This window comes from Vicia villosa, linkage group LG1 (genome assembly GCF_029867415.1).
Source record: "Vicia villosa cultivar HV-30 ecotype Madison, WI linkage group LG1, Vvil1.0, whole genome shotgun sequence".
Lineage (NCBI taxonomy): Eukaryota > Viridiplantae > Streptophyta > Magnoliopsida > Fabales > Fabaceae > Vicia > Vicia villosa.
Window position 1 is genome coordinate 132,806,986 of NC_081180.1, and position 72,089 is coordinate 132,879,074.

At 34.0% G+C, this 72,089-nt stretch overlaps 1 protein-coding gene and 1 long non-coding RNA gene across 4 annotated transcripts; one reads left to right on the forward strand and one right to left on the reverse strand.

The window, feature by feature from the left end:
- Positions 1–27,859: 27,859 nt before the first annotated feature.
- LOC131617127 (uncharacterized) lies at positions 27,860–30,498 on the reverse strand. Of its 3 annotated transcripts, none has more exons than XR_009288446.1 (6): positions 30,124–30,496; positions 29,083–29,182; positions 28,749–28,842; positions 28,524–28,619; positions 28,365–28,406; positions 27,860–28,290 (listed from the first exon to the last, which is right to left on the reverse strand). It is a non-coding gene; the product is annotated as an uncharacterized LOC131617127 (long non-coding RNA). The 3 variants fall into 3 exon arrangements; XR_009288441.1 differs by having other exon boundaries at positions 28,377–28,406; positions 30,124–30,495; XR_009288445.1 differs by having other exon boundaries at positions 28,365–28,619; positions 30,124–30,498.
- Positions 30,499–31,045: 547 nt separating this feature from the next.
- Positions 31,046–33,239, forward strand: LOC131617142 (replication protein A 70 kDa DNA-binding subunit E-like). The gene is made up of 3 exons (XM_058888504.1): positions 31,046–31,262; positions 31,797–32,628; positions 32,751–33,239. The coding sequence occupies exons 1-3, from the start codon at positions 31,051–31,053 to the stop codon at positions 32,976–32,978; spliced, it is 1,272 nt and encodes a 423-aa protein (XP_058744487.1). The 5' UTR covers positions 31,046–31,050; the 3' UTR covers positions 32,979–33,239.
- Positions 33,240–72,089: the final 38,850 nt, after the last annotated feature.

Genomic DNA, 72,089 nt, shown 5'->3' on the forward strand with positions numbered 1-72,089 from the left:
GCATTTGCTAATGGCACCTCTATAATCGAGGAACACGGCCATTTTAATTCATAAGCCAACCGAGAGGGGCGTACCCTAGGGGTGATTGTATGAGAAGTGTGTTAATTTAGTTATTTATCTTAAGTTTGTGAGCTAACGTTCAGTTGTTATCTTTCCATACAATCCTAATTACTAACAATTATATATGTACAGAGAATAAAATGCGGAATGTAAACCTACGCTATTACATGGCTTTGGGGGAGATACATAATAGAAGTGCGAAAAATAAAGTCCTAGTTAACTATTACAAACCCAAAATGAAATTTAAAGCATAAATGATATATAAAATTTAAAGAAACGACTTGTAAATGTTCATGCAATAACCCAATACCTCAGAGTATAGTACCTCACAAAAAAACAAAAAAAGAGTTAGCAAGAAATATATGTATAATAATGCATGGCAAAAAAATATTAACAAACATTAATCTAGAAACAAGCGTATTAAAGTTTGAAAGGAAATTAAAATCAAAATAAAACTATTTTGTTTTAGTATTTTTAATATATATAAAAAAATTAACTAATACATTTTTAGTTAGAATTTACACTAGATCTAAAAAAACATCACTACTAATTTAATTTAATTTACAAATAATGTTTTAATTAAGTTATTAAAAAAAGAGGATGATGTGTCACGTAGAGTTTCAAACCCTATCCACTTTATTTACTATTAAAAAAATATAATTTAAAACAATTAAATAAATAATAATAATAACATTAAGAAGAAAGAAAAAAAAAGTTGCTGATGGTAATGCAATTGAAACAAATGAGTCTAGAACAAGTAAGCCTAAATATTTATTTAATTAGAATCTAATTAATATCTAAATAAGAAAGAAAATTAAAATTAAAAAATTATATATATTTAAACAAAAGTTGGAGAGAAAATGGGGATAACCGTACCACCACCTCATTAATAGCTTTTTATATATTTTAAAAAAAAACAATTAATAAAAATTAATATTAGATAAATAAAATAGGAAGTAACCGTTCCCTTCCTAAAAAAAAACTTCAAAGTTGTTTTTTATTTATTTATTATAATAACTTTGATTTAATGAATGACCCAACAAATTAATTGATAAGAAAAATCTTCCTACTATAGACTTGAAAATGGTCTAGAGAGAGGTTCTCCGCCTTCTCTCTAGGTTTCTTAAACTTTCTCCTTCCTCTCAGCCATCTTTCTCCTTCCTTTTCGTCATGAGTTTCCTTGACCTCTTTCCTGAAGCAGTTTCAGCAGCTGTGGTTCGGCCTTTCCATGCCGCAGTTCCCGATGCAACCTTATGTTCTGATCCAGATCCAAACAAATCTAAGCCAAAAAAATCCTTCGTGGAAGCCATTTCCAATGTCTGTGTTATTCCTACAAGCCAGCTGCCAGTTCCATGTGTCAAAGGAGATAGTCTATCGATTATGATACCTGAAGATGAATACCTGTTGGGTCTGGAATCATGTAAGCATAACTTACATGGAAGAATTCTTTGGCCGAAAGGCTCCACCCCCATTACAGTTCAACAGCTCAAAGCCAAACTACTCTTGTTGTGGAGCTCCATTCAGAAATGGGGTGTCACTTCTCTTGGAAAGGGCTTTTTCGAGTTCTCATTTTCCAGTCTCGAAGATGTTTGCCGTGTCAGATCCTCACCTGCTTGGAATCTTAATCCGGGTATTCTCAAACTTTTCCCATGGTCAAAAGATTTTGTGCCATCCAACATGAACCAGAGTTCTGCCCAAGTTTGGGTCCGCATTCATGGCCTTGCCCAGGAATACTGGCGACCTAAAATTCTGTTTACCATTGCTAGTAGCATAGGTACACCCATTTTCATTGATTCATCTTCCAACAAACCGCTTCTTGAACATCTTTTCGGACATTTTGTGCGCGTGTTGGTGGACATCGATCTCATGAAGGAACTAAGGGACAAAGTCCTTATTGAGAGAACAAGATTTGTCTTCTTTGTGGATTTAGAGTATGAGAGGATTCTGGACTTCTGCAACCATTGCAAATTTCTGGGACACACTATACATACCTGCCGAAAAAAGAAAGCAGTTGAGCAGCAACCCAAATCCAAATATCTGGATCAGCAAACCACAACCAATATTCCTGAACTTAACAAAACCTTCGTGGTTAATAAGGGCAAGGAGACATTGATTGATAAGACGCCTCCATTTGGGGGTGAGACAAGTGGAGTTCTAAAGGAGCATATTGTTAGCAGTCATGCCAACAGAGATGTTGTCCCCACAACTAATCTGGTAATGAATAACAATGTCATTCTAATTCCTTCTACAGAGGTGGTTGACACAGCTTTGGTAGAAAAAAGTGCGCAGGAAAAGATTCTTAAGGTTGCTGCAGCGATCAATCATCTGGAGCTTTCAAGTTCAGATTCTGAATGTGTTGAGGAAACTCAATTGATCGCTACTAATAATCCCGAACATGATAATCACAATATGACAAACAATTTTCTCAATGAATCTTGGGACAATCTGGCCTCTAAGTCCCAAAAAGAAGCTTCTTCGAAAGATGAGGAAGGGCAATTCATAGCAGTGGTCCCTAAATCCCTGAAGAAGAAGAAGAAGAGTAGAAAGAAAATTAAATTGAATGAGATTTCGAATACCAGTACAAAAGCTGGTTCTAGAAAGCCCTCCCAATGAAGTGCCTTTACTGGAACATAAGGGGAATTGCTAACTCCCCCTCTAAGTTAGCTCTGAAGGATCTAATCAAAACTCACAATCCGGATTTCTGTCTTATTGCCAAACCTTGGATGAATCATGGTCAGTTCCCTCCAACTTTCTGGAATCGGCTAAAAATGAAGTTATTTGCTGTCAACAGTAGAGATTCTCTCCTTCCAAACCTTTGGTGCATCTGCAAAAACCACCTTGACCCCCAAATTCACCATATTTCTGATCAGTTCATCTCTTTTACTTGCAAAACCGATAACAAGCTCTTTGGAATTACTGCTATTTATGCCTCTACTTGTCATATTAAAAGAAGGGCTCTTTGGGAGGATTTATCTAAAGTCATGTCTGTCGCTTTCCCTTGGATTCTGGTTGGCGATTTCAATGCCATTCTCGGGGCTCATGAACACAGAGGCTCTTGCCCCCCCCCCCACAATCGCATTCCTATGAAGGATTTCAAGGCCTGGATTGATAACCATAATCTTTTGGAGCTTCCTTCTAAAGGAAACTTCTTTACTTGGTACAATGGGCGTACCGGCAGAAACTCTATAGAAAGGAAATTAGATCGCGCTCTTTGCAATCAGGATTGGCACAAGGATTGTTTTACTTCTTCCTCCACTATTCTCCCTAGATATCGCTCTGATCACCATCCCCTTCTTGTGGACTTCTCTTTCACACAAATTAAACTTTCAACCCAATTCAAATTCTTAGGTATGTGGACTCTCCATCATTCTTGCAGAGAGCTGGTAGCAGACTCCTGGGCCCAACCTTGCGTGGGATGTCTATGGTGTCGTTTTCTTTTACCTCCCCGTTTCACTTGGGAGGACGGCACGCTAAACCCTTCACGCGAAATTTGGAAGGAGAATGCGCCCGTGGTGGGATGAATTTTATTTCAGTTCTTCCTACGATATCACACGAACTTTCTTATTGGTCCTACGAATAGGAAAGGGAAAAAAAGATCTCAACTAAACCCTAGGAGTTTGCTAAGTGTGGGGATTTCACCTAGACTAGAAATTCTGGAGTCCGGGAGGTCGGTTATACATAGGGAAGTGTTTAAACACCCTACATATCTGTAGTACTCTACAGGAACCTTCTCTGTGTCATTTGTGTTTGTGTTTATTGCTAATGATTGGGAAAGTTTCTCCTTTGTATTAGGAGAAGGAATTGAATTGATTTTAAAAGACAGACAGACAGACAAACTGACTATTTTTGGTATTTTATTAGCTCGCTGAGATTCCTTGTGAACCTCATGCCTACATATCCCTAGTGGAAGTCAGAGCTTAATGTAGTTCGGGGAACTAACTAGGGAAATTAATTATTTTTGGTGCCTTGCTTGAAGCTCAAGGTTGAAGCTTGGAATTAAATCTCTGTTTACCGTAAAGAGACATGAAATTATCTCTACAGAGAGGTATTTGTACTATTCTACCACAAACATTTAAAGGAGTGACAGAATAACTGAATTCATTTCATTCAAGAGGGGGACCTTACTTGTGTATGTGCAAGTATACCAGTCAAATGCCTCTTAAATGAAAGAAAGATGCTCATCCAAATTAGGGAAAGTTACCACATGTCTGGGTTTTACTGCCAGCTCATGCCTTTCAAAATCCTAAATGGGAGACTTGATTAAAATTGAAATGAAATGTTTGTTTGTTTGAATGTGGTAGAGTAGTAAAAATATTTCTCTATGGAGATAAGCTATGTCTATCTACTGTATAAAAGATTTGACTTTTAGCTGGCTTGTATGAGGCCCAAGCTTGAGGCTTTTTGATTGATTAATTAACATTATTGACTCTGGGAGATGACTCCACTGGGAATTAATTACAGGGTATTTTTGTGTTCTGTACAAAGCCCAGAATTGAGGCTGACTCTACTCAGGGAGACTCTATTTGTGTGCCTTGTACAAAGCCCAAGGTTGTGGCTAACTGTTGAGGATAATTGAATGACTCTATTTTATGTGCCTTGTACAAAGCCCAAGGTTGTGGCTAACTCTAGCTAGGGGAAAACATTATTTTCTGCCTTGTACAAAGCCCAAGGTTGTGGCGGACTCTTAAATGAATTAAGTATGGATGACTATATGGGGAAAGATCCTAAGTGTTAGGAATCTTTGACACATGAAAGATATGGTTTATCTGCCTTGTACAAAGCCCAAGGTTGTGGCTACTGAGTGATGAAGGACTCACTGGGGAGACTCTATTATCTGCCTCGTACAATGCCCAAGGTTGAGGCTGACTCTTGACAGGGGAGTTTTATTGTTTGGGTGCCTTGTATGAAGCCCAAGGTTGAGGCTAACTGTTTTTGTTGGTTTTGACTCTACTGAGGAGGTTTTATTTATTAAAAGACTGTTTTTCTTTGGAAGCTAACCCTTTCCAGGGATTTTGACTCAGCTGGTGAATTTGTCTGTTAAAAGACTGACTTTATCATGTTTTTTGGAGGCTGACCCTTTCCAGGGATTCTGACTCTTTTGGGGAAATTATCTCCTAAGAGAATGAAATTATTTATTAGTTAATTTTGGAGGCTAACCCTTTCCAGGGGTTTTTATTGAAATGAAGGAATGTGTGGAAGCTAACCCTTTCCAGGGATTTTGACATTTTAGACAGATGTTGGAGGCTAACCCTTTCCAGGGGTTTTTTTATAGAAGTTGATTTTAATTGACTTTGGAGGCTAACCCTTTCCAGGGGTTTTTATTAATGGAGGAAGGTGTGGAAGCTAACCCTTTCCAGGGATTTTGACATTTTAGACAGATGTTGGAGGCTAACCCTTTCCAAGGGGTTTTTTATAGAAGTTGATTTTAATTGACTTTGGAGGCTAACCCTTTCCAGGGGTTTTTTATAGAAGTTGATTTTAATTGACTTTGGAGGCTAACCCTTTCCAGGGGTTTTTTATAGAAGTGAATGGCAGAAAGATTATCTAATGGAGACTTCTTGTTTAAAGCCCAAGATGAAGGCTGACTCAATGCTGAGGATGACCAAACATGGATCCTAGACTCTGCTAAGGAAGATTGATGAAGATGAGGGTGACAGAGACTGTCCATGTCTCTCATTCCAAAAATGTACTCAATGTGAAATTGAGACAAACTTAGCTTGTTTAAAGTCTGGTTTTAAATTGGAAGAAACTCACCAGGGTAGGCTAAAAGGTGACTAAAGACCTGTTCCTATGTTTATAAGAAACCTGATGGGTCCTTGTATACAAGCTCAAGAGGAAGCTGGAAATGCTTTTAAGAAGCCTGTGGGTCCTTGTACAAAGCCCAAGAGGAGGCTAATCGAGGGTCCTTGTTATAGCACAAGAGAAAGCTATGTAGTTTTGAACTTATTTTGGCTCTAAGCAAATGGGTAAGAGGTTTCACCGGGAATAATTCCTCTTTGGGTGGATGTGTCCTATTTATTTGGATTCTAAGGTTTTTGCCAAGATGTTTCACCGGGAATAATTCATCTTGGGGGTTTGAACTACAGATCTCTAATTAGGAAAGAGCCTTCACCGGGAAGACATTCTCAATCCTAGGTCATATTCCTATAATATATATATAGTTTAACTGTCCTAAGGTTTATACTCAAACGTAGTTCTAAACTAATATATGCACAGTTTATATTTGACAGTAATTTAAACAAAGACTGTAAATTGAAAGCTTGTAAAGCCTAACCTGGATGGAGTGGAGGCCATTGAAGAAGTATGTACAGAGCCTCAACAGTATTTTTGTTGTTTTGTTGATAACAGTTGAATATATATATGATAAATAGTTAATGGTTTTTTTAAAACAGAAGAAGTGAAGATGGACAAAGGTCACATAGGTATCTGAAGAGTTTCACCGGGAATAATGCCCTTCAAATACCAGAGGAATGTTTTGAAAACAGAAAGAAGATTTTGAAAATACAGTTTTTAAAAACAAGCTAAGAAGAGAAGGTTTTTTGGGACTTACACTCTATTAGAGGCCCAGTACTTTGCAGTACTGGTGATAAAAGCAGTTGAAAATGATTTGAAATGATATAAGGTTTTGTTGTTTGAAAACCTTAATCATCCGTTTAATCGGAGATTGATAACAGCTTTGAAAATTGACAAAAGTCAACTTAATTAAAGTAAAAATAAAGATTTTTACTTAATTAAGACCTAAATAATTAGGGTTTTATCATAAACTTATTTACAAAGTGATTAGGTTAAAATAAAGTGATAATATATATTTAAAGTATTTAAGAAAACACTTAAAACATACTATTTTAAACCTAATTAAAAACTCAAGAAATAAATAATATTTTTATGATTTTTTGGACTATTCACAAAATAGATATATTAAATAATAGGTGTATGAAAAATGAAGTGAAAATGATTTATTTTGATAGGTTAAATAAATATGTGAAGTTGTGAAGAGAAATGAAAGAAATTAGTGTTAAAAAAAATAAGTTTTGGCCCTTGGAGGGTTTGAACCCACGCCCTTGAGGTTACCAGCCCAAAACAACACCACTGAGCCAACGCGCGCTCAGTGTTAGTGACTTGCCTTCATTTGGTTATGTTTCAAAACAAGTTGTAAATCTTTGAAAAATAAAAGAACCAAAAAGTCTGGGGCGAGGGGGATTCGAACCCCAGACCTTTGGCATGAGGAGACTAAGAGCGCATGTGTGGCCACTAGGGCAAGTTATTCAGTCGTTAATAAAACGCACACCATTCAAAATAAAATAAACTCTCCCCTGAGAATTCAAATTTGCGCGCCACCACCATCTTCATCTTCAACCTCAAGCTCTCCATTTTTGAAATTCTGAACTTACTCGTTTCTCAACCATTTGCAACGATGTAAACATGAAACTTGCTCTAAATTCACTCACGATTCTAAATATGTAACTAACATGAACTATCATTAACTACATCTAATTAATTTACCAGAAATCGTGAAGAACCCTAAAATTTCAAAATTAAATTAAATGACTATACTGAAAGATAAATGGATGATGATAGAGGGTTTTCAATCCTCTGATGATGCTGAACAAGATAGAATCGAGCTATTTCACAAAGAGTACTTAAATTAAAGAGAGAGAGTTCAGAAACTTACCTCTGAAAATGGAGATCGTGAGGATGATAGAGAGCAACTGGGCTTGTATGAACGATCCCAAAAGCTTCCTTGTGGCTCAGTGATGCTAACTTGTGGTGGTCGTTTTCTTTACCTCCCCGTTTCACTTGGGAGGACGGCACGCTAAACCCTTCACGCGAAATTTGGAAGGAGAATGCGCCCGTGGTGGGATGAATTTTATTTCAGTTCTTCCTACGATATCACACGAACTTTCTTATTTGTCCTACGAGTAGGAAAGGGGAAAAAAGATCTCAACTAAACCCTAGGAGTTTGCTAAGTGTGGGGATTTCACCTAGACTAGAAATTCTGGAGTCCGGGAGGTCGGTTATACATAGGGAAGTGTTTAAACACCCTACATATCTGTAGTACTCTACAGGAACCTTCTCTGTGTCATTGTGTTTGTGTTTATTGCTAATGATTGGGAAAGTTTCTCCTTTGTATTAGGAGAAGGAATTGAATTATTTTAAAAGACAGACAGACAGACAAACTGACTATTTTTGGTAGTTTATTAGCTCGCTGAGATTCCTTGTGAACCTCATGCCTACATATCCCTAGTGGAAGTCAGAGCTTAATGTAGTTCGGGGAACTAACTAGGGAAATTAATTATTTTTGGTGCCTTGCTTGAAGCTCAAGGTTGAAGCTTGGAATTAAATCTCTGTTTACAGTAAAGAGACATGAAATTATCTCTACAGAGAGGTATTTGTACTATTCTACCACAAACATTTAAAGGAGTGACAGAATAACTGAATTCATTTCATTCAAGAGGGGGACCTTACTTGTGTATGTGCAAGTATACCAGTCAAATGCCTCTTAAATGAAAGAAAGATGCTCATCCAAATTAGGGAAAGTTACCACATGTCTGGGTTTTACTGCCAGCTCATGCCTTTCAAAATCCTAAATGGGAGACTTGATTAAAATTGAAATGAAATGTTTGTTTGTTTGAATGTGGTAGAGTAGTAAAAATATCTCTCTATGGAGATAAGCTATGTCTATCTACTGTATAAAAGATTTGACTTTTAGCTGGCTTGTATGAGGCCCAAGCTTGAGGCTTTTTGATTGATTAATTAATATTATTGACTCTGGGAGATGACTCCACTGGGAATTAATTACAGGGTATTTTTGTGTTCTGTACAAAGCCCAGAATTGAGGCTGACTCTACTTAGGGAGACTCTATTTGTGTGCCTTGTACAAAGCCCAAGGTTGTGGCTAACTGTTGAGGATAATTGAATGACTCTATTTTATGTGCCTTGTATAAAGCCCAAGGTTGTGGCTAACTCTAGCTAGGGGAAAACATTATTTTCTGCCTTGTACAAAGCCCAAGGTTGTGGCGGACTCTTAAATGAATTAAGTATGGATGACTATATGGGGAAAGATCCTAAGTGTTAGGAATCTTTGACACATGAAAGATATGGTTTATCTGCCTTGTACAAAGCCCAAGGTTGTGGCTACTGAGTGATGAAGGACTCACTGGGGAGACTCTATTATCTGCCTTGTACAATGCCCAAGGTTGAGGCTGACTCTTGACAGGGGAGTTTTATTGTTTGGGTGCCTTGTATGAAGCCCAAGGTTGAGGCTAACTGTTTTTGTTGGTTTTGACTCTACTGAGGAGGTTTTATTTATTAAAAGACTGTTTTTCTTTGGAAGCTAACCCTTTCCAGGGATTTGACTCAGCTGGTGAATTTGTCTGTTAAAAGACTGACTTTATCATGTTTTTTTTTTTTGGAGGCTGACCCTTTCCAGGGGTTTGGACTCTTTTGGGGAAATTATCTCCTAAGAGAATGAAATTATTTATTAATTAATTTTGGAGGCTAACCCTTTCCAGGGGTTTTGAAAGAATAAATTTGGGTAGCACTCCATTAATTATTAAAGGATAAAAAGATTGGCAGAAAGATTATCTAGTGGAGACTTCTTGTTTAAAGCCCAAGATGAAGGCTGACTCAATGCTGAGGACGACCAAACATGGATCCTAGACTCTGCTAAGGAAGATTGATAAAGATGAGGGTGACAGAGACTGTCCATGTCTCTCATTCCAAAAATGTACTCAATGTAAAATTGAGATAAACTTAGCTTGTTTAAAGTCTGGTTTTAAATTGGAAGAAACTCACCAGGGTGGGCTAAAAGGTGACTAAAGACCTGTTCCTATGTTTATAAGAAACCTGATGGGTCCTTGTATACAAGCTCAAGAGGAAGCTGGAAATGCTTTTAAGAAGCCTGTGGGTCCTTGTACAAAGCCCAAGAGGAGGCTAATCGAGGGTCCTTGTTATAGCACAAGAGAAAGCTATGTAATTTTTGAACTTATTTTGGCTCTAAGCAAATGGGTAAGAGGTTTCACCGGGAATAATTCCTCTTTGGGTGGATGTGTCCTATTATTTGGATTCTAAGGTTTTTGCCAAGATGTTTCACCGGGAATAATTCATCTTGGGGGTTTGAACTACAGATCTCTAATTAGGAAAGAGCCTTCACCGGGAAGACATTCTCAATCCTAGGTCATATTCCTATAATATATATATAGTTTAACTGTCCTAGGGTTTACACTCAAACGTAGTTCTAAACAAATATATGTACAGTTTATATTTGACAGTAATTTAAATAAAGACTGTAAATTGAAAGCTTGTAAAGCCTAACCTGGATGGAGTGGAGGCCATTGAAGAAGTATGTACAGAGCCTCAACAGTATTTTTATTGTTTTTGTTGATAACAGTTGAATGGATATGATAAACAGTTAATGGTTTTTGAAAACAGAAGAAGTGAAGATGGACAAAGGTCACATAGGTATCTGAAGAGTTTCACCGGGAATAATGCCCTTCAAATACCAGAAGAATGTTTTGAAAACAGAAAGAAGATTTTGAAAATACAGTTTTGAAAACAAGCTAAGAAGAGAAGGTTTTTGGGACTTACACTCTATTAGAGGCCCAGTACTTTACAGTACTGGTGTAAAAGCAATTTGAAAAATGATTTGGAATGATGCAAGGTTTTGTTGTTTGAAAACCTTAATCATCCGTTTAATCAGAGATTGAAAACAGTTTTGAATATTGACAAAAAGTCAACTTAATTAAGATAAAAATAAAGATTTTTACTTAATTAAGACCTAAACAATTAGGGTTTTATCATAAAATTATTCACAAAGTAATTAGGTTAAAACAAAAATGAAAATATATATTTTAAAGTACTTAAGAAAACTTTTAAAACATACTATTTTAAACCTAATTAAAATACATGAAATAAATAATATTTTTATGATTTTTTTGATTATTCACAAAGTAAGTATATTAAATAGCAAGTGTGTAAAAAATGAAGTAAAAATGATTTGATTTGATAAGTTTATTAATTGTGTGAAGTTTGTAAAAAAAAAGAAATGAAAATGGGTGCTAAAAAAATGGTTTGGCCCTAGAGAGGTTCGAACCCACGCCCTTCATGATCACATTTCAAAACTTAACCAACTGAGCTGCGCGCGCAGCTTGTTAACTATATACACTCAATATATTATATTTTCAGATAAGCCAGGAAATTCAAATTTTACGCGCGCCATGTTCATCTTCTTCCTCGAGCTTCAGATTTTCAAATTCCTAACTCTCTGGTTTCTCAACTAAATGGCGTGATGTAAACATCAATCTCACTCGTTTTTGGACAAGGAACATGATTATGGGCTCAGAATTCATTTATTCTAAGTGTAACTAACGAATTTCATTATGAACACGAAGAACACATAAACCCTAATTTTAAAATTAAATGATGCACAAGATGAATAAATGAATGATGATAGAGGGTTTTCAATCCTCTGATGATGCTGAACAAGATAGAATCGAGCTTTAACACAAAGAGTACTTAAATTAAAGAGGTGGAGTTCAGAAACTTACCTCTGAAAATGGAGGTCGTGAGGATGATTGAGAGCACCTGGGCTTGAATGAATGATCTCAATAGCTTCCCTGAGACTCAACGATGCTAACTGGATATTTATTATAGCCTGAATCCTTCTGAATTGTTCTATGGACCTCCCTCGATTTCAGCTTCAAGTGAACATGGAGGGTGTTGATTCTCGAGTTACAGATGAGCTGCAGCCATCTGGTTAGCTTCACTATGACCTGAGGAGTGTGCCTGGATGATTGGCTTGCCTTGAAACCTTCTGAATCACTCCATGGACCTCCAACTGCAAATGCTCCAAAGTGAGAGCAACAATGGTGTTCCTCCACCTACAGAAGTGATCCAGGTGCTTGGATCACCTCAAATGACCTCCCTTGAGATGTTAGAATGCTCACTTCCCAAAGATAAGCTCTGGTTTGAAGAAATCGATTCTTCTTGCCAAAGAACTTTGAAAAACAATGAACAAGAGAAGAGAAAGAGAAAGCAAGTAATATGGTTGCTTTGGTGTGTTTTTGAATGAGGAATGCATCTGTATTTATAGGCAAATGGATCAGTATAGCTGCAGAGGAGTGAGCTTCCTTAGTGAAGTTGATTTGCTTTCTTAGCCATGAAGGAAATTTGCAAATATCTCTTATGCAATGATGAGAATTTTGATTCCATTTGATCAATCCCCTAGCCCTCGATTTTGCTTGATCTTAGGGGACAATTCTGAGCCAGAAATGAGCTCTAATTGGTTGGTGAGAAGATTCCTTGGGTGATTCATCAATTTGCCATAAATTCACAAATGTAATCATTACATAATCACATGTTCTTGTTTTTAGAATCTTCTTCAATTCTTATGGCATGGTGAAAATGAATGCATGGCATGTTTGCAGATGTATTATGGGTCATGTAGCATCTGCATTTGAGGTCATGTGCACAAAATTTCAAAGTTCCAAAATGATGCATGACCTATAATTTCACTTCATGAGGCCAACTTTGAACAAGCATAACTCTTAGCTCAAATTGAATTTTGAGAAGGTTGAACACAATTTGGAAAGCCCTAAACATCTACTTTAAATCATTAGTTTATGTCTTCTTCAGAATCCTTTGGGAAATTTGTGAAAAATGAGGCCAAAGTTGGAAGAAAACTAGGTTAAAACACTTAGAAAAATTTCTAAGTGTTTATGACCTAAACTTCAAAATCTCCAAAACTTCATAAATGGTTGATCTTTTGAAAAAAGTTCCCTTGTAAGATGTTGTTTTATTTGGCAAGATCTACAACTTTCATGTTGGAAGTTTTTTGAGTTGTGTAGGTGAAATTTTGAGATCTCACCATGCCTTCAAAAACCCTAATTCCCGACTTTTCGCTCCTTGATGAATTTCTTTGAATTTCTTTGGCCAAATGACTTTGACATCCATATATTGATGATATTGATCTTTGAAAGTCATTTTTTGACCAAAAACCTTAAAAGTCAATGATGATCCTTCACAGTTGACTTTTTCCTGACAAAGTGAATTTTTGGGCTTTTGTGTAGAAATAAGATCTTCTCCCCAAATGGATGATATAAATGGATTATATGGAGGTAGTAGAGATCCTTGAATCATGTCTTGAGTTTTGGATTCATGCCCTGATCAGAAGTCAACTATCTTGGTGAATTAGGTCAAAACCCTAATTTGTCGACCATGTGAAAGTAATGACTGTAGACTTTGAATTGAAGTGTGATGTCCAGTAGACCTTGTAATATGAGTTATTTGAAGATGATTGATGTCTTTGAATGACCCTCTGAGGTTTTTTAGGGTTTCCCAAATGTGATCCCTGATTTTAGTCCTTGATAGGCTCAAAACCCTAGTCTGGTGACCTGAGTAAACCTGTACTCATATGACTGGATGTCTAATCAATCATAGATGAGAAAAGTGAAGTTTTTGAGCCCCATGATTGTATTAGAGACTAGTCTTTGTATTGATTGATCCTTTGCCTGAGCTTTCTTGTCTTTGAGCATCCTCGATTAGGTACCAGATGGAGAAATGACTGCTCTGGGTACTTGTCTTGACCTGATGAAAAATTCTGAAGATATGCCATCTCAGGGGGGTCAAAAATTAGGGTATGACATAACTGAATGCTTGTAATGACCTCAAACCTCCTGAATTGTTCTATGGACCTCCCTCGATTTCAGCTTCAAGTGAACATGGAGGGTGTTGATTCTCGAGTTACAGATGAGCTGCAGCCATCTGGTTAGCTTCACTATGACCTGAGGAGTGTGTCTGGATGATTGGCTTGCCTTGAAACCTTCTGAATCACTCCATGGACCTCCAACTGCAGATGCTCCAAAGTGAGAGCAACAATGGTTTTCCTCCACCTACAGAAGTGATCCAGGTGCTTGGATCACCTCAAATGACCTCCCTTGAGATGTTAGAATGCTCACTTCCCAAAGATAAGCTCTGGTTTGAAGAAATCGATTCTTCTTGCCAAAGAACTTTGAAAAACAATGAACAAGAGAAGAGAAAGAGAAAGCAAGTAATATGGTTGCTTTGGTGTGTTTTTCTACTGAATTGTGCTCTCCTATTTATAGGCAAATGTCTCAGTACTCAGTGAGAGAGTGAGCTTGCTTAGTGAAGCAAGTTTGGTTTCTTAGCCATGAAGAAATTTCAAAGAATATCCAAGTGTGATCATTGCATTTTCGAGCCACCTCCCCTATCCATTGATTCTATCTGATCTTAGGGGACAATTCAGATGCAAAGTGAGCTCTAATTGGTTGATGAGAAGATTCCTTGGGTGATTCATCAATTTGCCATAAATTCTCAAATGTAATCATTACATAATCACATGTTCTTGTTTTAGGAATCTTCTTCAATTATCATGGCATGGTGAAAATGAATGCATGGCATGTTTGCAGATGTATTATGGGTCATGTAGCATCTGTATTTGAGGTCATGTGCACAAAACTTCAAAGTTCCAAAATGATGCATGACCTATAATTTCACTTCATGAGGCCAACTTTGAACAAGCATAACTCTTAGCTCAAATTGAATTTTGAGAAGGTTGAACACAATTTGGAAAGCCCTAAACATCTACTTTAAATCATTAGTTTATGTCTTCTTCAGAATCCTTTGGGAAATTTGTGAAAAATGAGGCCAAAGTTGGAAGAAAACTAGGTTAAAACACTTAGAAAAATTTCTAAGTGTTTATGACCTAAACTTCAAAATTTCCAAAACTTCATAAATGGTTGATCTTTTGAAAAAAGTTCCCTTGTAAGATGTTGTTTTATTTGGCAAGATCTACAACTTTCATGTTGGAAGTTTTTTGAGTTGTGTAGGTGAAATTTTGAGATCTCACCATGCCCTCAAAAACCCTAATTCCCGACTTTTCGCTCCTTGATGAATTTCTTTGAATTTCTTTGGCCAAATGACTTTGACATCCATATATTGATGATATTGATCTTTGAAAGTCATTTTTTGACCAAAAACCTTAAAAGTCAATGATGATCCTTCACAGTTGACTTTTTCCTGACAAAGTGAATTTTTGGGCTTTTGTGTAGAAATAAGATCTTCTCCCCAAATGGATGATATAAATGGATTATATGGAGGTAGTAGAGATCCTTGAATCATGTTTTGAGTTTTGGATTCATGCCCTGATCAGAAGTCAACTATCTTGGTGAATTAGGTCAAAACCCTAATTTGTCGACCATGTGAAAATAATGACTGTAGACTTTGAATTGAAGTGTGATGTCCAGTAGATCTTGTAAGATGAGTTATTTGAAGATGATTGATGTCTTTGAATGATCCTCTGAGGTTTTTTAGGGTTTCCCAAATGTGATCCCTGATTTCAGTCCTTGATAGGCTCAAAACCCTAGTCTGGTGACCTGAGTAAACCTGTACTCATATGACTAGATGTCTAATCAATCATAGATGAGAAAAGTGAAGTTTTTGAGCCCCATGATTGTATTAGAGACTAGTCTTTGTATTGATTGATCCTTTGCCTGAGCTTTCTTGTCTTTGAGCATCCTCGATTAGGTACCAGATGGAGAAATGACTGCTCTGGGTACTTGTCTTGACCTGATGAAAAATCCTGAAGATATGTCATCTCAGGGGGGTCAAAAATTAGGGTATGACAATGTCCAATGTGGATCCTCTCCAAAAAACTCCAGCAACTCAAATACAAGCTTAAGCATTGGAACTGGAATACCTTTGGTAACATTCACCAAAGAATTCAAGACCAAAAATATGTTCTGGTTGGTATTCAGGAGAATATTAGCAACCTTGGTGATTCTTCCTCACTCCGTGAGCAGGAAAAAGAAGCTCAGCTGGTGTTGGAAACTTACCTTAAGCAGGAAGAGATTTTCTGGGCGGAAAAGGCGAATTTGGAATGGCATTGCGATGGGGATCGTAACACAGCTTATTTCCACAGAATTGCCAAAATAAAAAGATCTAATAATGCTATTTATTTGCTTATGGATGGTAACAATGCAGTAACGGACAAAAAGGATATGGCTAATCTGGCTGTGTCTTACTTTTCTAATCTTTTTGGTTTTGCATGTATTTCTTCTGCTACTGATATCATTGAGGACGTCATTCCGAATCTGGTTAATGATGAGATGAATGCACTCCTTACCATTCTGCCTTCAGAAGAAGAGATCCAGCATGTTGTTTTCAGCCTTAACAAACATAGTGCACCAGGGCCCGATGGTTTTGGTGGTTTCTTCTACCATACTTACTGGAGCATCATCAAAGACGGCGTTTGTGCGGCGGTTACTCAATTTTTCCAATCCGGCAGCGTTATTCCCAACTACAATGTGAGTAAAATCATCCTCATTCCGAAATCACCGGACGCCCAGGCTCTTAGAGATTTTCGGCCTATTGCTCTATCTAATTTCAAATTTAAGATAATCTCCAAGATCATAGCAGTCAGGCTGTCTTCCTTTTTGTCGTCCCTCATTTCTAAGGAGCAGCGTGGATTCATCCCGGGCCGGAATATTAAAGATTTCATTTGCTTAGCCTCGGAAGCCATAAATGTTTTAGATAACAAGAGCATCTATGGTAACATTGCCATGAAAGTTGACATCTCTAAGGCTTTCGATACTATCAGCTGGGACTTCATTTTGCAGGTTCTTCGTGGATATGGTTTCGGAGATATCTTCTGTAATTGGATCTTGGCCATTTTTTCTTCTGCTCGCATGTCTATCTGTTTGAATGGGGAATTACACGGTTTTTTCAGTTGCAAAAGAGGGGTTCGCCAAGGAGATCCTCTTTCTCCTCTTCTTTTCGACTTGGCCCAAGACGTTTTGAGCAGACTCATTTGCAAGGCGGTGTCTAATGGCCGTCTTTCTCTTATCAAGGCTTCCAAGCACAATTTGGTGCCCTCTCACATTATGTTTGCGGACGATATTTTGTTATTTTGTTCCGGCAAACGCTCCAACCTTATCCTGTTACAGAACATCTTCGGTAGATATACTCAAGCATCGGGCCAGCATATCAATCTTGACAAATCTTTTGTTTATTTGGGGAAGATGTCGTTACGATTGAAATCTCGTATTCTGGCGTTTACAGGGTTCAATCTTGGTGAATTTCCCTTCTATTACCTTGGTGCACCCATCTTTAAGGGTAGAGCAAAGTGCTGCTACTTCAATCCAATCATGGACAAAATTTCCGCGAAGCTGGCAGGTTGGAAATGTTCTTGTTTGTCCATGGCCGGTAGACTTATCCTCATTAAATCCGTCGTTTATAGTATGACTATGTATAGCATCAATATCTATAACTGGCCGACTGCGTGTATTAGAGAGCTGGAGAAAGCTTGCAGGAATTTCCTCTGGTCTGGAAGCACTGATGTTAGGAAAGGCTGCGTTGTTTCCTGGAAAAAAGTCTGTCAACCATTCTCGAAGGGGGGTTTGGGCATTAGATCGATTCTTTGGTTGAATGAAGCAGCAAAGTTGAAGCTGTTTTTTGAGATGCGCAGCAGCAAGGAGGACTGGGCTATTCTGTTGCGTAATAGGGTGGTCAAATCCTACGGCTTTATTCGGTACCATATCTTCTCCTCCATCTGGACCGGAATCAAGGCTAACAGTAACACGATTGCTAACAATTCTTGTTGGAATTTGGGCTCTGGTTCTATGATTCGTTTCTGGACCGACGCTTGGAATGGTGAACCGTTTATTGACAGCACTTCTATGGAAGAGTTAACGCTCAAAGGTATCAATCCTCACGCCTTCATTTCTAATCTCGCTTCGCAAGGCCTTTGGAACATCCCCCCGGATTGGTTTGTTTGGTTTCCGTTTCTGTCTTCCCGTTTGGATAATGTTTTGGCTCCTTCTTCGGATCTGGAAGACGAGATGGGTTGGAAACATTCGGTCTCGGGCCATCTTGCGCTAAAGGATGCATACCTTTTTGTCGCAAAACCCAACCTGGACTGCCCTTGAAGTAAAGTGATCTGGCACTCGAATATCCCGCCTAGTCGGTCTATCACGGTTTGGCGTATGTTTCATCACAAGCTTCCCACGGATGACTTCATCATGAAGAAGGGAATTCCGTTGGCTTCCCGTTGTCCGATCTGTCTTGCTGATTCCGATTCTTTCCAGCACCTGCTATTTGATTGCAATTTCACCAAAAGTCTTTGGTCTTGGCTTAGGATGAAGTTACATTCTAACTATTTTCCTTCCACTGTCCCAGATTGGTTGGACAGCAACCTTTGTCTTAATACCCCGCAGGTAGCGTTGATTCATGGTGCTGCTGTTGTTAATTCCTTGTTCTCTCTTTGGCAAATCCGGAATTCTGCTAAGCACGATAACCGCAAACCGTCTCTCAAATCTGCTACTGATTGGATCTTGCAGCAAGTCCAAAAATCCGGTAACTCGTCCAGCAAAGGATCTTTTATTAGCATGCATGATTTCTCCTTCATAAAAGATTTCAGAGTCAACATTATTCCTCCTAAGTCTCCCACTATTAAAGAGGTTCTTTGGACTCCTCCGTCTTTGGGTTGGCTCAAATGCAACTGCGACGGTTCCTTTATTCCCGACATTTCCAAGGCGGGTTGTGGAGGTATTTTTCGTAATCACAACGGAGATTTCACCCTTGCTTTTGCTGAGCCTATTCGTTTCACCTCTTCTCTGCACGCTGAATTCGGCGCGGTCATAGAGCCATGGAGATTGCCATTCTTAACGATTGGAATAAGCTTTGGGTTGAAACCGATTCTAGCTTGGTGGTCAAAGCTTTCTCCAACCATAATCTTGTTCCCTTTGTTTATAGGTTTCGTTGGCGCTATTGCGTTCTTCACACTAATTTCTCTCATCTAACTTTCACTCACATCTATAGAGAAGGTAATTCTTGTGCCGATTTTTTGGCGAATTTCGCGCTCGGCATCGGTTCTACCGTTACTTTTGATTCCATCCCGTTGGGGATTAGGAATGATTTTGTAAAGAATAGGTTAGGCATACCTTTCTTTAGGTTCTCGTAATCTTGGGGCTAACTTGTTCCCCCTTTTGTATTTTTTCTTTTGATATATATATATATATATATATATATATATATATATATATATATATATATATATATATATATATATATATATATATATATATATATATATATATATGCCTTATTAAAAAAAACAAATTAATTGCTATACATAAATAAAAAAAGAAAAGAAAAAGGAATAGAACAAAAAGCCATAACCACGCAACAACCAACATACCCAAATTATCCTCTCTCTCACTGTGTTTCCATCTCACTCACTGTGCAAACAACAACTCTTCTCTCTGGGATATTTATCCTACTTCTCCTTGCAATTCAATTTCAAATAATTCTCACAGACAAGGTCAAGCATAATGTAACAATAATATTCAAGAATCGTTCATCAAACAACAACGAAAATTGCAAGAACGGGAACAATGAAGACGAGTGGAAGTGAATCGAGTTACCTGCGTTTGAAGTTCGGTTGTAGGGAGGCTGGATCTTCGCGGTAGTGGTTCGCCGGAGCTTGCTGCAGCGAGTTCGTCGGTGGTGAGTAGCGATTGGAGTGGCTGGTTCGGATCGGAAGCGACTGAAGCATTTTCACGTCGCCGTCGTGGTTGGTGGAAGCACGGTTGGGGCTTGCTTGTGAAATTGAAGGTTGATGTTGGAGATCGGAGGGTGGTGTCGATGTCGTGCTGAATCTGAGAGGGCGTCGGTGACTGTGATGGTGATATCGCTGATGGGTTCAGAGTTGTTCTTGCTACTTCTCTATTTTTCTACAAAAAGAACTTGAATGTGCATTTTCCTGCAGGTTAAGAGTTAAGCATAATGTTGTAACATTAAAACATGATGGCTGTTTGTTTATATGAAATCGATGGAGATTTGTTTGTACAAGTTTGATATGGCTTTCATGAACTGCTATGTGGTTAATGGTTTAGAAACAAGAACAAAACAAAAAAAAGTTAATTCTCAAAACTTGTTCATGAAAAAGACGGTTATTGTTGTTGTTATGAAGCAAGATGAGTTTAAAACAAATTGCCCTTCTTTGTTTCTTTCTTGTAGTAAAGTGGTTTGGGTTGAAACACAGAGGTTTTTTCTAAAAGATGAACATATGTGTGGGGATTATTTACAAAATTTGAGAAATTGTTGAGGGAAGAAGACACCATCATACATATCATCATATGGTAAAAGCAAGTTTGAAATTAAAACCGGAAAAGATTAACATTTTGAAAATAAAATTGGGGCCTCATATGTTAATCATCGGACAGTGTGAAAATTATTTTGAAAAAAAAGAGGCCTCAGGTATTATCATTGGCCAAAACAAGGTTAAAAAGTGTTTGTGTAAAAAACTTAAAAAAGTGAATGAAATTTGAAAAAACTATTAGAAAATTGTTGAAGGAGGAAAGTTTCAGGAAATTGTTGATGAAAAAAGAGAGTGTAGAGATGACCTTTTATAGACTGGAAATTAGGTCAAAACAATCCTAAAAAGGAAAAGATCCTAGATTAAGAATTTGGACGTACTTGTGTCCAGATACGTCTAGGTGCAAAAAAACGGGAATTGAACTCGTGACCTTTTGTTTGCAAACCTTACTTCCTAACCAATTGTGCTATGTTATTTTTTAGAAATAAAAAGCCAATTGAAAGTGTATGAAGCATCGGCCAACATTTTCTATTTATTAAAATATAAGCAATTTAAGAGTAAACTACTATATTTTAAAATAGACTTTAAATTGAATATTTATAAAATTCATGATGTCAATGTAAATGAATCCAAGATTTTTATATAACTCAATTTTTAAAATAGTTTTGAATTTTTGAAAAGTGCGGGCAAATTTTGGGTTACAACACCTTCAAATTAGGATTTTGGATTTCCTAAGGAAGATGAGTGAATCAAGGTCTCAAGTAGGATTCATATGACCTCTTATGATTCAAATTAACCCCATGACAAGTTTCAAGCCTCAGTTCCCAAGATTACTCAATCAAAAGCTCCGAAAGTCAACTGTGGTCAAAATACAGTCAAAATTCTTGATTTTTTGTCAACATACTTATTTTGAAGTAACATCCATCATTTGATAAAGGGTTGATCACGATTCATCGGGGAAAGTTCAGAAATCAACAAAACTCAGTTTCTAAATTAGGGTTTTTGATCTAAAAGTCAACTAAACTTTGACCAGCCATAACTTTCACATGGAACATTAGAAATTTCACAACCAAAACCTATTTTGAAGGAAATTGAATTCTATACAACTTTGTATCTCTAATTCCAAGGCCAAAAATGCTTCATTTGGGAGATATAAGCCAAAACATTACAGGTCCTTTTTGAAAGTAAACCAAAAGCAGTTTTTTGTCAAACCCCATATCATCAAGATAAAATCTCCAAATGGAAAAAAGGTTCCAAAGTGGATTATAGAGGACATCTTGGGATTTCCAAAAAGTCCCAGAACTCTCCCATATCTTAAAAAATTTGGTAGATATGTCTTATCAAAGTTGGACAAATTTGGGTGAAAAATGTGAAACAAATATGATTCAAAATGAGTTTTCTTGCAAAGAGATCCAACTTTTTATGGCCCAATCTTGTTCCCCAAGTCATCAAAGATATCATATCTCAAGGCCATGATTTTTTAATGATTACTTGATATTTATATTTAATTTTATTCATTTAAATATGATATAAATTAAATAATTATGAAAAAATCAAAGATTTGATTTGGCAAGGAATTCTAATCAGATTCAATCACCATTTAAGTCACATGATTGATTTAAATTTTTTGGATATTGAGATTGGTAAAGAAAATATGCAAATTGGCCAATATTGGAAAGATTGAAAGTCAAGTTCCAATCACACATGAATATTTCCAATTAGCAAGATTTGGATCAACTTTGCTAACCTATTTCAATACCTATAAGTGCTAAAACCTGGTACGAAGGGAGGGGACGAATTCATAAGGTTTTTTTGCACCCAGAAGAACCCCAATTGAGCTCTTGAAATTTCAAGAAAACCACCAACTCAAATTTTGATTTGTAGCCCCATTCAAGAAGATTTGAAGATCAATTCACGTTCCTGGATCACTCCTGAAGCGATACCAATCATTGCCAACGATCAAAGCATTTGGAATCACCACTTATATCCTACAGTTTTTCCTATTCTTTTTTACTTCGATTACGCCTTTGTATACATCATGAATGAATTTTGATCATGTATTTGTGTTTATCATATTGTTATGAACGTTTCTGGATGTTTAATTGTTGTTATTCACACGGATGGGGGATTTGCCATGATTAGGGTTTGAGAGCTTGAATGAGGGATTTCTATTGTAGGGAGAATCACATGAAATTGCAGGTACCTTTGAGTTCGTGAGGATGAGACGAACTCATCCGTGGCCTCACATTTAATTTATTTTGTGCATAGCTGATTTTTGAAGTTGCAAGACCTATGGCCACAAACGTTTTCCGTAGGTATAGCCCTATATGTCTAACACAACGGTTCAGGGAAGAAGATGGAGACGTGTCCCTGCGTTGTTGGCTGATTCAAAAATTCGCGCGCGTTTCATTTATAATTGTGGTTTCTATATATCATACATTGAATGCGTTTGCTTAACAATTTGAACGTTTGGCTGGGTTGGTGAAGAGCTTAGGGTAAGTCAGGGGACGTGGATTCGATCCTTCGCTCCCACTTATTCTTTTATGAAATACTCGTCCTTTTGATCTAGTATGCAATATCCCCGGAGCTTCATGGTATGACCTCATGTATCAGCCATCAGATCTTTCCCATTACAAATCCAATGCTCCAGATGACGCTCTCCCACTATGATCCCTCAGAGGACAACCACGCCGGATCTCACACGATGGAAGTTCTTGTGCTAATGGGCTGGACTCCTCTTGAGTTTAATCCACACCCCTCTTGCCAAACTACACACCAGGCTTGTCTAAACTATTTTTTTAATTATTTTTTCTCTCCTTTTATTAACTTGTTTAATTTTAATTTTTATTAAAATCAGCCATTGAAAAACAAAAAAAAAAATAGTTTTTAGTTTAGTTAAATTACTTTTTATTATTTAATTAAATTAGTATAATTAAATTTATTAGTTTTTTAGTTAATAGGATAATTTTAATTAGGGTTATTTAGTTAATAATTTTAATTAGATTTTAATTATTAGAATAATTAGATAATTTAATTAATTAGGATAATTAAACTAATTAGGTGAATTAAGGCTAACTTTTAATTTAATCAGAATTAGAGTTTTCTAATTAATTAGGTTCCCAACCAATAATTAATTAAGGGCTTTGATCAAAATAAATTTTTACACTAACCCTAGTCTAGGTTTTTTTTTCACACCTGATTTTCTTTTAACTATGGTTAACTTTTTCCCGCTCGGGGTTTGCCTTTGCTTTGTTGATTTCCTATCGTCTGCCTAAATTATTAATATGCTGCAAGGTTTACAATTTTAATTTTTGATCTATTTTATTGTAACTATCCCAAAGCCATGTAATAGTTTAGGGTTTTATTTTCTTTCCTTTAATTTTCTGCCTTTCTTTCCGGGTTTTTGGCTATGTAATCCCCACCCGAAGCCTTGTAATAGTTTAGGATTTACTTTTCCGCATTTTAACTTGTGTACAATATAACTGTGTGGTTAGTAACCCTAGAGAGCGATAAACTATGAATTGAACTTAGAATCACTAATTTTACAAGATAAAATATCTGAACTGAATCACTTGATTGTGGCACACACACCTTTAATGGTAACTCTTCTCATGCTGCCTGTTGCCTGTTGCCTTTCGATTTAAAAAATAGTCAAGTCCCTTGAATACGAGGATACCTTAGCAATGCTTTCATCAGTTCATTAACAAGATCTGAAGCAATCGACTTTAATGCTCTGATAAGCTAAGTGTTCTAGAAAAAAATTCAAAGCTTTGAAGTTGTCCAATGGAAGCTCTTAAAGGAAGCTCTGAATCATCTGAAGATAAATTTCAACGTGAAAGTCTCTTCTAAAATGGAAAATACTCAGGGAAGTCTTTTATTTATAAATTCTTCTAGTATTAATTTCAGGGGGAGATTGTTAATCTCAGGGGAGACATATTCACACACTTTGATTAATATGCTTTTATGTTATTGTCTTTTTCATCTGTTATTCTGGATACAAATTCATATCAATTATGTATGTTTTTGTCATCATCAAAAAGGGGGAGATTGTTAGAACATGAAATGTTATGATCAATATTTCTAGTTACGATGATAACATTATATATGAATTTTGTATAAGACAATATGATACTCTAATTATTCACGTTTTCCATTTCAGGAAAAGTCTAAAAGAGTATGCACTAAATCATCATTCAGAAGCTTTGGTCCAGGAGATCTGGATAGCTTCATCAGAACATGGTTTGAAAGACATAAGAAGATGGTCTTGAGAAAATCAGAACATGATCTTGAAAGCATCAGAAGATGGAAATCAGAAGCAAGGCTCAGAAGATCTAATGGTATCTCGCTACAAAGAACTTCCAAAGTCTGATGACTGAAGTTACATCTGCACCAACGCTGAAGACTCTGATATTCAAACGTCATTATAATAGTCTAAGTCCAGAAGCAAGTACAAGTTGAAAAAGGTACAACGTCAAATCTGTCTAACTGACAAAAGGAACGTTAGAAGCTACAAAAGGCAAAGTCAGCAAGAGCAGTTGAAACAAGGCTCGAGGTAGTTGACAAAAGAGTGAAACATTAAATGCAGCAGTGTACTATTCACGTAAAGCATTTAATGCTATTCAACAGTCACATTTCTCGCTGCCATATAAAAGAGAAGCTCTGGTAGTTGGAAACGCAACAAAAACACACATACGCTGAAAGAGAACTTACGCTGTCAAATTGGTTCTAAACGTTATCACACAAACAGCAAAGAAACTTCATCTTCAACCTCACAACTCTTGTAATATCTTAGTGAGTGTTAGAACTTAATCTTGAGAGAAAAATCACTTGGTGATTATAGCACATTAAACTCTTGTTTATCAATTTTGTAAAAGGAATTCCTAGAGTGATCAAGTTGTGATCTGTATACTCTAGAAGACTTAGAAGTTGTCTAAGTGGAACACCATTGTAATCAAGGTTGATTAGTGAATTAAATCCTCATTTGAGGTAAATCATTCTGTAAGGGGTGGACTGGAGGTAGTTTGATTAACAACGACCAGAATAAAAATAACTGTGTGATTATTTTTTATCTGCCATTTTTAGAAGAAAAAAAACCCTTATTCAATCCCCTTTTCTAATTGTTTTTCACTCCTTCAACTGAAAGAACAGAAACTCAAATACAAACGAAGAATTCTTACACTGAAGAAAATTATTTTCTGAGTTCATATTTCTTGTACTGAACACTTAGTGAAATATTATAGTTGTGATTAAAGATTTTTAGAAGCAATCTGAAACACTATTGTTAACTTGTAATTGTTCCTTGAGAGACCAGTTGGGTCAGAATTCTCGAGAGGGCTAGGAGTAGTTTAGTCTTAGAGGTTTCTAGATAAATAAACGTTATATCTCTAGGAGATCCCTAAACGGTTTATCATCTAGTGTTAGTCACTCGCAGTTGGCTTATGCATTGTATTGTTAGTCACGACATTTGGTTGTGCATTTGTAATCAAAATAAAGTCCTCGATTGAGAGAGGCGAAATCACCTTGGCGGATGGACTGGAGTAGTTTGAGTTGCAAACGAACCAGGATAAAAATATATGTGTTTTGCGTGTCTCTTTATATTGCAAAAAGAAACCACTTATTCAAACCCCAAATTCTAAGTATTTTCATATCGTTCAGCAAAAGGCTCCCCGCATAAAATTGTGAAGCTCAACTCAAGAAATTCACGAATCTCCTCGGCATGTTCATGGTCTAATCGGTATATGCACGAATGTTCATGGATCACATCGGGAAACTCATAATTCTGCAACGAATTTCACCCTAAAATCCTAAGTGTATCAAAATTCATAACAATCTCTAGCCAGATTCCTAACAATCTCCAGAAATTCTTACAAGAACATACAAAGGTGAAGAGTAGATTTACTTACTTGATAACACATAAGTTGTGGCAGAAGAAGATTGTAAATCAGTAGGAAGGACTTCAGAGCGTAAGGATAAATGAAGCAGAGCTGAAGGAAAAAAAACTTAGGAAAATATTCCAAATGATCCTCTGCACCCCCTTTTATAGCCAAAAACCATATGGGAAAATGGAAATGAAGGTCATCATTGCCAAGACTTCCTATCTTCCCTAGGCAATGATGACACCTTATTAGCCGCCACGCGTGACACACAAATCTATACCATGTTATAATGACACTTTATCAGTATTCACGTGTGACGTTCCTGACACATTGCACCTTCCCAAGGCAACGTTCCCCATTCTTGGACACATTTCACCTTTCGAGATTCAAACTAGCAACTCACTATATCCTTGACGACAAAAGTATTCAAGGCTCTCTGCGAGCACAATCACGAAACCGGAGGTTCACCTACTTGACATGAACCATTATCGCCAAGTAGAGTCAGGTCAGTCGAGGACATCTCCTCGACATAACACTCCTGATAAGCCATACGCACGCAAGCCATAAGTCTCCTCGGACTAGGCATGTAACTAAAATACGGCGTCACGGCGCAACCACAAAACCTCCTCGGTCGCGACGAAATAACTGACTCAAAGTCATTACTCCTTCGAGCAGAAGCAACGACTTAGGGGACTCCTGTTCTAGACTGGGCCCGAGCATACCCATAGTCGAACAGGGTCCAGTATGACGTCAAGGCCCACGATCACTGCTCCCCCTATGACCATTGGATAACTGAAAACCCACGTACCACGTAGAGCATGTGGTCAACTGCCTAGTGGGAGATTCGGTTTTCTGCTCCCGAACCCTACAGGCAGTCCAACCATGATGAGGATCACTTGCTAACTCTTCCCTACCACGTAGGATCCTGACAGTTTTCTACTTCTGGGCCTCCAATAATCCAGCCCAAAATATGGAATTTCGGCCCAGCATTGGGGGCTATAAATACCCTCTTTCACTAGTGTTCAGGTATTCATTCATTCTAACTCTTACTCAGTACTTGCACTCTGTTTTGCTCTCTCTCTCTCTATCTCTCTCTCTCTCACACACACACACACACTTTGGCATCGAAGTATGTTGCAGGTGTTATATCCCAAAGTTTGCCCATCCAATTTTAACCTGAAAGAGGTTTGATATCACATCCATCTGCATATCTCATTTAGGTCGGGATGCAATACGTGCATTCATAGCATCGTTACTTCTCCTAAGTTGACAAGAAAGGAGTTTTCTCTTGAAAAGGATTTCTGATTAAAAGGAGAGAAACTAAGGTTTCATTGGGTTATAATGTCTTCACCAAGCTCCACTGGAATAGGGTTTCTTTACTACAAGGGCTTGTTTTCAACATATGTTCTTATTGATCATGGATTAGGGTTCATTTAGTTGTGCTTGTGTCAACAAGTTGATTTTCAGGGTCGGGCTATAATTATCATGTGAATCATCTCAATATCAAGGTTTCATCTGGTTTATTCGTCGATTCAAGGTTTAGGTCATGGTACTCGAAATACAAGCTATTCATTTAAGGCTTCATTAAAAGAGTGGATTCGTTCATTTGGAATTTATATTGGGCCTTTTTCAAGTTTCAAAGCCAATGACTAAGACTTTGACTTTTGGACAAAGTCAACAATAGAAGGTTGACTTTTTTACCATAGCCCATATTTTACTACCTTGAACTTTCATCTGATTGATGTTGTATGGTTCAGCATTGCAAAATTGGAAAAGAATTGCAAAGAATACAAAGAAAGGTAAACATTCATAGGGAAAGTGTTCTACTTCATTACTTGAATTACAAGTCCCATACAAGGTCAAAATCCATCATAAAGTTACAAGATACATTACAAAGAAAAAAGTCAGAATTGGAAATATATAAAGAAATAAAACCAAGCTGTTCCAGAATTCCTTCATACATCATTGACCATTTGCTTTATGTTTTCTTCACGGCCAAGTTATCTTCCATAGCACCAACCTTTCAAGTAGACACATTCAAAATCAATACAACACAAGCACTCGAACACTTGTTCCTAAAGCTACACCAACTCCAAACAGTCCATTCAAAACCAAGTCCAACTCTTCATGAAAATTCCAACAGCTTCTTAACTGTCAGCAAAACCGTGACGTTTAAATACTTCACACCATGCCTGCTAACCAGTCCACAAGATCCCAGCATCTCTCATTGACGAGCATTGCCTGCAATATACATCATACTAGATCAGCTTGCAAAAATCCAATTCAAACATGAACTCCTAGCACTTCTTTCATACCAAAGGCTTTACCTCCTTCCCAATCCAAACCTATAAGCCAACCTGCATAATTATATCATTATCACAAGCACTATCAAAGCAAGAACTGTCACACTACACATTAAAACCATATCAATCTGACAGTTCCATAACCAATTCACATTAACAGACCCTCATTACCTCTGAACCTGCACATATCATCAAAAACACATGTTCATATTTTAGAACCAGACATTACACACACTTCATCAAGCCTCCTATTTCATTCAATACGACCTGCATAATCATATATAAGATAACCGGTTCAGCGTCATCAAATGTCCAAGCCGAAACCATACATCCCATCTAACAATTGCATGACAAAGAATAACTAAAGACCTATCACAAGACAGTTTCAATTCAGACCTTCATATCCACTTCTCGCCGTGTCGAAACCTTCATCTACCTCCATATGACCATGTCTATATCCGTGCCAATAGCCGATCAACCTCGCATATGCCTGCATCATACAGGATCTACATCTAAGCATTCGTTCAAAAATCAGGTTACAAGTTCAAGCCACAGGTTTCAAATTGGCAATAGAAAAAACAATCAAGGCCTAACATTCACTAACAGATCCTACTGTTACTAACAGTCCAAACAAACTACAACTAATTGTCTTACATTTTACAATCAACATACCAAATAGCAGCTTAAATCATACCCAGCATTCAATTCAAAGACTAAAGCAAACCATAACCTGCACACGCACTGCCTTGTAGCAGTCAAATCCTTGCATCACGCCATTCCTATGCCAACCAAACATCAAACTCTTGCACATTATAAAACCAAAGTCAGACCTGCACAGTAAGGAGCATACCAGTTCAGAATTCAACAAAACTAACGGTCATATTTCGATTAACGTTTTACGAACTGAACCCAAACCCAAATTTCCAAGTTAATCCTACTAACTGTTAGTAAATTACCCATTTGGCAGAAACCATACTCACATATTCGCCCAGCCATCCCCCATCACATGACGGCTTATTTCAAACACATCGGTTAAGCAATACACAAAAAATTCATGTCGCTAAAGCAAGTTCATGACAAATTATGCATACATATTGGATTCAATGCTAAAGAGTGAGGACCTGAGTGTGCTTCCCTGCATACAATTAGTTTGTTAATTCACCTAACTAATTACTAACCGTAACAAACTAGAATGACAGTTTTTACATTAACACTTCACTTACTGACTATACGAACTCAATTTAACTAACGACAGCTCATCAATAACAGAAAAATGTATTTGTAACTAACTGCCTCTAATTAACTTAACAGAATTTTCTCCCTTTAACTTCTCAATAACAGAATTGAACAGGTCACTATAAGGAGGTTCTACATCATCACCTCCATCCTCTCTCTCAATTCAATTCTCCTCTCCCATGTCTCAACTCATCATTCTCCTTCTCCAATTATCCTCACCATCACCACACGCTCACGACCAAGGCTTCATTGAAGCTTCTCGCTGAACTTCAATGGAGCAGAGCTAAACTCCATCATTGAGATCCTACCTTCACTTCAACTCCATCCTCGCTTCGTACTCAACCTTCTACAACCTTCAAGTTGAGTTTATTTCTTAGTCTCTCTTTCTCTCTCTACATAATCAACGGCAATAACGATCTCACGCCGATCTCTCAACCTCTATATCTCACTAAACAACACAACTCAAAAAGAAAAAGCGAAGAAGAAGAAGAAGTGCAAGAGGTGTATACGAGGAGAAGAAGAACAACAACGATACCTGAGGTTGAAGTCTTCTCTTTCTTCCTGCGTTTAGTTCGCGTATAGTCTTCGGTAGATTATTACCTCACCTCTGGACTTGTTCAACTATCGGTCTCACGTGCCAATCCAGGTAAGTCCAATTGCTTCCTTCTCCAATTTCTGCTTAACCTAGTTGTTTGTTAAAATTATGAACTGAGAGATGAGAAGTTTAATTGGAGAGATGAACGAAGAGGGAAGACGAAGGTCGTCGGGATGGAATTTGTCACGGCGGCGATGTGAGTCTCGCGTCGGAGAAGCGGTTGAGCGCCGTCGCATATGTGATTGGAAGGAGGGAGAAGACTCTTTGATCTGAGTTCAATAGACACAGTCTCACTCCTAACTCCTCTTTCTATTTCCTTTTTTTCCTTTTTTTAATTAAATTAATTAAATCGGTTAATTGAAAAATTTGAAATAAAAATGCTAAAAATCTGAATATATATGGATTATTAAGCAATATATATTTTTATATATAAAAACCAACATATCAATTCACATGTAATAATATTTTACATTTTATCGTAAAAATTTATATTATGTAAATTTATATTAAAAATAAATAAAATGAAAAATTTTACTAGGACAGATAGAATTAGAATTTTTAATTTTTTGGTAGTTAATTTCAAATTTTCATTATAAAAAACAAGCACAAAAAAAGTATTTGGTTTAGACACAAAAAAAGTATTTGGTTTATATAAAATTATGCAAAATACCGTTGATTTATAATTTGAAAAAGCCGTTATTTTGGACTCCAAAATCACCCTATAAAGAGCGGCTTGATTTAGCAATCACTCATATAAAGAACCACTTTTTTTAGCATTACATTTTCATTTCACCTTCGCTCTCCAAAAAAACAGATAGAATCATGGATGTTGATTATTTTGTACCTACAGTGAACAGTATTCTGAGAATGTTTTACAACGATGAAGACAAGGGCAAGCCGATGGTTCAACTGACAATGATTAACAGGAATGAACTCCCCATTACATGCACTTTGTCAGATGGATTTCATTCATGTTATGGCATTATTGCACCGAGCGTTGATGAGTCACTAATTAGTCAGCTGAAAAGTGGGGCCATGATTCATTTGACCTCTTTCTTAATTGTCAACTACTTGAAGAGGTACTGTATTATTTTAAAATCATATAAGATACTTCGTTTGTTCTTCATGCCTTCTTGAATCTTGAATGTTTTAATATAATCAGAATATGGAATTATATGTATTGTACTCTTTAGATTTCTTGAATCAGAATCTTGAATCGGATTCTTGAATGTTTAATTATCATAATCAATCTTGAGTGTTTTAATTATCAGAATCGTAGTCCTTTATATTTCTGGTAAAATTATATGTATTGGGTTGGTTGGTTTGATGAAATCATCCTAATATAATCATAATCTAGAATTATATGTATTGTACTCTTTAGATTTCTTGAATCAGAATCTTGAATCAAATTCTTGAATGTTTAATTATCAGAATCAATCTTGAGTGTTTTAATAATCAAATCATAGTCCTTTATATTTCTGGTAAAATTATATGTATTGGGTTGTTTGGTTTGATGAAATAATCCTAATATTGTAATTGTTATAATATCTTTGATTATCAAAAAATATATATATAATTTTTCTTTTGTTGCATGTTCTTATTGCTTGTTTCAGGATTATTTCCATTGAACGGTTTGTGGTTGTGTATGCTGACAATGCAATTGTTGGTAATCCAAAGCTATTGCCCTGGTATATTGCAGTTAGGGAAATTAAACCAGCTCTTCCACAACCTATAGCAATCATTGGGAGGGTTATAGCTAAGTCTGAAATGTATAGCCAAATGAATGAAGAAGGAATCAATGCACCATATTCATTCTATTTCGATGTTATTGATCAACATTATGACAGGGTTCGAGTTACATGTTTTGGGCGGGACAATGTTGAAAAGTTTTATCCCAAAATTATCGAAGACGAGATTTACTCAATTGTAGCAGTGGACCTGAAAGTAGCCAACAAAAGGTACAACCTTCTACATCCCTATGAACTAATAATTACTTCTGCAACTTCAATTGAGAAGTTTGATGATGGCAATATGAATATACCAACACACTTACACAACTACATAACTGTGAGGGGCTTGAGTGGATTGGAAGTTAAGACCGTGTTAGATTTCATTGCCATAGTTGTCCGGGTAGGTCCTATACAGACAAAGGAGAAAGATCGGAGAGTACTGTTGCTTCAGGATCCTACTGGTCAAGTTAATATCACATTATGGGGGCATCATTGTGAAAAGACGCCTCCAGAATTATCTGTGGTTGCATTCCAAAGTGTGAGCCTAGAAGAGTATAAGGGAATTCGAAAATTGAGTACAACCGGTATCTCACGACTATGGGTTGAGCCTCCGTTTGCAGAAGCTACCCGTATAAGAAACTGGTACACCCGTAGAAATCAAGCTCAGTCTCTTGGCGAAGAACCAGAGGAAGAGGAAGGACCTAATGCTACAAAGGTAGGGTTCTCATTTATTTGCCAAGATTTACCTTTTAGTTTTATAGTTTCTCTTTTTTTTAGTTTATGTTCATTAATGTTTTAACTTGGAAAACTTTTATTTTTTCTTTCAATCAAATATAGGTTTTGGTACGGTTTCCAAATGGCGAACGCAAGGAAAGGAGGTTCAACAGCACAGTGACAGTTCAATCATTGTATGACTATGTCGATTCCTTGGGCTGTTTAGAAGAGAATTACACCCTAGTCTCTAATTTTCCTAGGGTTGTTTATGGAGAAGAAAAGTTGAGACTGTCATTAATCGAAGCAGGATTGCATCCTCAGGCCACCCTATTTGTGGAGCTTGCCAGATAATTTCACTTGTTTACAATTAGGAATCTATGGCATAATTTCAGAACATGTTTTGACTATTGGGGACTATGTAGTGCATGAAATCACAAGACTTCTTCCTAACAATAAAAACTGTCTGTGTGTGTTAATTTGTTTGCATGGGGTATGTCACTGCCTGGTTTATTAATGTGTCTGTTATGTGTGGGTGGGTGGGTGTATTTTTCTGGTTAATGATGTAAGAGTTAACAATGGGTGGGAATTGTTTTAGCTTGTGTAGAGATGGATTTGTGGTGTACAATGCAAGCATGACTTGTGCCTATATTCTGTGTTAATGGAATTTACTTTTGGCTTTTCAAAAACAAACAAAAAACTGTGTGCTTAAAATTCGTGAAACTGCCACGAATGACATGGCATCCAATTTAAAAAGTTTCATTTCTCAGTTTATATTGAAAAGAGCGATTTCTTCACAAACATCACGAAAAAGTTTTAATATATTTACCTCATATAGTTGCACGCTAACCGGTTCAATTTATTAAGGTTATTTCTTTAAGTTTATTTCTTTCATGCCCAACCAATTTCCCAAACATCTCTACTCAGATACCCTAAAAGAACAAAAGACTTTCTAAAACAATATTGCTTATCAAAATTTTCTTTTCTTAAAACTCTATTTCAAAAATTCATCTTGTTCATAGTAGATTGGTGAGAAAAACCGAAAAAATTGAACCAAACTAAATTATAATAAAAATTTATTTGAACTGAATTGTATCAACCCGTTTTAATTTATTAAATACTGAATTGAACCAAAATTATTGATTTGGTATGCTGTTTTAAAATTCTGAATTGTACCAAACCATTAAAAGACCTTTTTTTTTTCCAAATCAAATCATTAGAAGACAATTTTTTCAAACCTAATCGTTTATCACTAAACCATTAATCTATTTTTTTTAATTTGTTTTAAGTAGTTTTATTTTCAGTTTTGGTTCGGTTTAGGTTCAGATTCAATTCGGTTCGATTTCAATTATGATTCGATTCTAGAACGGTTTATATATAATAGTTTGATTCACTATCCAAACATAATGATTTAGTTATTTTAATTTCAATTCAGTTCGACAATTGGGTTCCGTTATTATCATACAACTTACAATTCTTTTAAACAAGTGAAAATAAAATAGAATTAAAATGATAGACCTTAAAAAAAATAGTAGGAAGAGACTTCAAATAGGTAAATAAAGAGCAATTTTTGCATGGACACGACCCTAAATCCACATTCTTAGGCACAGCCAATAAGAAAGAGTCTTTTTTAAATTTATTTTAATTTTAATTTTGGTTTTAATTGGATTCATGGGGTGGTTGAGATTATGAAGGAGAGAGAAAAATCAGTATTTATTTTTTAATTAATTAAAATTTTGTGATTGGTTGTGTGTAAAATAATTTCTTAGGTATGTGTCCACCTAAGAATTTTCCGGTAAATAAATTTTAGAGAAAAATAATGGAAGATAGAGAGACAGGATTATCAAGAATTTGAGAAAAAAAATTGAAAAAATAAAAGAAAAAGAAGCAGAGAAAATTGAGAGAGAAGAAAAGAATATTGTTGTTGTTGGAGTCAACGAAACAATGAGAGAGGAGATAATCTGAATTAATTAAGTTAAATAAAATAATGCCTATGTGTGCCAGTTCATTCGCAATATTTTCGCGAGGTTTATTTTCGTTATAATTAGCATTTCTGTATTGAAAATCCTCTTCTTTTATATTTTCATTTTAAATTTTCATAATTAATTTCTAATAAATTGTAATAACTTCCAATTTTTCAATTATTCATTAAAATGATGTAATTATGTAACCTTACTTACCACTTTCTTTTATTTAATTTTTTAATTAATAATAATTACCCATCCAAGTTTTCAAAAATCAATTTTCGAATTAATTTATAAAAAATAATACCATTTTCTAATTTAATTATAAAAATAATATAATAATAATAGTTAGTTTCCAATTGTTTTTAATAACTTTCCATTACCAAAAAAACTCCATTTAACCCACCATCTACCTTCCCCAAAATCAATTTTCTAATTAATTTATACAAAAATAATACAATTTTCTAATTAATTGATAAAAGATATAATAATAATTATTATTATAATTATAGTTATAATTAGTTTCCAATTAATTTTAATAACTTCCCATTATAAAAAAAAATTCACTAATTTTTAATTATGTTATTTAATTATTTTATAATTACTTTTCAATTATTTATTAAAAGTATGTAATAATGTAATCTCTCTATCCACTTTGTTAAAGAAGTTAAAATATATGTTCTTATTTCATTTTAACTTGCTTCTTATGTTTATTTCTTTGTTGCCTTAATTTTTCCTATTTTATTTTTAATATTTATTGTTATAAATAGTGTCAGTCTCAATAGTATTAATTTGATTTATCGTTCTTTATTTTTCTTTATTTATGCTAATCTTTTTGTTATATCTAATAATTTAATTTCCAAATTTTCACCCCACTTGATTTTTCATAACCCAATCACATCTTCAATTAATTAAATTAAAATAATTAAATAATAATAATAACTCTTTCATTATTAGTAATCTATTAAAATAATTAAATAATAATAATAATTCCTTCTTAATATATTTTTTTTCACTCTATCATTAACTCTCCAACTTTTTTTTTTACAAAGAAGGACAAAGCCCCAAAAATAAAAACTAAGATAAGCCCTCCGAGGAGGTTACAAAATCAGAAGTAGCTTGCTTCATAATATTCTCCAAAAAGTCAGAAATTGCATGAAACACTCGAGTATAATTCTTGTTACACGCTCCCTTTGCTAGAGCATTAGCACACCTATTGGTTTCTCTGTATGCGTGTTTAATGATCACCGTCTCATGTTGGTGAATGAGCTTTTTGAATCTCCTTAATCAAACTGCTTGTAGTAGGCTCGATAGATTTCTGATCACTAATGGTTTGGTGGATATGTGGGATATTGAGTGTCAGATGGTGAGGGGGAGAATTTTTCGGATCAGTATCCGATTTGGGTTAAGGGGATGGTTAAAGACTGGGGACCGAAGCCGTTCAAGCTTTTTAAATGTTGGTTCAAGCATGAGGGGTTTTGGCCATTCTTGGAGGAGTCTTGGCAAGCGATGTAAATTCGTGGTAAGCCTGGTTTCGTTATGAAAGAGAAGCTTAAGGAGATGAAAGGTAAGATTAGGAATTGGAGTAAGAAGGTGTTTGGGGTGGTGGACTTGGAAGTTAGCAATGCGATTAACGACCTTAATGCTTTGGATTCTATGGTGACCAATGTGGAGGGATTTTTAGACGCTGATTGTGCTAATGCTAGGCAAATGGCATCTAAGGCTATGTGGGATGCTTTGATGTATAGAGAAAGTATGTTGAAGCAAAAATACAGAAGGAAGTGGGTTCTAGAAGGTGATGCTAACACAAAGTATTTTCATAGTCTTATGAAGACTAGGTTTCGTAAGAATGCGATTCACGGGTTAAACACTCCTACAGGAAGAGTGGATAAGGTGGAGGATGTAAAATCGGAAATTCTGAACCACTTCGTTTCTAGATTTAAGGAACAAGACCTGGTTCGGCCAGTTTTGGATGGTGTCGATTTTGCGTCTATATCGGGGGAGGATATGGTTATGTTGGAAGCTCTATTTTCATTGAAAGAGGTGAAGGAAGTTGTGTGGCGGGGGGATTTGATAATAGTTCTGGGCCTGACGGTTTTCCGTTGGGTTTTATTAAGAATTGTTGGAGTCTTGTCAACAAAGATGTGATGGATTTTGTGCAAGATTTCCATGCGCAGAGTAAATTGCCAAAAGCAATTATCGCGTCCTTCTTAGCTTTAATCCCTAAAATTGCTAATCCACAGGAGGTGGCGGAGTTTAGACCTATTTATCTTATAGGTTGTATGTACAGGTTGTTACCCAAACTGCTGGTGGGAAGGTTAAAGAAAGTGATTAGTAAGCTTATTTCGATGAATCAATCAGCATTCATAAAAGGGAGGTAGATGATGGACGGTGTTGTTGTGCTAAACCAAATCATAGATTTTGCTAAGCGAAATCAAAAGGAGTGTTTGATTATGAAGGTGGATTTCGAAAAAGCTTATGATTGCGTTTCATGGAGCTATTTGAGATATCTTTTTAAGCGCATGGGATTTGGTTACAAATGGTGCTTTTGGATGGAAGGATTGGTGTTTTCGAGTTCTATTTCGGTCCTTGTGAATGGAAGCTCGACAGCCGTTTGCTGCGTCTAGGGGGTTGCGTTAAGGAGACCCTATATTGCCTTTCCTTTTCATCCTAGCTGCTGAAGGCTTAGCGGGGCTGATGCGCAATGCTGTAACCAAAGGAGGCTTTCAAGGGTTTAAATTCAATGATAGTATTCATTACGAGCTTTTGCAATTTGTTGATGATACGATTATTGTGTGTGATGCTAATCCTATTAATCTTTGGTGTATCAAGGCTGTGTTGAGGGGTTTTGAGCGAGTTTCGGGACTATGCATTAATTTCAGCAAGACTAAACTGTATAGTATGAATATTACGGTGGATGAGGTAGCAGTTGCTGCCTCTTTTTTTCCTTACGATGTAGGGACAATTCCGTTTTCGTTTCTTGGCATTCCAGTTGGAGCGAATCATAGAAGGAAGGATATGTGGAAACATGTCATCTCAAAGTTGTCCACGAGATTGTTATCTTGGCAAGGAAAATATTTATCTCTAGGAGGTGAAATTACTTTACTGAACTCGGTGCTGACTAATATTCTGATATTCTGGTTATCGTTTTTCAAAGCACCCAAAGTGGTGTTGGAGGAGATTACCAATATACAAAAGATGTTCTTGTGGGGTATAAAGGATGGTAGAAGAGTTATGTGGTGGGTAAATTGGGACAAGGTGTGCTTGAAAAAGGAAGATGGTGTTCTGGGAGTGAAGAATGTCGAAGCTTTTAATCTTGCGCTTATGAGTAAATGGGGGTGGAGATGCTTGGAAGAGAACAAGTCATTGTGGTCGGATATTATTAAATTCAGGTACGGTGATGCAATCCGTTGCATTCATGGAGATGTGATGGAGAATGAGATGTCAAAGTTTTCTCTTTGGTGGAGGGATGTGAGGGCGTTATGTAGAAGTAGAATTAACGATAAGGCATGGTTCCTCGATTCGGTTTCATTTAAGCTTGGGGATGGAAATAGAATTGGTTTTCGGAATCAAAATTGGGCTGGTAATTTCACGCTTAAAAGTGTGCTTCTGAATTCGTATGATTGTTGTTCCATGAAGGACGAGCCGATCTCAGACTTTGGTTGGTGGGATAATGGTTTATGGAGATGGAACTTTGAGACTACGGAAGATTCGATGTTGCTGCATGATTTGGTGAGTTTGCGCCTTCTGTTGGATGATGCTACCCCTGTGCAGAATGAGGAGGATACCGTGCGTTGGGGGTGGATCATGGAGGGATTTTCGGTGAAAGACGCATATCAGAACATTTATGATGCTGCTTTTGGCGATGTTGATGTAGAAGAAAATAAGCTCCAGCTTATTCTTAATATTTGGAAGGCGAAGGTCCCCGGAAAAATTAAGATTTTCGGTTGGCGGTCAACTCTTAATAGCCTGCCGATGAAGGGAGAGTTGCTTAGAAGAGGAGTGATTCCCGAGGGTTCCATGGCCTTCTGTCCGGTTTGTGATGGGCAGTGTGAAATTGTTTTTCATTTGTTCTATGACTGTAGCGGTGCTAAAGTTGTGTGGGGAGCGGCTTTGGAGCAGTTATCTGGTGAGGAGTCGTGCGTTGGCCCTGTTGTCTTTGATTTGATGTCTGATGTTGCTGTTGTTAAATGTGGGTTGCTGGCGAGGGTAATCCGTCCTTCGTTCGTTGTGTTTTTTTGGCTCCTTGTTTCCTGGTGCATTTGGATTTCTAGGAATGATGTGGTGTTTAATAGTAAGGTTTGGGATGTCAGGATGATTATGAATAATGTAAAATCTTTGGGGTGGGATTGGTTTTTGATTTTGGACAATAGAAGTGTAGGTTTGGAGAGAATTGCTTGGCTTTCTAAACCGAAGGATATCGTAGGTCTGTAGTTTCTTGGTCGCTGTTTACGTTTTTTTCTCTTCTCGCTTTGTTGTTTTTGTATTGGGTTGCACCCCTTGTGCTAGTTAATATAAAGTTGCTTATTTATTTTCTGTCGCGCGCGGATCAAAAACAAGTTATTTTGAAATATAGTTACGGTAACGGTAACTCGAATATCGTCTCACAAGGATTCTTATATTATATTAACTAATTTAAGTCGAATGGGGGGGTTGTTGGTTTAAGTTTCGATTAAACAAAATAAGTGATTAAGAATTAAGTGATTATAAAGTAAGCCAATCTACCGATTTGATTCCTACCAATCACCGATTATAATAATTTCACTATCCTAAGCGGATTCCATTCCTGTTTGATTATAACATCAATCAACAAGCGCAACAACATTATCATAATTATATTTCCTGTTTGGCGAATTAAGCATTCAGTTAAGCATACGACTGATTAACGATTAAGCAACGATAAAACACAATTAAATTGGAAAACATAAATCAATCAAACCAAACAATCTACTCTATGAATAATCATATTAAGCATATGATAAACACAAAGTAGAATTGAAGGAATTGAAATTATATCGCAAAATTATAGTAGTCTCATAGTATTAGAACCTGAATGTGGTAGATCGACCAACAGATTAGTTCTACATGGACATTCGTACCAAGCTCTCGAAAATTATTTCGTGAATAGTCTCAAAACATGAACAGTAGGTTGTACGGCCAAACCTAGACTCAAGAGAAGACAAAGGAAATTTGGGTCATAATAACCCAACTGGGTCAAAAACATCCAGAACCCAGCCCACAATTGACCAAAACTTAAACAAACTAAGGCTTTAACTTAAAAAGAAAATTTGGAAATTATGCGCTCCGAATATGACTTTGACTCCAACACAAAAGTCGTAGCTCTCTCTCTCTTAGCTTTCCGGCGATTATTAGAAAGCCTCAATCGGATTCCTAGAACTCCAGTTATCATCGTTTCCGTTAAAGCTTCCAAAGTTGAAAATAAAATACGAAAATCAAATAAGTATAACAATAAACTAAATTATAAAAACACATTAAAAGGGAAAAATAAACAAAATAAAACATGGAAATTGTAATACAGTGGGAGAACTGGCTTTATTATTTCGCAAACAAAGTTGCGGTGAACAAGAGTCGCCACCGACTTTTATTTTGTCCAACTAGGAAAGGCATAAAAGTACAGGAAAGACCTTTTGAGAAAAAGAGTTCGGGGGTAAGTTATGAAAAAGGAAGGTGTTAGCACCCTTTTCATCCGTAGTTATCTACGGGCTCTTAGTTTTCTTAGCTCGTTTTGTTTTGTTTGAAAAGCTTGAAAAAGCTGTGTGTGTGTGTGTGTGTGTGTGTGTGTGTGTGTTTTTGAAACAGTTTGACTTGAAGATGTCTGAAAAGACAATGTTGAAAAATAGGGTGTGAAAAGCATTTTTATGTTGAGCAAGCAAACTAAAGGCTACTTACCCTATGTTTGGTCTTTCCTATACTTTCGACTTTTATTTAAGGGATAAGACTAACCATACCATTTGTGGGTAGGTAGTCCTATCTATTGGACGTGTACGGGACATCGAAGGGTCATCGACGATCGTTGAAGGCAACATGATATAGGTACCTTTAGAAAATTCGAAGGGACAATCATCATTTCGTAGGCAACCATTCGAGGGACTAGATCATATATTCGTAGGAAACATCGAGGGTCATCGAGGGACTTATGATATTTGCGATGATTTTTTTAATCGTCGGGACTTTTGCTAACGGGTACCTCTATATTCGAGGGACACCACCATTATTTATTCGTAAGGCAACCGAGAGGGGTGTATCATAGAGGTGAGTGAGTGCGAGTGTGTTAGATTCGAGAATTTATCTTTTGAATTAGTTTTTAGCTATGTTCAGTTTTATCTTGTCATACAATCCTATTAGTTATACATCTAAGCAGTGTATATACAGTTTATAAGGGTGCGGAAAGTAAAAGTGTGAGAAGTAAATCTACACTATTACAAGGGTTTGGGGCAGATACATAATAAGAGGTGCGAAAAGGAAAAAAAAATCCTAATTTAGCTATTACAAACCCAAATAGGAACTTAAAATGATAAATGTACGACATTATATATAACTTAAAAATGTCCATGAAAATAATTTGGAGGCCTTAAGATTAGTACCTCACAAAAGAAACAAGAAAGCGTTAGTACCAATGTATAAACAATAGATGAATAAATGGCAAAAATATTAATTAAAATTGACGAAAGAAAATCTAGAAATTCAAATTAAATTCTAACAAAACTTAAGTAAAATAATTTTTTGGTATTTTTAATGTAAGAAAATAGAATCTAAACCAAAGACATATTTAGTATTTTAGAAAATTATATATATCAACTAAAAATTTAAAGCAAATATTAATAAGAAAAATAAAACAATTAGGAAAACTAATAAATATGAACAATATTAGTATGAAAATTTAAAAGATATGTTGTATGAATAAAGCATCGGGCTGCTTGCAGGCCCAACTAACTCAAAGCTCAGCTAAATGGGATAGGGGTGAGTATTGAATCGAGGGGCGTGCAAAAGTTCCAATCAAATTGGGCTGATCCAATGAAACCCAAAAAACCCTAAATGACAAGAGATCTTGTCCGCCCCACCTCTCTCGTTTTCCCATTTCCTACTTCTCATCTTCAACTCACGTTTTTTCTTTCTCATTTGTTTCACGCTTCCTGACTTCACCATCTATGGCCTTTCTCTACCGCAATGACACCAATAATTTAATGTCCCCTCATCCATTATACTTTTCTCCACCAAACTCTCTAATTTCTCTCTAATTTCTCTGGTTCTTATGAACAAATCCAAACAAAATCACGGAACAAAAATAAGTATGGCTATGTAATCAAACAACAACAAATACTTCAGAAAAAGATGTAACCAGCAGAAACAACAAATTAAATGAGAGAAGTAACATTACATACATTGAAGCTGAGGCGATGTTGATTAAGAGTCACAAATCTGAATCATGATTTTGCTGTAAAGCCACTTGTTGCGATTCATCGATGATGATGATGCAACTGAGATGACATAGGTGCAGACGCATTCGGAGGGAGAGTGGCCGGATCCAGTTCATTCCCTTCGCGGTGGAGGAGTTGGGTTGTTGACGTGAACGACGGCTGAAGCTTGGTCTTGACGTTGCTGGTGGATGGATGATCGCTATTGGCACAGTGGCTAACCGTGACTTGTTGTTACCATCGACGGTGCGGGCACGTCGGAGATGGAGTACACGTTAAGTGTTGGCGGTAGTTCGCTGTCAGAGGAGTCCTGATTATTGCGGTTCTAATCGGAGGGACCTTCAGCGATATTGGCTTTTGTTTTTAGATTCTCTTCCTTCCAAGCTCTAACTTTTGTGAACCTACGTCAATTGTTTTTTACAACCTGAAAATATTGTTAGAGATCTGAAACTTTTGTTACTGATAAATTTCTTCTGTGTGATTGTGAAGTATGCTGCAACCTGAAACAGAAAAAAATCAATAGTAACAGTTTAATTCAAGGAGCATATTTTGTTTGTTGTGTTTGAGTTTGGAATTGAAGGGATGGTTTTGCTACTGAGGATCGGATAATGAGTAATGGAAAAGAAGGTTCCACTTGAAGGTGATGTACGGTAATGCCTTCACGTGAGGGAAGCATACAAAGTTTTTATGTGCTAAAAAACAAAAGGGTTTTCTTGAATGTGTAATGGATTAAAAATAGTGTAAAAAAGTGTGTATTGTTACATGAATGTTAATTTGCCTGTATGTGAAAAAAATTATGTTAATTTTACATGGAAAAATTATGTGTGAGTGTTAGTGTGTAAAAAAAAAGAAGAAGATGGAAGTCGTGGTTAATTTTGTTGTAAAACATGGAGGATATTATTTTTGGGATGTGAAATTGTTAGTAAAAACACAGATTTAAAACCGACAGAACCATCATATCTTCATCATTTGGTTAAAAAAAACGAAAATAAGAGGGCGTCCTCATATATTAATCATCGGCCAAAATAATTTCGAAAAGAAAAGTTTTAAAAACAAGAATGAGAAAATAGATTTTTGAGAATTGTCAGTGATTGTTAGATAATTGTTGGTGATAAGAGAGGGTGGAGAGTGCCCTATTTATAGAATGGGAATTAATTTAAGTCAATTCTAAAAAGGAAATGATCCAACCCAATGGCCCATGGACTTTTCTTGATGACCAAGATTGAGAACCTGGACGTACTTGTATCCAGGTTCGACCAGGTGCAAAAAAAGATTAAAAATAGTTTAAAAAACTAGCAAAATGCACAAGGCGGGATTCGTACCCGGGACCTTTTGTTTGCAAGCCTTTCATCCTTACCAATTAGACTATGTTATTTATTTGAAATAAAAAGGCAAATGGAAAGTATATGAAGCATAGGCAAACGTCTTCTATCTATTAAAATATAACAATTTAAGGGTAAACGGTTATATTTTAAAATAGACTTTAAATCGAATATTTATAAAAATAGGATATCAATGTAAATGACCCTAAATTTTTATAAAACCCAATTTTTGAAATTTTTTTGAATTTTTGAAAAGTGGCCAAATTTTGGGGTATGACAGCTACCCCTGTTCAATCTTCTTAAACCTGAGGATATAGATTGGCGTATCCGCCACTTGGGATCTGAAGGTGGAAGAGGATTGAACACTAAAATACCCCGAAAATTTGCACTTGTTGGTGCAGGAAGTAATGATGGAGATGGGCTTAAAGATGCCATCTAAATGTTCGACAAGATGTTTGTCTAAAGCATACGCTTTTCAGGCTGGATTGTGTGCATTGATTGTATCTGAAGGAGAGATAAAGTAATGTCTTACGGAAGACTACCTGGAGAGGTTCCTGAATAGGGTAGATCATTTACAGATGTAAAGGAGATTAGGATTTAAACAAAGCTCGAGAAGAAGTGTCTTGTAGAAGATTAGCCGATAAGCTCTTTGAAAGGGCAAAAGATGTCTTAGAAAAGATTGGATAAATATGTTAAAGAAGATTACCTAAAAAGGTGGAGATATATCTTAGAGAAGACTACCGAGAAAGACTATGATACGTATTAAACAAGACTAACCTAGAAATGTATGATATGTCTTAAACAAGACTGACCTAGAAAGGCTCCTAGAAAGGATATGATACGTCTTTAAACAAGACTACCTAGAAAGGTTCCTAGAAAGGATAAGAAAGGTTTTAGAAAAGACTACCTAGAAAGGCTCCTAGAAAGGATATGAAACGTCTTAAACAAGACTACCTAAAAAGGCTCCTAAAAAGGATATAATATGTCTTAAACAAGACTACCTAGAAAGGCTCTTATAAAGGATGAGATATGTCTTAAACAAGACTACCTAGAAAGGCTCCTATAAAGGATATGATATGTCTTAAACAAGACTACCTAGAAATAGTGATGAGGAAGATCATATGCAGTATAGAAGGCGCAACTGTACTCCTTCCCAATCACTTGGAAATAGTGATGAGGAAGATGGACGACATTGTCCCCTGTCCAGAGCCATACTGGAGGTTCCTCTACCAGTCACCTTAGAAAAACCTCCCCCTCTTGGCACATATGACGGCACCACGAATCCTGACGAGCACATCAAGAACATCGATGCCCTCCTCGATTACCGTGGGGCACAGGAGTAGTCAAGTGTAAACCATTTCCAGTAACGTTGCGCAAAGGAGCTATTTCCTGGTACCAGAGCTTGGCGGACGAGTCCATCGCCTCTTGGAAAGGTCTTGGTCGGTTATTCTTAAGGAACTTTAGCGCCTCGCATAAACATCCTAAATCGGAAGCCTCCCTGGAAGCATCATCCAGGGCCAGGATGAATCACTCAGGGCCTATATTGACGGATTCAATAAAGAGGCCGTATAGGTATCAACCACCCCATTATGAAGAAATATTTGCTGGAACAGGGACTCCGACCACGTTCTGATTTCGCCAAGGCCGTGGGCATCGAAACAACCGCCACGCTCGACGCCTTTTACCACAAAGCCCAAGCATACATCCACTATGAGGAAAAGGAGGTTGCCCATGCTGTTCAAGAATCCAGACACGAGGATATCTCCAAGAGTGCAAGACAAGAGGAAGGTTCCTGACGAGGAACTGACAAGAAAAGGGAAGACAAAACCCGTGATGCCCGGAATTAAAAAGGGGCACCAGGGAAATTCCGAGAGCACACCCCCATTGAACGCCTCTCGTGAGCGTATTCTGACCGAATGCGCTAATTCCGAGTTCCAAATGGCCAAATTACGCTTCCCCAAACAACTTCCTGCCCATCCGAATGTGGAAAAATCAAAATTTTGCCAGTTCCACTAGAGCCACGGGCACAATACATAAGATTGCATCCACCTAAAGGATGCCATTGAGATACTCATCCGAGAGGGGCACCTTGAGCAGTACGCTAAGAAGAATGAAAACCCTCAAGAAACAAAGACTGTTGTAGAGGAGAAACCCTCCTCTGACGATGCTGCCGCTCTTTAGGTGGCCATGAGCGTTATGTGACCTGAGGATTTTTACCTCCCTGACTGGGCCAACCTTTCTATATCCTTCTCATCCCATATCCCCTGGGAAGCATTCCCGTACATCATGGAAAGCTTATTCAATGCTCTATCCAATAATGAATGAATGGAAACCAAAATGATAATTTTTATCATCCTTATTTTGAGCCTTATTCTTTTATGAATTGGTAGAATTTGCATTCTTGAAGCTTAGCCTTTGGTCTTTATTACTCAATGCTCCAAAGATGCATGAATACCTATAAAATGAATGGAAAAACTATTAATTGGTATAAAAATGAATCAAAAACACAAGTATGCACATATTTACACAAAAGTTAGGATTTTATTACAAAAATCATAAGAATAGAATCGATAAGTGCCACAAATATATACTCAAAATATCGACATTTTGACACTTATCAAACTCTCCCCAACTTGAAACTTTGTTTGTCCTCAAACAATGTCAAATAAATCAAAGAATCAAAAGCAATAAACCAAAGAATTGTGAGTCAACAAGTTTTGAAAACCAAAAACAAATGTATGGCTTAATACAAAAACGTATAAACAAAGTAAATACTTACCCCTATCCTACAACGACAACATGTAAACGAAACGAATCCTAAGCACAAAAAGCATACAAAACATTCTAACACAATACATGCTCACATCATGAATCACACCTAGCAAAAATTCATCAATGGATGAAGAAAACACAAAGGTGAAGGACTTTTAACACTCATCCAACAATCTTGCAAACAAAAGATTAAATTATGCATTCATCCAAAAATCACATTGAAGATACAAAAGCAAGAATCACAAGGACTTTTCAAGGTTGTAATGTGGATTGGTTAACAAACAAGGGATATGTCCTAAGGCTAATCGAAACAAAAACTGGCCTAAACCTAAGGGAGTGATCAATCCACCAAAGATTCAAACAACAAAACCTCGATTAAACTTCTTCCTTAACCACAAGTTTCTCAAACCAATCACAATACTTATTAGCACAATTATTCACTTCTCTTTTCTTTTTCTTTTTTTCAAAACTTTTTCTCCTTCTTTTTCTTTTCTTTTCACATTTTTTTCTTTTTTTTATTTCTTTTCAACCTCATAGCAACAACCACATAAGTAGCAACTATTTCTCTCCCCAACTTGAATTCAACCACATCATCATGTGAATACTCCCTACTTTCTAAGGTAAGGTAAAAATTCATACTAAAAATCATGGTGTAGGGTTCAAGAAAACAAAGAATCAATCATCCATGAAAAAATGAGAACTAAACACTCAAAGATAAATATTTAGCAAAAACAACATGGACATTGACAACAGGCTCAAAAGGGGTAACAAATGATCACATACTCACAAGGTGAATTGACTATTTGGTTTTGGTAGTTGTGCTCAAAATGAAACAAAATGCCTTGATCCTTTTCATGCTTTCATAAAATCAACATAAACAAAAGATTAAGCATAATAAAATCCAGTTAAAACAAAGATTGTGGCCTCCAACATATGTAAACAATGGAAAGCTTCCTCACATTTATGGTTTGGGAACTAAAGTGATTCAATCAACAAGCAAGTAATGCAAAAGAATGAATGGTATGGTAATTGTACAAATGAAAAGTTTCCTAAACATGCTATGTTATAGAAAGCAATAAATGAGTACCTTGAATGATACAACTTCAAAAACAATATCCTACCATACATCCGCAGGTTGAAACACTCAAGCTTTGGAAAATCACCTCAAAAATCTTCGAATCACCGAACAAAATTCGAGTACAAACAACCAATAAAAGAATTAGAAAAACAAAACCAATATATACTACTAATTAGCCTTGGTGAAAGTGGGAAAAATGAGTGAACCAGGTGGAATGGGAACCCCACTGGTACAGAGCAGAAAAACAAAATTCTGCTATGCTCTCTTAGCTGCTCCGCTTAGCGGACATAGCAGAAACTAGAAAAATCAGAACAGGATTTGTTGTTCCAATCACTCACCACTTCACCTAAATTCCTCTTAAACATAAAAATAAACAAAACTTTACAACCGTGGGGGTGCCTCCTAACAAGCGCTTGTTTTACGTTGTTAGCTTGACGCCTTTATTATTTTGGTGTTTGGAAAGTAGCTTCCTTTCGTCATGCCATGGTGACGTCTCACCGCACAAGCCTAAAGAAAGTTTCCTAACCAACAAATCAACAAACGTTACAAGTACAAATATATACAACGATTATACGAACATAAAAACAAAAGTCTACACCTATATACACAAACAAACACATATATACAAGTATGGAACAAATACAATTATTATCATACAAAAAGAGAAAATTGGTGAATGTTGGATTCACAAGTTAAAAAGTGAAGATTTGTTATTAAAGAGCTCATCCGAGATTAACATGTTTCACCAACATTCACCAATAAAAGTATACTTATATGTAACATATACAAGTAAACTTATATGGTGAACATAAACAAGTAAACATGTACAAGTAAATATATATATATATATATATATATATACAAGTGAAACTATACAATATATACGATATATACAAAGCTCAAAACCACGAAAACTATTGCGATGCAATCACAACCATCCCCGGCAACGGCGCCATTTTGTTGAATGCAGTATAGGGAAGGCAACAAACAAGATTTGGAAATATTGATCCAGGATTTATCGTCCTCAGAGATGGAGAGATGCCATTCAACAATTTCTACGGTTTCGAACTTTGGATTGAATGAAAAAAAAAGTAAACAAAGATATAGACAGGAAAAGAATAAACACATTCTTAGAAGAGAAAGAACTTATCAGGAATGTAAATATATTTAGTCTTCACAAACATACACTTACCAACCCGTTATACTCAACCTACGATACTCATCTATGTCATCACGTATCTCTCACATAAGCGTCCATCTCTGGAGCACAAACGAGACCATCTCACAACTAAGGTTATCTCTAACGCAAAGTCGCGAGAACATCAGTGTTCTCGCGTCGGTGATCTCTCGTGCGCCGCTCAAACCCAAAAGTATTAAGAACAGATACAAACAGTGAATGCTAGCTCTAAATCTATCTCTAGAGTTCAGAACCAACAGATTATCATCCTAGATAAGGATTCGAGAAGTTTATCTCTAAAGCACCCCAAATCCCCAGCATAGAGCAAAAATCCAGGATAACATCAACACAGATTCGTAAAGCAAGTTAAATATAACATTATAATCGGTAAATATACATAAGATTCAAGTAAATATACAAACAAACCCAACCAAAGAGAAATACACAAAGAAGAAGAGAAATGAACCAAAGATCTCCCGGTTTGTCAGTTCCGTTCGATGCTCAATCCACCCCCAATCATCCGTATGCAACCTCCGAAGTTGTTTTCTAAGCTAATTTTGATCTAAGAATGAAAATGATGGAGTTGGGACTAAAACTTTCCCAAAACCATAACCCTAAAATGTCTCAAATGAAGAAATATAAAGAAAATTCTGCGCAGGTCCGCTCAGCGGACCCCCTCCGCTCAGCGGACTCAAAATTGCATCCAGACTCTGATTTGCTCTGTTGGAGCTCCGCTCAACGGAGTCTGCTAAAAATCAGATTTTGTTTTCGCCATAACTCGAGAACCGTAACTCCGAATTGCGCCTGGTTCGAAGCGTTGGAAAGCTTATTCAATGCTCTATCCAATAATGAATGAATGGAAACCAAAATGATAATTTTTATCATCCTTATTTTGAGCCTTATTCTTTGATGAATTGGTAGAATTTGCATTCTTGAAGCTTAGCCTTTGGTCTTTATTACTCAATGCTCCAAAGATGCATGAATACCTATAAAATGAATGGAAAAACTATTAATTGGTATAAAAATGAATCAAAAACACAAGTATGCACATATTTACACAAAAGTTAGGATTTTATTACAAAAATCATAATAGAATCGATAAGTGCCACAAATATATACTCAAAATATCGACATTTTGACAGTTATCAACTTCACTCGCTGGTTTCAAGTTATTTTATTCAGAAGGCTCTTGCAATTTGGGATGCTCTGCATTGATGCCATCTTTCTTCTCTGTACCATCAGAAGCAGCCTCTGCTGCATCTTTTGCATCAGGGGCAGGTTTATCTGCCTGGACAGGTGGTTGCTACGAAGCATGACTTGCTCGGATTTTTTCCCTGTGTTTCTTTCCTTCAACATAGAGAAGAAGCACTTGCTGGCTTGTAGCTCTCGTATTGCAACTACTACAGAACCACATAGGACGATTAGATAAACCCATATTAATATCAACCTCCGACCTTTGCTTCTTATCTTTGCCCAGCTTATTTGTGAACCATTCAAAGCTTTACCTTGGCCTTTTGGACTATACTTATCCGCTTTTGTAATACGCTGAGTGTGATTTTGAATGGTGTCTCTCCCAAACATATCATTTAAAAAAAAACAAATCGAAACTATCATTTAAGCTAATTGTTCTTTACTCCAAGCCAAAACAATATAATTGGTTGTTGTAGCCATCCTAAGCCAAAATAGTACCTAAGGAGCCACCATTTTGAGAGGAAACATCATAACTTCGAAATCAACAAAAACTGTAAAAGCGCTTAGCAAAGAGACACCCAACTCTTTAAATAGCTAATATAATGAATTCTTATAATCAAAGAAATGAAGCACACTCGCATTCAACTAAAAATGGAAATTTATCATGGTAAAAAGTAGGGAAAATAGATTGAGAAACCAAATTTCCATTCTTTTAAATAACCAAATATATTAAAAACACTCGCATCCAAGCAGAATGTGTACCTGAAAGGAGGAAAAACAGATTACAACGAACATGCTGCAACATAAACAAAAACAGTAGCAGGGCCAAAAAAAACAAATGGGAAAACTCAATAGCTAACAAAAGCTCCTGACAAAGGGAAAAGACTCAATTTTCATTTTTTTTCATTTGAAGTAGCAGAAGTGGCAATTCCACTCTCTTAATCTATCAAATAGAAGAACAAGTCAACTTAAATGCAAAAGTAAATACAAGACCGCAATAAAACCCAATAAAAATTAGTTAATTGCACAAATTTTACACATATTTCATCATACATATTGCAGAACTTCAAAATATGTACCTTATGTCTTCTGCTTTGCTTCTTGACTGATAGTTCACTTCTGTGTTTCTTGCACTCAGTTGATCCCGAAGATAATATTTACGCTATGCTTCCGAGAAAGAGGAAGAACAAAAGGACCTCCAGCAATCGGTGTCTCTTTATTGGGCAAAGCTATGTATTTTCTAGTTAAACCAAAAATATTAACATTTGAATTAATATCTTAAATATATCAGCTAAAACCTGATTAGTAACATCGTCTAAACTGTAATCAAGATCTTTATGTGCTTGATGTTTTTAACTAAGAGCCTAGTTTACCTTCATCAATCTCGGCAAGATCTTCATGTGCTAGCTATTTCTAATATGAATATCTCTCATGAGTGATCTAAGTGACACAGAGGTTATTTCAGATCCTTCAAATGATTCACAAGATCTAGGTTTTAGCATTTGATACAAACCAAACTAACCACCATGAACTTAAGGATATTGGATAGCCATCGTTAGAAGAAATATATTGCATACCTGAGTTGGAACGGAGCAGCGAGAGGTGAACAGAGGCCACAGAGCTCTACCTATTACATAGTATGTTCACTCCATATTGTATTGTTGCACACAAAAATACATAAAAAGCAGATCTAGTTATCAAATATCAATGTAAAACTAATTCATTTACAAATATAAACTGTAATCGTAGATATAAAATGCAAATTACAATCAACAGTGGGTTATTTTAATTAGCACCACAAGGAGTTTTATTTTCATTTACAAATATAAAAGCAGATTGATTTCATCTCAACAAAAACACTCAACAGTGGGCCCCTTGCCAATAGCAGCGTTAGTTCTTACCATTAAAAGAAGAAGAATCGGAAGAGATGTTCCAACATATGAAAAGTGTTGCCTTGGAACCTCATTGCTTCTAATTAATAAAACTAATGAAGCACTTATGCAAATATACTTGTTTAGAAATAGAACTCTTACATTCAACTTGAGCTCTTTGAAAAACAGATTTAATACATTCACCAAGATTTATCGAATATAAAACAGGCTAATATATCTAAAGCATAATAAGTTGCTAATAAATCCATGAAAGAGTGCTAGAATACTGGTCAGAATGATTGCACAATCCTATTTCGCAAGCCTGATAACATTCCATAGACATTTCCTTGTAGCAGGATCTAATCCAATACCCGGCTCGTCCATATAAACAACTTAAATTTAAATTAGCATGTACAGAATAAGAAAACTTGAATCTTCTTTTTTATTAAAAAAATGAAAAGAAAAAAAATGATCAAATTGGGTTAAAATGAAATACAAACTTTGGGGTCCCCAAATCCAATCAATGAAATCGCAACACTAAGCCACCTCATCATTTTTCATTTAATTTTTGTGCATCTCCGGAAACATATTTTTTTTGGTGTTTTCGGAAATACACCTCTGAAAACATTTTTTTCTGTGTTTTCAGAAGTGCACTTCCGAAATATAGAGGCATTTTAAAAATTTTGCCGCGGATTTTCAAAAAGGTAGGGAGGTGTTTAAAGAAATTCTCTATATTTATTATTATAGCTAATCAATTCTATCATATGTGATTTATATGTACGTTTTTTGCACAAAATCCTATGCTATTATAGCTTCCTAAAATATAGAGACACAGAGTGTGTTTGGACGTAGCATTTTAATGAGATAATTTAATGTTTTTTTAATTTCTTACGTGGTCGCCACTATTTTAATTGGAAATTTTGCTCCCAACAAGGTTTGAACCCATGCCCCTTACCTTCACACAATACTCTTCAACCACTAGTTCATGCATTCAATTCTATTATTAAAATGCAACAACATGTATATTACATAAATGCTTCAGTATTTAATAAATAATTGAAATATTTGAATGATTAATGCTTCAAAATTTAATAAATAATTAAAAATAGTTAAAGGGTTAATAAAAACAAATATATATTTATTTAATACTAATATCAAATAAATATGAAATACTTAAATATTTAATAAACAAATTGTTTAATAAATTAAATGTTTAATAAACTAAATATTTAATAAACTAATTGTTTGATAAACTAAATATTTAAAATATTAAATATTTGAAATATATTTATCTTTTAACTATGTGGTATAAATATTAATGTCTGAAATATTAAATATTTTAATACATATTTTATTTAATAATTAAAATGTTATTATATAATATATTTAATGCATTTGCTATTATTATTTAACTATATTAATTTATTGTTACAAATTAATTATTTTGCGTTAATTATTATTTAATTATATTTTATTATATTAAATTATTATTTAACTCTATTAATTTATTGTTACAAATTAATTATTTATCGTTAATTATTATTTATCAATTATTAATTATCAATTATTATTTAACTATATTAATTTATTGTTACAAATTAAATATATTGAAATAATTAATAAATTATTTAGCGTTAATATTTATCAACTATTAAAATATTATTAGGAGTATACTTAATCATATCTAAAATCTTAAATATTTGAATTATTTATTTTAATTTATTAAATATTTTATTTATTAATTTATTAAATTGAAGACTAGTAAATACTAAATATTTGAAACATTGCATAGTGAAAATAATATGAAATATTATGTAAAATATTTGCAGTTATTAATTATTGTATACTATTATTTATTACAACAAAACAAAAAATTAAACCAAAATTCAAAAAAATTAACTCATTATATAATGTATACAAATGAATGGCAAATATATTTCAAATAAATGAAGTGGTTGGGTGGGATGCCTTTGGTGCTGTTAAGGTAAATGTCATGGGTTCAAAACCCATTTTGGCCATTTTTGAAAAATTAACATAGGGACCAAAATAGAAGAAAAAAAAACAAAATGCAACTTACGTGGAATAAATAAATATTTAAAAAAGAAGAACATGCATGCCACGTCACTTCCGTTTGCCATATAGGCGTTTTTTTAACGTCATTTGTCATATAGGCGTTTTTTTAACGGAAGTTGGACGTTAGGGACCAAAGTGAATACGAAATGGATATATGGGGACTTGGACCCAAAAAAAAAGATACTAAATTCAAAAACACGCTAATTTATAGGGACGAAAACACTATTTAAGCCTTATTTTTTTTATAAACCGTAAAAGAAAATATTAAATCTTAAATAAAAAACTAAATCAAAAATTCAAAAAGTGCTTTTCTAGAAGAGCGTAATTAGTTTTAAACTTTAGTCCACATTAAACAGCATGAATTTATACCTCTATTTCATCATTTTATTCACAACATACAAGACACAATTGTTGAATTTGATCCGTCAAACTTCGTTCAATTGAATTGCAGCGTGTATGAACTATGAAGTTAGCGGTGGGTATATATATATATATATATATATATATATATATATATATATATATATATATATATATATATATATATATATACTAGTACTTAAACCCGTGCGAGGCACGGGTTAAATATTTTCTAACTAAAAATTTTCATTTTAAAAACACTTATAATTTATAAATTTTGCTTATAGTTAGATTACTATTGTATAGATAAAATGTCATTGTTATTAATAATATACATAAAAAAGTTTACTTAACTAATTTATTTTGTAAATTATAAAATAATTTGGGCATTTCTAATTTATAAATAATTTGTGTAAATTTTAAAAAAAATTAACTCGTTAAATAATTGTATCAATAGTTGCCTTTTTCCGTTTATAAAAATATTTGCAACTTATATAATTGTATCATCAATTGATTTTTCCCGTTTATAAAAATATTTATAACTTATTATAGTTTATAATAATAATTGTATCAATAGTAAACTTCTTCATATATGTAACTTATTCTCTTTTATATAATTGAATTAATTAATTAATGTTTTAAATGTCTCCCATAAAATTAAATTAAATATGAGTAATCAATTAAATAATAATTAAAAATATAGTATAAAAAATTAAGTAGTCCTAGTCCCTAGGGCATGTTTATTTTAAGTAGATAATACATACGAATTGATTACTCATATTATTTAAAAAGATCTATTTTCTGTATCATTCAATTGAATCAAAAAATAATATATTTTAGTAGAAAAAATAAATTAAATAATAAAAAATTAAGTAGTCCTAGTCCCTAGGGCATGTTTATTTTAAGTAGTATTGACCCGTAAAAAATGTATAAAATAGATCTTTTATTTAATATATAATAAAATAAATTGAACAAAAAGAATGACAAATTTGTGTTTTTCATAAGAAAGTTGTGTTTTTCATACATCATAATTGTCTCATGTCTAAAATAAATATTTATAGTAATTTTTAGTATAAATACAATTTGCATAGGTATATAATTATGTGTAATTTCAATGTAAATATTTCTAATATTAAATTTAAATATACCATAAATATTAAGTTATATTTTAGTTATAAACTAAAACCCTTTTTAATATGAATCTATTCAATAATAATATATAATAATATATGGTTTATGTAAGAAAATTATATCATCTCATTCACTAAAACAAAAACAAAAATGTCAAACTACATTAGCCTCTAAAATATTTTACTAACACAAATGAAAAATGACTCTTACGATATTAGAAGATAAAAAATTGAATATAATAAAATATATCAAATTAATTTATTGATCCTTTATTAAATATAGTAAGAGGATATAAATTGTCCAAATTCTACAATATCAAATTTTATAGTAATAAATTTATGTATTAATCAAATATTTTAAAAAAAATTTAGAATAAATATTAGCATTTCATTTAAAAAAATACAAACTTTTTAGATAAACTAATATTTTAATATAATTCGCTACACTTTGATTGTGTTTGTAATTATAGTTAATATAGTACATATATCCTTTATTAAAAAATATCACAAATAAATAAAATTTATAGATACAAATTATTATATATTATTTTATTTATTTTTTAATAAGATAAAATATATTTTTGATGCAAATTAAATTTTATGTTAAACAAATTTTAAATTCTCAAAATAATATTAAATTTAATAAATTATTTAATTATTGCTCTAAATTCATACTTTGGTTATAGGTTTAAAAGAATAAATATGTCAGTTAAACCAAATTTCTATGTAATGGTCAAAAGAAAAAAAAAACTTCAAATATAAACAAAGGGATAATATTGAAATAAAGTAAGTAAAAAGATAAGATACAAAAGATCTATTTCAATTTAATACAAAGTAAATAACTTTTTCTACCATTGTTACGATACACAAAAAAAATGATAAAATGATAAACGTAATAAGATGGAGGTATATCTACATCGTAACGACAATAAAGCTAAGGATGGATTATTGTGGATTTTAAATATAATAGTAATAATGAAATACATTAATGAAATACATGTATTAAAAAATAAAATAACATTTCGTTTTTATTTTTTTTAATTGGAATACATGTATTAAAAAAAAATGAGCATTCTTCATCTTCAAGTCTCAAAGTAACTGAACATTGCTATCAGTAATGTTATGGAACCCACCATTAATCGAACAGTCATCTCCTCTCAGCTTCTTCACGGTTCACACACACAAAATCAAACATTTTTAAATCTGAAAAATTTTAATAATCAAAAAGTTATCTCCAGAAAAAATCAAAAAAGCAACCAATGATGTGGAACTTAAGAAACATCATATACTTATAACAACAACCTTTGATATCCTTACCCTTACCGAAGTCAAATATTTTATACATAATTCAGAAAATCAATATCTACTAACAATTGCCCAACCAAACACCCAACCCAAACCTTTTCAATTTCATCCAATTGCGAAACCACCTAACCACCACAAACTTCGGGCGGCGACGAATTCCACAGCATAACCCTTCGCCAGATTTGAAACAGAGAGAAAAGACAACCTGTATTTACTGGATTTTCAGAAAAAACTCAACATGCTTAGATCTCTAAAACACATAAATAATGAAGAATCAAACTTTACCTCTGTTGTTCAAAAACTTTAAAAGTTTATGAACTTCACAAAAAAAACCAATACGTATTAAAAAAATGGCTCTGAAATGGAATTAAGGCTCTGAGGTTTATATAGGAATATGTTAGAATTCAAAAAGTTTGTATTTTAATGTAGGAGGAAAATTCAAAAGCCTTGTTTGAATTTGAATAAATGAATATTTTGATTAATATGTGAAAGAAATATCAAAAGGCATGAAAATTGTTGGAAATGGAAAACTGAATTGATTTAGCGTAAAAGTCTATCATATTGGAAGCATGGGAACTGATGAATTGTGAAAATGAGTTAGTTCACGTGAAAAAAATTTGGGGAAAATAAATGGTCCATAATTATTATAAAAAATCTATAAATTAAATAGGCTGATAATTAATAATTAATTATTAATTATAAATAAGAATGATAAGACCTAAGTAAATATATAATAATTTTTTTTAAAATTGAATTATTAAATTAACAATTATAGTAAGATTTCCTAATGTAGAAATAATAAAAATAGTAAACTCTCTATAATCGTGACATTTGTCAAAATTGCCAAAAATCTCATTTTGCTTTATTATATTGTATGATATATATATATATATATATATATATATATATATATATATATATATATATATATATATATATATATATATATATATATATATATATATAACAATTTTTTATTTTTTTCAAAAAACTTAATTTTTTGTATTTTGGAAAATTTTGATTTTTTCATATTTTTGAAAAAAAACTCAATTTTTTCGTTTGATTTTTCTTTTTTCGAAAAAGTTCGATATTTTGTATTTACGAAAAACTCGATTTTTTGTGTTTCCGAAAACTTTGATTTTTCATTTTTTTCGAAAAACACTCGGTTTTTCATATTACATATAGTGAATATATTTTTTCGGAATTCTTTTTAATTTTCCAGGAAAAAATTATTTTTACATTTTTTAAATTTTCATGAAAATAAATATTTTTAAAAAAAAATTGTGCTAAATTATTATTTTTGGTTTTAGGAAAAAACAAATTTTTCCAAACCAGTTTATAAAACGAAACTAGTTCAGAACCAGTTTTAAACTGAAATTGAATTGTTTAAATTAAATGGTTAAATTCATTAACCATTTATTCAATTCAGTTTTTTAATAGTGCAATGCAATTCAATTCTATACAATTCACTTAACCATATTTTTGAACACTCCTAATTTGCACAAAATTTATTGTTTGGATACAAAAATAAAGAATTGTTAAAATGATGGAAATTTGTGGAGTATTTTATCTAAGTTAAATTTAATCATTTTGAAATGACACCAAAAACCAAAGAATTTGAAATTCCTTCATATTTCATAAAATGTATTTGTTACTATTATTTTTTTAAATTTTGCAAATTGGTCCTCATATTTTCCAAAATTACAAAATTGACCCTAATTTTTTTAAAAAATTGTAAATTGGTCCTTAATAATTTTTTAAATTTTACAATTTGGTCCTTCAGATTTTTAAAAATTACAATTTGGTCCCTACTTTTCAATTTTTTAATTTGGTCCAAATTTTTTATATTTTATAAAAAATGACCCTAAAAATTTAACAATAAATTACCTTAATACTCCATCCAAACAAAATAATTTAAAATGAATAGATTTCAATTGAATCATTTAAATTGCTTTGAATTTTAAATTCCCTTAAAATTTCTAATTACCTCATCCAAACACACTCACACTTAAGAGTGTGTTTGGATGGAGAATTTTAATGAGGGAAAGTAATTTTTTGAGAGAATTTAAAATGATTTGACCAAAAATTCATTGTTTGGATACAAAAATAAAGAATTGTTAAAATGATAGAAATTTATGTAGTATTTCATTTAAGTTAAATTTAATCATTTTGAAATGACACCAAAAACCCAAAGAATTTGAAATTCTTCTCATGTTATTTGTTATTATTATTTCTTCAAATTTTACAAATTGGTTCTCATATTTTCCAAAATTATAAAATTGACCCCAAAAATTGCAAATTGGTCCTTAATGATTTTTAAAATTTACACTTGAGTCATTCAAATTTTTAAAAATTGCAAATTAGTCCATACTTTTTCATTTTTTAATTTGGTCCAAAAAATTTAAATTTTATAAAAAATAACTTAAAAATCTGACAATAAATTATCTTAATACTCCATCCAAACAAGATAATTTAAAAATGAATAAATTTGAATTGTTTTAAATTTTAAATTATTTTAAATTTTCTAATTATCTCATCCAAAAAGTTTTTTTAATTTAAAATTTCATCTAAGTTAAATTATTTTAAAGTTTTTTTAGTTCTAATTAAAGATAGAACTATCAACATGTTAACAGTAATGTTACAAAAAGTTTTTTTTAGTTTAGCACCGCCAGCTCAAAGTAGAGTTCATTTTTAATATTTTTTATAAATTAAATTTCAGAAGTGATAAAAGACAAGTTGCTTCTACAACCACTAGTACACATGGACACGCACTTTCCCGTGTAAATGCTGCACATCCAATAGAACTAACCACTTTGCCGAAAGTTTAGGATAGAAATTCCAATTTTTTTCAATGTACATTATTTACAAGCAGGGTGGTCTTGACATTTTAAACGCTCGGCAAAAAAAAAAAAAAAACTAATAAAAAAAAAAAATATATATATATATATATATATATATATATATATATATATATATATATATATATATATATATATATATATATATTTAAAATTATAAGACTTAAAATTTTGAGTCAATGCGATAAAATTTCAAAATTTTATTGGAATTTATATAATAGTGTGAAAAAAGTCGAACTAATTAAAAAAATTATAAGACATTAAAAATTTACTCCAATAAACTAAACTAATTCTTGTTTAAAAATAATATTCATATTAAAAATAATACTAATAATAAAAATTGTAACGTGTTTATAAAGTAACACTACACTACTCACTCATTCTTGTTTAACAGGAGACCCTTGAATCATACAATATAATAAAGCAAAATGAGTATTTTGAAAAGTTTGCCATTTGTCAAAATATTTGAGTCTTTACTATTTTTAAAAATACTATTAATAGAAATATTACTATATTTATCTTTATATTTATTTTTATATTTAATTAATTATTTCATTAATATGTTTACACAAATAATTAAATTTTTAGCACGGCTAATCAATATATATATTTGGTTTTCAAGATATTTGGTTCATTTTCTTTGAAAAAACAGACCCCAAAGCAACTTTCATTTAGTCTTCCAACGTTCTTATAATTTCAAAAAGGGTTATTCATTTCAAAATCCTACCTCTACCTCTCTGTCTCTCATTTTTCATTTTCTTTTCTTTTTCTTTCTCTACTCCTACTACCAGAATACTCCCTTTCTCTTTCTCTTGTCATCAAGAAAGAAGAAGAATAAAATCAGGCTAACGTAAGTCGCGCCGTTTCCAACGTTGTTATACCTTCTAGAGGTCCCCTCTCTCCGCCGGATACAATCTCTTTAGCGCCGTTGATACTAAGGTTCTGGCTCGGGTAAAAACTTTGATCCCCATAGATATGTTCTCATCTGATTCCAAACTAACCTCTCTCCTCCACAAAAAGCCTCCTAAATTCGCCAAATTGAAGGAAGCTCCAGTTGAACGACCCATCCATGGTCGATTATCTTCCCACCTCAAGATTGGAATCTTATGATAATAGCGATTATCTTCTCCAATTTATCGCTAATTTCGTATTCAATTTCTCTTTCTTTTGTTTGATTGTTGTGATGGTGTGTAGATCTGTGGGAGCACGAAATGGGAGGCTCAAGTTGAACAAAATCTCGATAAGATTCTCGAGAAAGCTAAGGTCATTAATGAAAGACGTTTCATTAGTTTGTTTTATTTTATTCTGCTTTTAGATTCTTGATTTGTTCAATTGTTATAATCTTTTGTGTAGTGTTGTTGTCTTAATATTTTGATTTGTAATTTGGATTAGGATTTGGGATGATTTAGAAACTACACATGTGGATGTCATTTATATTTATCAAAAGTGTCTTTCTGTAAGTCCAATAATTTTGTTTGTTGATGATTGTTTCAATTTTTAATACTTGGAGTTTTCTTTGTTAGATTTCTGATGAAGCTGTTGCCAGTATTTGCCCCCTTATCATTTAAAGGAGATGTATGCATCTCCATACTTATTTCTGTTTATGCTTGTGACCAGAGTTTCCATACTACTGAATATAAAATCAGTTTATTGGTATGCACTGACCAGAGCTATTTTGCTTATACAGGATTTCATACATTTTTGCATAAATATTACATTTTGCCAACATACATGCAAGCCATATTTTGTCAAATGCAGCACTATTGTGCATGATTGTGAATTTGAAGTGCGATATTGAGCTATGTTGAGACATAGTAGTCTGGTGGGTGCAAGTATGGACAGAAGTTTGTTGCAGAAAATCCACCATAGTATTTTAAAAAGGTGAAAAATGCACAAGAAACCAATGAAGTCATTATACCGACTGATGTATGCACAATGTAATAATAATTTATGTTTCTTTTTAAATCTTTGAGGAATTTTGTGATTCAACATATATAGTGGTATTGATGGATGTTGAATATTATATAAAGCATCTTATGGGATACTTTCTCATGGGATATGACCTATTCTGATGGAGTATTTTCTCATGTTAATTTACTATATGTTGTATGTATGATAGTTAATTAGTTGAAAGCATTTTGATTTTTGTTTTGTTATTACAGAATTAACTGCACTTTCAGTCTTTTCTTGGTATATGAGTATGATATTCTATTAGGTTTATGTAAATTAAATAACTTTATCACTACAGGGGTGAGAAATTTCTTGCTGTTATAGTTTTTTCTCAATTTTGTACACTTATAGTAATAGTCTCTTACTTAAAATGACTTCAAAACGCTAAGCATGAAATTGTTTGCCAATAATAGTTATCTTGGATGATAAGTATACTTTTGAACTCAACAGTTCTTTGAGTATGATCTTGATTAATAGATATTATCTATTTACTAATGCATGTTAAGATGAAATTAACATGTAACATGCTTTTAGCTTTCTAATTAATTTGTATTTAATCTTTGCTTTTTGATCATTTATGTGAATATATCTACCAAATTTGGTGCTAAACTACTTATGGTTGAATTGCTTACAAATATTTTCTAACCAACGAATGTGAATTTTATTTTTCTATCAAAGTCAAATTTAAACTACTTGCTAGAGAAAGTGTGGCTTGGCGAAAATGAGAAAAAGAAGAAGAAATGATATAGTTGAGATACTCTTCAATGGAATCAATCTTCCATTGACTCATTGGATAATCATTGTTCACTGATAGTTTTACAAAAGCTTGGTTGATAAATGGCAAGAGACTAAAACACCTCTAAAACCATGACAATGACAAAGAGTAAAAAGCATGAAGATTAAAAAAAATAAAAATTTGAATCGTAAATAATTCCTGACAATATATAGTGAAAATTTTGTTTTCATTTATTCTTTTTAGGATGTAAAATATTTTATTTACTTAATTTATTTGTAATTATAACTTTCTTTATAAATTATAATTAATTTTAAAATATTTTATTTACTTAAATAAATTTTAACCCGTGATCACACTTTTGTATTTATTGTGATCACACTTTTGTATTTATTGTTTTTATCTAAATTTATTTTAAACAATTAAATAATATTATAGAAGATCAAAATAATTAACTTATATTTTAAATTGCAAATGCAACTTATATCAAAATTATTTATATCAATATATTTTAATTATTTTATTTAAAATTATAATATGATTTACGTTGGGTCATTATTATATGGTTAAATTATGAATAAACTAAATGATTTTATAAATGTTTTGTGGTATTTTTATTTAACGAGTTAATTGTTTTTAAAACTTACACAAATTATTAATGAATTAGAAATGTCGAAATTATTTTATAATTTACAAAAAGAAATTAGTTAAATTAAATTTTTTAAGTATACTATTAATAACAATGACATTTTATCTCTACAATAAAAATCTTACTATAAGTAAAATTTCTAAATTATAAGTGCTTTTTTTAAAAATATTTACTTCGAAAATATTTAACCCGTGCCTCGCACGGGTCTAAGTACTAGTTGATTAAAAATTCATATCTGCTTGTTTCAAGCTCGAACACACAACCTTCCTCATTCACAAAACACAACAAAACCGCTGCACTTTAATTGCATTTGTGTTCAGTTAGCGATATAATATTTATATTTAAATAGTTTATTATTCTTTCTAAAACCCAACCCCATAAATATGAGGCTCCCATTTTTTATGAGGCCCTGGGTTGTGGGCCTACTTGCCCTGACCCAGGGCCGACCCTATTTAGTGTTTGAATGAAAACTATCATTTTGTTCTTAGTGGGAGTAACCCTCTTTATGTAAACTCATAATTGACAATAGAAAAGCATGGTACACTATTATGAGCATATACACATGAACAAAGTGCAACCAAGGCATGTAGACGCATTTAGTGAACTGGGAAACATAACTCTCCCACTAAAGGCATAGACTGCCACAAAAAACTATGGCAGATTAAAATAATAAATGGCGCAATACCTTTGAGGATGTAAATATTAAATGGGTTATCTGTAAAATTTTGTCTACAAGATGTTCTGAATTTTGAAATAACCGATCAGCAACAAATTCTTCCTGTAAAGCATAAGAAAATGCTTCTACACCATAAAAGGAAATAGCTTTGTCGCAGAAGACATTATAACCGACCTCTTCCAATATGCCAACCTGTGTAAATACAAAATCAGTCAATAATAAAGAATAATGTGTGAAAATTTAATTTTTTACTAATAATTTTTATTTTTCTCAATCAAAATAATGTCCGAAAAGGACGGGTAGCCGTGTGAACGCACGAACATCACACTAGTAATAATTAAATGATCGTACCATATCAAGAGTGAAAGTTTGTTTCGATGAACACCGTACTGGTAGAATCCCATTTTTTTTTCTCAACCATCACTGAAGATCAAATCGTTGCTACTGGCCCACTTGTTCTCATTCCTCGCGATCACCCCCTTTAATTTTTTTTTTTGAAATAGTCCCTGCAATTTTAGAGTACCCCCTATGCATGTAAAAACCGGAGGATAAATCAAAAAGATAATGTTACGGGGGTAATTTGTGGGTAAAAGATATGGAATTTTCTGATTTCAAGTGATAATCCAAAAAAAATTAAAAGGAGTAAACTAAATTTCGTCTATATGATAGAGGGTAATATATATTATCTAAATCTAAATTTATGAAGAAATATTGATCAAATAATTGTAGTATGGAATTTTACAATTGACATGATATATTTGAATGAAAATACCATTAACTGAATGACTCTTTTAATTTAATTTCATATAAAACAATGTATAATCTATAGTTAAAACACTATTACATCAATTTTACAATTATGAAGAGAGAAAATACACATATAATTTATCATTTTATTTAAATTTTTTTCTCTTTTTAGTTTTTGCAAGATATAAGGATTTAATCGATTGAAAAATATTAAATGTGTTATATATATATATATATATATATATATATATATATATATATATATATATATATATATATATATATATATATATATATATATATATATATATATATATATATATATATATATATATATATATATTGTATATCAAGTGAGACCATTTTATAATGAGAGATGAGAGGAACAAATATCAACCATTGGATTCATCAAGAGAGAGAATGTTAATACATTAATGTGGCTATTAAGTTCTCTCTCTTGATGAATTTAATGGTTGATATTTATTTATCTCATTTCTCATTATAAAATACTCTCACTTGATATATATATATATATATATATATATATATATATATATATATATATATATATATATATATATATATATATATATATATATATATATATATATATATATATATATATATATATATATATATATATATATATATATATATATATATGAAGAGGGGTCAGATTACATTCGAAGAGTGTTGAAGCGGTAAAGCGGCAAGCAAAAAGTACAGAGTAGATTGAAAGATTTATGAAGTCTGCCAAAGATGTGAAAGACCTGTCTTCTGTTTAGTTTATCTATTGCTGTTAATTATGTGTAATTGTTTTAATTCTTAGATGAATAGTTTTATCCAAAATAAGCCAAAGGGGAAGATTGTTAATGCCTTGAATTATGTGATTGGCATTTATGTTTGGCTAAAATGTAGTAGCGGCAATATGTAATAGGATGTATAGAACATGCATATATATGACAGGTACAACAACAATATGTTCTATGGAATGTTGAGACATGCTCTGAGACAACATGTCTTATGAGATGTCATATGCAGAAATTCATGACACCGCGCCTGCTAAGCGGAAATATGAAGATTCAATATGTAATCAACAGATGCAGAATATTCTATGGATTATTATGCAATCATATGTGGCACGGATTTAAAGGTTAAGAGAATCAAGTCAGAATATTGAAGATTATGTAGTCTCTAATTATAGAGACAATTTAAGAAACTTATGATTAAAGACCTTTCTTTTAGCAGAATTTTTCTGCTGATTTGTAACAGCAAATAAGGTTGTGATTAAAGGCCCAAGTCTAGTTGGGAATAGGTTATAAATAGGAAGTTTTGTAACCTAGTTTAATAAGCGAGCCTAGTATTGAAACGATGTAATCATTAGGGTTTGTCAAGGCAGATCACCCGAGTTGTGGGATGGCTTTCATGTTCTTTTCAAAACCTATAGGTAAGAGAAGTATTGTTCTCAATCGAAACCTGTAGGTAAGAGTTGAGTTATTTGTTCCTTGATCAAAACTTGTAAGCAAGATCAAGTTGTTTGTCTTGAAGTGTGTCTTCAGTCTCTTAGATAATGTTATCACCGTCTGTAATTGAAGGGATTTTAGGAGGGCCTCATACCTAGGTGAGTCTTAGGTAAAAGTATAGCACGGGTACTATTAAGTGATTAGTGTTAGAACAAGATTTGTTCTAATCAATATTCTTTGTTTTGATGATAACATTATATATGAATTTTGTATAAGACAATGTGGTACTCTAATCCTTTGCATTTTCCATTTCAGGAAATATATAAAGAGTATGCACAAATCAGCGCTTAAGAAGCTATGGCTCAAAGGTTCTGGATGGCTGCATCAGAACATGCTCTGGCAAGACATCAGAAGATGGTCAAGCAGAATCAGAACATGGTCTATAAAGCATCAGAAGAACATGAAGTCAGAAGCAGAAGCATTGAAGTTCTGAATGGTATCACGCTCAAGCTCTTAAAAGTTAGAAGACAAGAAGATGCTCTGCACCAAGCTGTTTGACTGTGATAATTCAAACGTTGTATTTACAAATCTGAGTTCAGAAGCAAGTACAAGATGACAGACTACTAAGACTGACAAAATGAACGTTAGAAGCTACAAAAGGCAAAGTCAATAAAAGCAACAAAAGCATGGCTTGAGATAGTTGACAATAGTGTGAAACATTAAATGCAGCGCTGTACTATTCATGCAACGCATTAAATGCTCCCAACGGTCATCATCTCAAACGCCTATATATAGAAGTTCCGATGTGAAGCTCATAACAACACTTGCGCATTATACCAAAACACTGTAAATTTCAAAGCTCACGAACTTCATCTTCAACCTCACAAACGCTTGTAATAGTTAGTGATTGTTAAGCTTAGAACTTAAGAGAAATATCATTGTTGTGATTATAACTTGTTTAGAAGCAAAACAATACTCTTGTAAAAATTTATTTTACATTGATTGTAAAAGGTTCCTAGAGTGATCGGTTGATCAGTAAACTCTAGAAGACTTAGAGGTTATCTAAGTGTTGATTTCCAAGAGTGATCAAGTTGTGATCAATATACTCTAGAAGACTTAGAGGTTTTCTAAGTGGATAACCATTGTAATCAGATTGATTAATGGATTAAATCCTCAGTTGAGGTAAATCACTCTAAGGGGGTGGACTAGAGTAGGGATGGAAAAAAAACCCATACCCACGGATATTCGACGATAAAATCCGTCATGGGCACGGGTTGGATAGCTTAACGGGTATCCACGGGTATTATAAACGGATATTTATTTACCCGTTTACTTACGGGTACGGATACAGATTTGATGGTATCCATATCCGCGGGTATCCATATCCGTTAATAGTGATTAAAACTATTTAAATATCCTTTTAAAATTAATATACTTGAATATCTTTTTAATATCAATTAGTATACTTAAATATTCTTTTAACATTTTCTCACATTCTACATCAATATTCATTATAAGATGCTTTTGAATTTAATATACTAAATATATAACACATACTTTTCTATTAATAAAAAGATAAATTTTCTATTAAATATATAAAAAATTAGTAAATTTCAATTAAAAAAAGTATCCATGGGTATCCATAAATACCCGCGAATATTTAAAATATCACGGATACCCACCCGGCAGATATCCACACGGGTATGGGGCAGATATGGATATCATTTTTATTAAAAGGATGGGTAGCGGAAGACTAGTATCCGTACCCTTGGGTATCCATTGCCATCCCTAGACTAGAGTAGTTTCTTTAACAACGAACCAGGATAAAAATAATTATGTTCATTGTTTTTATCTTAAGAGTTTTTAAAGTCACACTTATTCAAACCCTCATTTCTAAGTGTTTTTCTATCCTTTAATTGGCATCAGAGCACCGGTTCTAGGTGCAAGCACTTAACCGTGTTAGTAAAAGATTCAGGGAGAAAAACACTAAGTCAATATGGGTGATCCATCAACAGCTACACTTGTTCCTACTGAACAAAACAATGGAAATGGAAACAATGGCTACACTAGACCACCAGTGTTTGATGGTGAAAACTTTGAATACTGGAAAGATAGTCTCGAAAGTTACTTTCTTGGTTTAGATGGTGACTTATGGGATCTACTTGTGGATGGTTATAAACATCCTATAAATGCTAGTGGAGCAAAGATGTCAAGGCAAGAAATGAGTGATGATCAAAAGAAACATTTCAAAAATCATCACAAGTCAAGGACTGTTCTGCTGAATGATATTTCTCATGCTGAATATGAGAAGATATCAAACAGAGAAACTGCCTATGATATCTATGAATCATTGAAGATGACTCATGAAGGAAACGCCCAAGTCAAGGAGACAAAAGCTCTTGCTTTAATCCAGAAGTATGAAGCTTTCAAGATGGAGGAAGATGAAAACATTGAAACAATGTTCTCAAGATTTCAGACTCTGACTGCTGGATTAAGAGTACTTGACAAGGGATACACAAAGGCTGATCACGTCAAGAAGATCATTAGAAGCTTGCCCAGAAGATGGGGCCCAATGGTGACTGCATTCAAGATTGCTAAGAATCTGAATGAAGTCTCTCTTGAAGAGTTGATCAGTGCGCTGAGGAGTCATGAAATAGAGTTGGATGCTAATGACCCTCAGAAGAAAGGTAAGTCAATTGCGTTAAAATCAAATAAATAAAAAATGTACTAACACTTTTCAGGCTGAAGAAAAAGATTCTGAAGAGTCGGAATAAGAAGAAGAAGAAGAAGAAGAAGAATTGTCCATGATCTCTAGGAGAGTAAATCAACTCTGGAAGAGCAAACAAAGGAAGTTCAAGAACTTCAGAAGTTCTAAAAGGCCTGAAAGAGGAGAATCTTCTGGACACAGAAGATCTGGTAAGAAGAAGGTGACATGCTTTGAATGCAAAGAGCCAGGACATTACAAAAACGAGTGTCCAAAGCTTCAGAAGGAAAGACCCAAGAAGAAATTCTAAAAGAAGAAAAGCTTGATGGCTACTTGGGATGAATCTGATTCTTCTGACCAAGAATCAGACTTTGAAGATGAGCAGGCTAACATTGCATTGATGGCCACCGTTGATGAATCTGAATCTACATCAGACTCAGATTCTGAAGAGGTATTTTCTGAACTATCTAGAGAAGAGTTAGTTTCTAGTCTAACTGAACTTCTGGAACTCAAGGCTCAACTTAGTATCAAATACAAAAGGTTGAAGAAGCTATTTGAAGCAGAAAATTCTGAACTTAAGGAAAACGTTTTAAAAATATCCAAAGATGTTGAATCATCTTCTAGTTTACAAAAGTCTACTCCTAGCTTGAACAATATTCTTAAGGAATATGACTTGAGTTTTAAAAAAAATTTATCTAGAGGTATTGGCAGAAGTCAGCTAGCCTCTATGATATATGCAGTTAGTGGAAACAAGAGAGTTGGCATATGATATGAGGGTGAAACCCCATACAAACTTGAATCTGTTGACGAGATGAAAATCTCATACAAACCTCTGTATGATCAATTCAAGTATGGCCACTCCCATGATATTAGACACACATCACATGCTAAGAGTTTCCACATAACACACACTAAGAAGCATGTGACACAACCTAGAAAATATCATGCAACTCAGATTAGAGAATATCATGTTGTTCCTCCTGTTAATTATAATGCTAAACCCAAGTTCAATCAGAACTTGAGGAGAACTAACCCAAAAGGACCCAAGAAAATGTGGGTACCTAAGGAAAAAATAATTCCTGTTGCAGATATCCTTGGGAGCAAAAAAGAAAAAGGAAAACAGGTCATGGTACCTGGACTCTGGGTGCTCGTGGTACATGACGGGAAAAAAGTCTATGTTCCAAGACCTGGTGCTTAAATTCGCTGGAGAAGTTAAGTTTGGAGGGAATCAGAAGGGAAAGATCATTAGCTCTGAAACCATAAGTACTGGTAACTCTCCCTCTATAACTAATGTTCTGCCAGTAGATGAATTAGCTCATAACTTATTGTCCATAAGTCAATTAAGTGACAATGGTTATGACATAATCTTTAATCAAAAGTCTTGTAAGTCTATTAGTCAGAATGATGGCTCAATCCTATTTACAGGCAATAGAAAGAACAACATTTATAAGATTGATCTTCAAGATCTTAAGAATCAGAAGGTTACTTGCCTTATGTTTGTTAGTGAAGAGCAATGGGTCTGGCACAAAAGGTTAGGTCATGCTAGTTTGAGAAAGATTTCTCAGATTAACAAACTTAATCTGGTCAAAGGTCTCCCTAATCTGAAATATAAATCAGATGCTCTTTGCGAAGCATGTCAGAAAGGGAAGTTCTCAAAACCTGCATTCAAGTCTAAGAATGTTGTCTCTTCCTCTAGGCCGCTAGAACTTCTGCACATTGATCTGTTTGTCCCAGTCAAAACAACATCTGTCAGAGGGAAGAAATATGGATTAGTCATTATAGACGACTACAGCCGATGGACATGGGTAAAGTTCTTGAAACACAAGGATGAGTCACATACTGTGTTCTTTGACTTCTGCACTCAGATCCAATTTGAGAAAGAGTGTAAAATCATAAAGGTTAGAAGTGATCGTGGTGGTGAATTTGAGAATGGATTCTTTGAGATTTATTTCAAAGAAAATGGTATTGCCCATGATTTCTCTTGTCCTAGAACTCCACAGCAAAACGGGGTTGTAGAATGAAAGAATAGGACTTTACAAGAAATGGCCAGAACCATGATCAGTGAAACCAATATGGCTAAGCATTTCTGGGCAAAAGCAATTAACACTGCATGTTATATTCATAATAGAATCTCTATCAGACCTATTCTCAATAAGACTCCTTATGAATTGTGGAAGAACAGAAAGCCCAACATTTCATATTTCCATCCATTAGAATGTGTATGCTATATTCTGAACACTAAAGATCATCTGCATAAGTTTGATTCTAAGGCACAGAAGTGTTTCCTTCTTGGATATTCTGAACGCTCAAAAGGATACAAAGTATACAATACTGAAACATTGGTTGTTGAAGAATCAATCAATATCAGATTTGATGATAAGCTTGATCTTGAAAAGCAAAAGCAGTTTGAGATTTTTGCAGATATAGAAATCTCTAACTCAAATCCTGAAGAACCCATAAGCAAAGTTTCAGAAGATCAAGTTGTTACTTCACTAGAGAATCTCAAAAAATTTGAAGAGCCAACTATCAGAAGATCTTCTAGACTAAAATCTGTTTACTCAGAAGATGTTATCCTTGGAAAGAAAGATGATCCTATCAGAACAAGATCATTCCTCAAGAACACTGCAGAATGTCAATTTGGTCTTGTATCTCTAATCGAGCCAACTTCTGTTGATCAAGCTCTGGAGGATGCTGACTGGATAATTGCCATGAAAGAAGAACTAAATCAGTTTAAAAGGAATGATGTTTGGGATCTGGTTCCTATACCAAAAGGATTTAACATCATTGGTGTCGCATGCTCGCGAAATGATAACAGAGTCGCCACTAATATATTTATCCCATCGAGGGAAAGGAATATCAGAAAACCTGGAATAAAGAAAGGATAAGAGAAGTTCTTGCAACCAGAGATCGGGTAAGAAGTCGGTTACGCAAGGGGAAGGTGTTAGCACCCCTCACGTCTGTGGTACTCCACAGGATCCACTTATGTTTGTTCTATTCTAAGGGTGTTTAAATCTAAAGCTTAATGCTAAGGGAATGCATGCAAATGAAAGAAGAAGAAACATGGGGAAAATAAGGATTATAAATAATTGTGCTCGCTTAGGCCCCGCGACCTAATGCCTACGTATCCTTTTCAGGAATCAGAGCGCCGTAGTTCGGCTCTTTAGTTTTTGTTTGTTTTTGTGTTTTTTAGTGGACGGAGTTACATTCGCAATCTAGCGTTAGGATATCAGCTCGTTTAGTGGAGTCTTATGCGTTACCAATCCGCGATCGAAAGGAAGCAACATGTCCGATTAAGGGAAAGAATGCCCTGAAGGCAAAAGAGAGAAGAGAGATGATTGGTTTGTGTTTTTTAGGTGTAATTCCATGATGGACGAAAACCCACTACAAGGCTTCGCATCACTTCCTTACTTTGTTTAGGTCTGAGCCTTTATTAAGTATTTTGAGATGTTTACGCCTCAATCATTTCTCTAATTAGCGGGTAAGAACATACATCGAGGCCTACGCCTCAATCATTTCTCCCACTAAGTAAAAAAGAACATACATCGGGGCCTACGCCCCAATCATTTCTTTTCCACTAAAAAAAAAGAGTATTAGCATGATTCGCGTTGTCCTTTTTGAAGTGTTTTAAAAGTTGAAAAGGAAAAGGAAAAGAACCTAATCTAATATGAACTAAAAGATGATTCTAAGTCCTAAAATGTCAAGTTAAAGATTCTGCCTAAAATTATAGGTTTTTAAGGGAAAAAGACTAGGCCTAAAAATTATGGATTATAGGTCCTAAATCTATGGGAACATACAAGTGAAGTTACAAATAAAAATCACAAGTAAGCATGATACAAAAATAGTACAAAATTGACTAAAAGAATGACTTGAAAATATAGCACAAAACATGAAAACAAATTATTCAAAATATAGTGCGAAAATGAATTAAAAGATACTATTTATTTTTTATGGTTTTTATGAAGGAAATTGAATTCTAATTAACCAAAAGAGAATTAGCCTAAACTAG

Excerpts from the sequence above, each read along its gene's own strand:
- LOC131617142 (XM_058888504.1), top strand. The coding sequence starts at position 31,051 with ATGTTTTACAACGATGAAGACAAGGGCAAGCCGATGGTTCAACTGACA. Across the intron at positions 31,263-31,796 it reads ATTGTCAACTACTTGAAGAG|GATTATTTCCATTGAACGGT; the intron begins GTACTGTATTAT and ends TGCTTGTTTCAG. Across the intron at positions 32,629-32,750 it reads AAGGACCTAATGCTACAAAG|GTTTTGGTACGGTTTCCAAA; the intron begins GTAGGGTTCTCA and ends AATCAAATATAG.